Source organism: Triticum dicoccoides, chromosome 1B (assembly GCF_002162155.2).
Source record: "Triticum dicoccoides isolate Atlit2015 ecotype Zavitan chromosome 1B, WEW_v2.0, whole genome shotgun sequence".
NCBI lineage: Eukaryota > Viridiplantae > Streptophyta > Magnoliopsida > Poales > Poaceae > Triticum > Triticum dicoccoides.
Genome location: NC_041381.1, coordinates 549,854,856 through 549,926,944, shown reverse-complemented (window position 1 = coordinate 549,926,944; position 72,089 = coordinate 549,854,856). Strand labels below are relative to the sequence as shown.

The following is a 72,089-nucleotide window of genomic DNA, read 5'->3' as shown; positions in this document are numbered from 1 at the left end:
GGGAGAACCCGAACGGATGCAAGTTTTGAAAAACATGCAGATGAAATGCAGATGATGACATGGAAAAATGCAACATGCAAGCAAATGACATGGCAAAGACGGCGAATAACTGGCAGACACCTGGCGCATCGAATCCGGGGCGTTACACGAACACGAATTAAGCTTACATGATGAAAGTGACTAGATGAATTCTCATGTACCCTCAAGAACACTTTGCTTATCATAAGAAACCATTTTTGCCTGTCCTTTGCCTCAAAAGGATTGGGCTACCTTGCTGCACTTTTGTTACTACTATTGTTACTTGCTCGTTACAAATTATCTTGCTACCAAACTACTCTGCTACTTACAATTTTAGCACTTGCAGACATTACCTTGCTGAAAACCACTTGTCATTTCCTTCTGCTCATCGTTGGCTTCAACACTCTTCCTTATCGAAAAGGGCTACAATTGAACCCATACACTTGTGGGTCATCAGAGGCCGGCCACCAGGGGGCACGCCATGGAGGGGGGAGTCCTACTAGGACTCCACTCCTAGTAGGATTTGGCCCCCACTTTTTCCTTTTTCCAGAGTAGCAAAGCGGGAAAGGGAGAGGGGGTAGGAGAGGGAAAGGGGGGGCGCCGCCCCCACCCCTTGTCCAATTCGGATGGGCAATGAGGGAGGCGCGCGCCACCTCCTATGGCCGGCCCTCTCTTCTCCACTAAGGCCCATGTTGGCCCATTACTTTCCTGGGGGGTTCCGGTAACCTCCCGGTACTCCGAAACTTATCCGAAACTTCCCAAAACCATTCTGGTGTCCGACTGTAACCTTCCAATATATGAATATTTACCTCTCAACCATTTCGAGACTCCTCATCGTGTCTGTGATCTCATCCGGGACTCCGAACAAAACTTCAGTCACCAAAACGCATAACTCATAATTCAAATCGTCATCGAACGTTAAGCGTGCAGACCCTACGGGTTTGAGAACTATGTAGACATGACCGAGACACATCTCAGGTCAATAACAAATAGCGGAACCTGGATGCTCATATTGGTTCCTACATATTCTACGAACATCTTTATCGGTCAAACCGCATAACAACATACATTATTCCCTTTGTCATCGGTATGTTACTTGCCCGAGATTCGATCGTCGGTATCCTCATACCTAGTTCAATCTCGTTAGCGGCAAGTCTCTTTACTCGTTCCGTAATGCATCATCCCGTAACTAACTCATTAATTACATTGCTTGCAAGGCTTATAGTGATGAGCATTACCGAGAGGGCCCAGAGATACCTCTCCGATACACGGAGTGACAAATCCTAATCTCGATCTATGCCAACCCAACAAACACCTTTGAGACACCGGTAGAGCATCTTTATAATCACTCAGTTACGTTGTGACGTTTGATAGCACACAAGGTGTTCCTCCAGTATTCGGGAGTTTCATAATCTCATAGTCAGAGGATCATGTATAAGTCATGAACAAAGCAATAGCAATAAAACTTAACGATCATTACGCTAAGCTAACGGATGGGTCTTGTCCATCACATCATTCTCTAATGATGTGATCCTGTTCATCAAATGACAACACATGTCTATGGTCAGGAAACATAACCATCTTTGATTAAAGAGCTAGTCAAATAGAGGCATACTAGGGACACTCTGTTTTGTCTATGTATTCACACATGTGCTAAGTTTCCGGTTAATACAATTCTAGCATGAATAATAAACATTTATCATGATATAAGGAAATATAAATAACAACTTTATTATTGCCCCTAGGGCATATTTCCTTCAGTCTCCCACTCTGCACTAGAGTCAATAATCTAGATTACATAGTAATGATTCTAACACCCATGGAGTCTTGGTGCTGATCATGTTTTGCTCGTGGAAGAGGCTTAGTCAACGAGTCTGCAACATTCAGATCCGTACGTATCTTGCAAATCTCTATGCCCCCCTCCTTGACTTGATCGCGGATGGAGTTCAAGCGTCTCTTGATGTGTTTGGTTCTCTTGTGAAACCTGGATTCCTTCGCCAAGGCAATTGCTCCAGTGTTGTCACAAAAGATTTTCATTGGACCCGATGCACTAGGTATTACACCTCGATCGGATATGAACTCCTTCATCCAGACTCCTTCATTTGCTGCTTCCAAAGCAGCTATGTACTCCACTTCACACGTAGATCACGCCATGACGCTCTGCTTGGAACTGCACCAACTGACAGCTCCACCATTCAATATAAATACGTATACGATTTGTGACTTAGAGTCATCTGGATCAGCGTCAAAGCTTGCATCGACGTAACCATTTGCGACAAGCTCTTTGTCACCTCCATAAAAGAGAAACATATCCTTAGTCCTTTTCAGGTATTTCAGGATGTTCTTGACCGATGTCCAGTGATCCACTCCTAGATTACTTTGGTACCTCCCAGCTAAACTTATAGCAAGGCACACATCAGGTCTGGTACACATCATTGCATACATGATAGAACCTATGGCTGAGGCATAGGGAATGACTTTCATTTTCTCTCTATCTTCTGCAGTGGTCGGGCATTGAGTCTGACTCAACTTCACACCTTGTAACATAGGCAAGAACCCTTTCTTTGACTTATCCATTTTGAACTTCTTCAAAACTTTATCAAGGTATGTGCTTTGTGAAAGTCCAATTAAGCGTTTTGATCTTCTATAGATCTTGATGCCCAATATATAAGCAGCTTCACCAAGGTCTTTCATAGAAAAACTCTTATTCAAGTATCCTTTTATGCTATCCATAAATTCTGTATTATTTCCAATCAACAATATGTCATCCACATATAATATTAGAAATGCTACAGAGCTCCCACTTACTTTCTTGTAAATACAGACTTCTCCAAAAGTCTGTATAAAACCATATGCTTTGATCACATTATCAAAGTGTATATTCCAACTCCGAGAGGCTTGCACCAGTCCATAAATGGATCGTTGGAGCTTGCACACTTTGTTAGCACCTTTTGGATCGACAAAACCTTCTGGTTGCATCATATGCAACTCTTCTTTAAGAAATCAATTGAGGAATGCAGCTTTGACATCCATTTGCCAAATTTCATAATCATAAAATGCGGCAATTGCTAACATGATTCGGACAGACTTAAGCATCGCTAGGGTGAGAAGGTCTCATCATAGTCAACTCCTTGAACTTGTCGAAAACCTTTCGCAACAAGTCGAGCTATGTAGACAGTAACATACGTCAGCGTCAGTCTTCTTCTTGAAGATCCATTTATTTTCTATAGCTTGCCGATCATCGGGCAAGTCCACCAAAGTCCACAGTTTGTTCTCATACATGGATCCCATCTCAGATTTCATGGTCTCAAGCCATTTCGCGGAATCTGGGTTCATCATCGCTTCCTCATAGTTCATAGGTTCATCATGGTCTAGTAACATGAGTTCCAAAATAGGATTACCGTATCACTCTGGTGTGGACCGTACTCTGGTTGACCTACGAGGTTTGCTAGTAACTTGATCTAAAGTTTCATGATCATCATCATTAGCTTCTTCACTAATTGGTGTAGGAATCACTAGAACTGATTTTTGTGATGAACTACTTTCCAGTTCGGGAGAAGGTACAATTACCTCATCAAGTTCTACTTTCCTCCCACTCACTTCTTTCAAGAGGAACTACTTCTCTAGAAAGGATCCATTCTTAGCAACGAATATCTTGCCTTCGGATCTATGATAGATGGTGTACCCAATAGTTTCTTTTGGGTATCCTATGAAGACACATTTCTTCGATTTGGGTTCGAGCTTATCAGGTTGAAGCTTTTTCACATAAGCATCGCAACCCCAAACTTTAAGAAATGACAACTTAGGTTTCTTGCCAAACCACAGTTCATATGGTGTCGTCTCAACGAATTTAGATGGTGCCCTATTTAACGTGAATGCAGCCGTCTCTAAAGCATAACCCCAAAATGATAGCGGTAAATCAGTAAGAGACATCATAGGTCGCAGCATATCTAATAAAGTATGGTTACGATGTTCGAACACACCATTACGCTGTGGTGTTCCAGGTGGCGTGAGTTGTGAAACTATTCCACATTGTTTCAAATGAAGATCAAACTCGTAACTCAAATATTCGCCTCCGCGATCAGATTGTAGAAACTTTATTTTCTTGTTACGATGATTTTCCACTTCACTATGAAATTCTTTGAACTTTTCAAATGTTTCAGACTTATGTTTCATTAAGTAGATATACCCATATCTGCTCAAATCATCTGTGAAGGTCAGAAAACAACGATACCCGCCGCGATCCTCAATACTCATGGACTGCATACATCGGTATTTATTATTTCCAATAAGTTAGTGGCTTGCTCCACTGTTCGGAGAACGGAGTTTTAGTCATCTTGCCCATGAGGCATGGTTCGCGGGCATCAAGTGATTCATAATCAAGTGATTCCAAAAGCCCATCAGCATGGAGTTTCTTCATGCGCTTTACACCAATATGACCTAAACGACAATGCCACTAATAAGTTGCACTATCATTACTAATTTTTCATCTTTTGGCTTCAATATTATGAATATGTGTATCACTACGATCGAGATTCAACAAAAATAGACGAGTCATTAAGGGTGCATGACCATAAAAGATATTACTAATATAAATAGAACAACCATTATTCTCCGATTCAAATGAATAACCATCTCACATCAAACAAGATCCAAATATAATGGGCATGCTCAATGCTGGCACCAAATAACAATTATTCAGGTCTAAAACTAATCCCGAAGGTAGATGCAGAGGTAGCGTGCCGACGGCAATCACGTCGACTTTGGAACCACTTCCGACGCGCATCGTCACCTCGTCCTTAGGCAATCTTTGTTTAGTCTGTAGCCCCTGTTTAGAGTTGCAAATATGAGCAACAGAACCAGTATCAAATACCCAGGCGCTACTACGAGCATTAGTAAGGTACACATCAATAACATGTATATCAAATATACCTTTCACTTTGCCATCCTTCTTATCCGCCAAATACTTGGGGCAGTTCCGCTTCCGGTGACTAGTCCCTTTGCAGTAGAAGCACTCAGTTTCAGGCCTAGGTCCAGACTTGGGCTTCTTCCCGGGAGCAGCAACTTGCTTGCTATTCTTCTTGAAGTTCCCTTTCTTCCCTTTGCCCCTTTTCTTGAAACTAGTGGTCTTGTTAACCATCAACACTTGATTCTCCTTCTTGATTTCTACCTCTGCAGCCTTTAGCATCGCGAAGAGCTCGGGAATTGTCTTTTCCATCCCTTACATATAGTTCATCATGAAGCCTTTATAGCTTGGTGGCAGTGATTGAAGAACTCTGTCAATGACACTATCATCAGGAAGATTAACTCCCAACTGAGTCAAGTGGTTATGGTACCCAAACATTCTGAGTATGTGTTCACTGGTAGCACTATTCTCCTCCATCTTACAGCTATAGAACTTGTTGGAGACTTCATATCTCTCATCTCGGGCATTTGCTTGAAATATTAATTTCAACTCCTGGAACATCTCATATGCTCCATGTCATTCGAAACGTCCTTGAAGTCCCGATTCTAAGCCGTAAAGCATGGCACACTCAACTATCGAGTAGTCATCAGATGAAGCTTGCCAGACGTTCATAACATCAGCATCTTCTCTTGCAGTAGGCCTTGCACCTAGAGGTGCTTCCAGGATGTAAGTCTTCTGTGCAACAATGAGGATAATCCTCAAGTTACGGACCTAGTCCGTGTAATTGCTACCATCATCTTTCAACTTAGCTTTCTCTAGGAACGCATTAAAATTCAAGGGAACGGTAGCATGGGCCATTGATCTACAACAACATAGATATGCAAGAAAACTATCAGGACTAAATTCATGATAAACTAAAGTTCAATTAATCATATTACTAAAGAACTCCCACTTAGATAGACGTCCCTCTAGTCATATAAATGATCACGTGGTCCATAACTAAACTATGTCCGATCATCACGTGAGATGGAGTAGTTTTCAATGGTGAACATCTCTATGTTGATCATATCTACTATATGATTCACGTTCGACCTTTTGGTCTTAGTGTTCCGAGGCCATATCTGCATATGCTAGGCTCGTCAAGTTTAACTCGAGTATTCTGCACGTGCAAAACTGGCTTGCACCCATTGTATGTGAACGTAGAGCTTATCACACCCGATCATCACGTGGTGTCTCGGCACGATGAACTATAGCAACGGTGCATAAAAAGGGAGAACACTTATACCTTGAAATTTAGTGAGGGACCATCTTATAATGCGAACTAAACAAAATAAGATGCATAAAGGATAAACATCACATGCAAACAAAATATGTGATATGATATGGCCATCATCATCTTGTGCCTTTGATCTTCATCTCCAAAGCACCGTCATAATCTTCATTGTCACCGGATTGACACCTTGATCTCCATTGTAGCATCATTGTCGTCTTGCCAACTATTGCTTCTACGACTACCGCTACCGCTTAGTGATAAAGTAAAGCAATTACATGGTGATTGCATTTCATACAATAAAGCAACAACCATAAGGCTCCTACCAAATGCCGATAACTTTTACAAAACATGATCATCTCCTACAATAACTTATATCACATCATGTCTTGACCATATCACATCACAACATGCCCTGCAAAAATAAGTTAGATGTCCTCTACTTTGTTGTTGCAAGTTTTACGTGGCTGCTACGGGCTTCTAGAAAGAACTTTTCTTACCTACGCATCAAAACCACAACGATTTTTCGTCAAGTGTGCTGTTTTAAGCTTCAATAAGGACCGGTCGTAGTCAAACTCGATTAAAATAAAGTTGGAGAAACAGACACCCGCCAGCCACCTGCGTGCAAAGCACGTCGGTAGAACCGGTCTCATGAACGTGGTCATGTAATGTTGGTCCGGGCCGCTTCATCCAACAATACCGCCAAATCAAAGTAAGACGTTGGTGGTAAGCAGTATGACTATTATCGCCCACAACTCTTTGTGTTCTACTCGTGCATATCATCTACGCATAGACCTGGCTCGGATGCCACCGTTGAGGAATGTAGCATGCAATTTCAAAAAAAATCCTACGATCACGCAAGATCTATCTAGGAGATGCATAGCAACGAGAGGGGGAGAGTGTGCCTACGTACCCTCGTAGACCGAAAGCGGAAGTGTTAGGTTAACGCGGTTGATGTAGTCGAACGTCTTCACGATCCAACCGATCTAGTACTGAACGTACGACACCTCCGAGTACAGCACATGTTCAGCTCGATGACGTCCCTCGAACTCTTGATCCAGCAGAGGGTCGAGGGAGAGTTTTGTCAGCACGACGGTGTGATGACGGTGTTGGTGATGTGATCCGGGCAGGGCTTCTCCTAAGCACTACGATGATACTATCGGAGGAGTAAACGGTGGAGGGGGGCACCACACACGGCTAAGACAATGTTGTGCCCTTGGGGTGCCCTCTTGCCCCCGCATATAAAGGAGGGGGGAGGAGGCCGGTCATCAGGGGGCGCACCATGGAGGGGGGAGTCCTACTAGGACTCCACTCATAGTAGGATTCGCCCCCCTCCCACTTTTTCCTTTTTCCGGAGTAGCAAAGGGGGAAAGGGAGAGGGAGTAGGAGAGGTAAAGGGGGGGCGCCACCCCCACCCCTTGTCCAATTCAGATTGTCAAGGGGGGCGCGCGCCACCTCCTATGGCCGGCCCTCTCTTCTCCACTAAGGCCCATGTTGGCCCATTACTTTCCCGGGGGATTCCGGTAACCTCCCGCTACTCCGAAACTTATCCGAAACTTCCCAAAACCATTCCGGTGTCCGAATGTAACCTTCCAATATATCAATATTTACCTCTCAACCATTTAGAGACTCCTCGTCATGTCCGTCATCTCATCTGGGACTCCAAACAAAACTTCGGTCACCAAAACACATAACTCATAATTCAAATCGTCATCGAACATTAACCGTGCGGACCCTACGGGTTCGAGAACTATGTAGACATGACCGAAAAACATCTCCGGTCAATAACCAATAGTAGAACCTGGATGCTCGTATTGGTTCCTACATATTCTACGAAGATCTTTATCGGTCAAACCGCATAACAACATATGTTGTTCCCTTTGTCATCGATATGTTACTTGCCTGAGATTCGATCGTCGGTATCCTCATACCTAGTTCAATCTTGTTACCAGCAAGTCTCTTTACTTGTTCCATAATGCATCATGCCGTAACTAACTAATTAGTTACATTGCTTGCAAGGCTTATAGTGATGAGCATTACCAAGAGGGCCCAGAGATACCTCTCCGATACACGGAGTGACAAATCCTAATCTCGATCTATGCCAACCCAACAAACACCTTCGGAGACACCTGTAGAGCATCTTTATAATCACTCAGTTACATTGTGACGTTTGATAGCACACAAGGTGTTCCTCCGATATTCGGGAGTTACATAATCTCATAGTTAGAGGAACATGTATAAGTCATGAAGAAAGCAATAGCAATAAAACTTAACGATCATTATGCTAAGCTAACGGATGGGTCTTGTCCATCACATCATTCTCTAACGATGTGATCATGTTCATCAAATGAAAACACATGTCTATGGTCAGGAAACATAACCATCTTTGATTAACGAGCTAGTCAAATAGAGACATACTAGGGACACTCTGTTTTGTCTATGTATTCACACATGTACTAAGTTTCTGGTTAATAGAATTCTGTCACGAATAAATAAGCATTTATCATGATATAAGGAAATATAAATAACAACTTTATTATTGCCTCTAGGACATATTTCCTTCAATTTTGGGATGTGGGTCTATAAGAATCACGTGGTAAATGTTTTTTTGAAGGGGACTCTAGAAAGAGGGGGATCCTGGTGTTGGATATTTTAGATGTCGAATTTAAATATTACGTGGATAAGAAATAACTAGAAATTGATATTAATGTGGTGTTTTCTTGAGTACATATATTATGTTGTTCATGGTTTGGATGATTGTCACATGTCACCAATCCAACGTTCTTGTGAGCAAGCAGAAGGCATGGATTGAAGCTATCAAGTATGAGAATGTAACCGTGGAATTGACATGAACATAGAATATGTTGCTATTAAAAAGTATGTATAGGTGTACTCCCTCAGATCCTTTTTACTCCGTATATATGTAAGATTTTTCTGAAGTCAATCTTCATAAAGTTTGACCAACTTTATAGAGAAAAATATCAACATCCACAATATCAAATCAATATCATTAGGTACGTTATGAAGTTAATATTCATAGTTTATAACTTTAGTATTGTAGGTGTTGATAATTTTCATATAAATATGGTCAAAATTTATGAAGTTTGATGTCACACAACTCTTATATGCAAAGTAAAAAAGGATAAGAGGGAATATTAAGTTCATACATTTGTTTATTTCCATGTGAGAGTGTGATATCTCAAGAGTGTTCAAGTCCTAAAAAATGATACATTTTGAGCAACATAAATAATCTAAGCTCCCAGCCAATGACCATTTGTGAAGAGGCTTGTGAAGGACCTTTTTATTATAACCAAAAATTTTAGAGAAAAAATTCAAAGTAAAATCATTGAAACCACATTTGAAGCGAAGTTCATTGTGTACATTTCCCAATGTCATTCTAGCCGACACTTTTGTCATTGCAATATTGATCGAATAATTGTGTCCTTTCTTGATGCTTATTTCCTTAGCAACAACTTCACATTACTGACTTGGTGAAAAATTATATTGGAAGTAGGTAAGTTGAGTCATAAACTAAGGATAAGTTGGAAGCAGAAACTAGATTGGTGGTTGTATCGAAAACTCTAGGATATCACAAATGTTATTAGTCCTAAGGGTGATTGAGAAAACTTGGATTATGCGCCACCAAATGAACACTGAATTCGGAAGTTCTTGGTGATGTCACATGTCTTAAATATGAAAAAAAAAGCATGTTGCTTTATTGTCATTATGGATTGGCAATTTAATATAACCATGTGTACATAGTTGGTTGTAGATATTTTTGAGTTCATGGATATTGATCGATAAAAAAGTCCACCTTGTATATGTAACATAGATATGCTGCTATTTTTTTATCGTAGATCGTTAACTATTGCACCCACCATAATTGCATTATCTAGTTTTATATTGTAGATCTTGTCCTTAATGTTCCAACCTTTCAAGCTCTACAACATGAAAGATCGAAGAGTCTCCAACATACATGACTAGATGATTTCTTATGCAAATTCCACTTGTCATGATTGAATTCTTTTTATGCAACAATGACCTAACAGTCTTGTTAGATGTCCATTCATCATTTGTTAAAGGGATTATGTCATCATGTTTCTAACAAGCGACAGATGATCATTATATAGTTTCATGCAATCCTCCTTAACACCAATTCTAGAAATAATATTAAATATGTATTCAAAATTTTCACAAAATCTTTAAAGCCGCATATTCCACTATCGAGAAGGGCACCTCATCCAAAATTACCATGCTTGTAGTAATTTTCTAGATATTTCTTTAGTGAACTCACCTTGCATAAGCATGAGTGATGCCAACGAGCCAGAGCTCGAAGCGATGGCGGTGAAGGACACGGGAGAGGAGGCGTATGGATAGGAGATATCCTGTTATCAACCACAAAAATGGAAGGGAGGTGAGGCAGGCAGAGTCGCTGGTTCTTGGTGGGTTTGGTGGACTTCCCACTAAGCCACATAGTTTCGCCATGAGTCCACTTGAGCGAATAAGTTTTTACGAACGGCGTAAGTGATTCGTGGATTGCGTGTTGCGACTTCGTCTTCAAAATTACAAAAAAAAATGCTCAAAACATGCAAATTGAGCAAGGGAAAAGGGGTCTCTTGAGAATGAGATTTCTCTTGAAAAGGAAGGACAAAACCTCAAAGCCTCCACATTAAAGAATTTGAGGAAGAGAATTTTATTGAAAATATACAAAAAAAACAAGGTTAGAACATCAATTATAACCATAACAAGATGCGACAAGAAACACCTAAGGTCGAGTCACCATTCTTCCGTGGTAAAGCCTTGGAGAAAGAATTACCCACTCGTCAAATTGGCATTCTTTAGTGGCAAAGGCTTCTATAAAGTATTCCATGCTAGCGGTAGCGACAGCAGGTCCTACCAATCAAGACTAGAACATTGCGCAAAGACACCATCTTTAAACGGGACAACGCGAAGTGGTTCGTTGTCGGATCCTACCAGCGAAGGCCAAACTATAATTGGTTTTCACTCCACAGCCTATCCTTCATATTGCCCTGCCGGTTGTGATCGTCAGCTTTGTTTTCTTTTTCTAGTTTCGCTCCACTTGCGAGCTGTAATACTTTTATGACTTGTGATACTTCATGGATATTTTGATAAGATGGCTACATGCATTATTATGATGCAGAGCCCGGGGGTACGCCTCCATTTCCAAAAAAATACATGTGGTGTGTGCGGAGCTTATTAGTTTTCCTTCATTTAGTTTGCTTGTTTTATGGTGATGTAAGCCGTGTTCTCTATGTATTTCGGTTGTTGGTCTTTTTCTTCTTGTTTCAGTTAGGTGATGGTGTTGGCTGTAATCTTGACCGGTCGATGGCTTTGTTAATTCAAAACCGGACTCGTCTCGAGCATTTTTCTAAAAAAAAGTGGTCTAATCATCATCTCATTATGAGTCTTCCAAGGGATGCACCATCCTTTGCTCCGCCCAAATCCTATTTTATTTGCGAAATTTGCTCTGCCCATATCCGCCATGACATGCTCCGAAGAAAGCCACCAAGCGTGAGCTCTGGCCAGCGAAGTTTCACGAAAAACAAACACAAGCGCGGAATACCCATTCCGTGCAACAGGAGATTAACTTGAGCAAAGTCGCGCATGAGACCTTCATCTCACACGGCTCTAACTGGCATGAAGATGGATGGACACTTGGCACGATGGGCTAGTGGCCCGGAGTTTCTGCCTGGTTTGCAGGACCTGCATGCATATAATACTCACACTTATTACTTGCATGACAAGCAACTCTTACGTTGGACGCCAATCATGGTTGTTCCACTGGCTGGCTACCATGACAAGCAAGCACACCATGTGGATCAGATGAGGAGAGTGACGCGGCACCACTTGGCCATGCCGGTCGATCAGCTCGCCCACCCCACCTTGGCCAAACCAAGCGCTGGCTGATAACCGAACAAGAGTTGGAGGCACCTATCGAGAGCAAAAGCAAAAAAATACCTTATCGCAACATATATCCGAGGAGTAGGCGAGAGGCCAAACTGGTCTAGCTACCTCCTAGGAGAAGAGCACCGATCGATCGAAGAGAAGTTGTGTTTGTTGACGATCGCGTGTCGACATCTGCATGCCCAAGAAATTCACGGCAAAAAATGTCGACGCGTTTAGGAGTGAAGTGGCGTGTCCGGCGTTCAAGTTGGGATCATGTCAGATGATTATTGAACTGCATACCTCTCTTTTCTTTCGTGATTATTGAAGTGTATGCCTCGACGCCTCTTTTAGAAGCTAGCGCCAACCACCACGGGCACAGTCCACATGGCAGCACGCATCCCGTTCGTACGTGCGTCTCCGTCAGGCTTAACTCGCCCCGCCCGCACGCAACAAGGTGTCGACTCCGATAGATCGATAGCTCCATCTCCGTGATATGATATGATATGATATGATATATGATAAGCAACCAATTGGTCGATGTTTCTGGAAACGACGATCCACTTGAACGAACTAAGCCACGCTGAAAGCAAAACAAACTAATGGCAATGATGACGACGCTGACTCTTAATTTAAGCAAGTTATATACTAATAACTTTGTTCTTCTAATGAGCACGTAGAAATGCGTCTCGCTCACGGTGCCAAGCAAGGGCAGTGAGTTTTCAAGAAACACAGTTACAACGCGGACGCTTACAAGCGTACGCATACATTAATCTCTATGAACCCACATACACACGTCATGCCTTCGAGTTGGCTGGTCTTGAGATTGACAAAATCACGTCTCGCGATCAATGAAGATGTCACCCCTTCATGAGAAGAATATTTCGTTTTTATGAATCTCATAAGAATCAGATTTGATGCTTAATGAACTGAGATACAACCGTCCTCCTAACCATCGGAGTGAGCTCTTCGCTTGATCATGGATGGATCGACCGGGCCGACTTGGCGTGCGCAACTTGACTTTGTGACACGTACGTACGGCAGCAAGGCGACCAACTTCTCTTGGTACCGGTTCAAGCAAGCAGCACCGTCCGTTCATCTTGACGCCTTCTACGGCCTGTCAGTATGTCACGCTCCTTTTGTCTCTTGCGTTTATTATTGAGGGCTGGGACTCTAGCTGCAAGTGATGGTAGGTGAAATGAACTACGAGCCAAGCACTGACTCATGAGCCACGAGGTGATCATCTCGCAGGAAAAGAAAATGACTACTGACACGATGCTCGTTTCTTCTACTCCGTACTTTGTTACAGAAGAAGGAAAACGGAAATTTTGTATGGTTTTCTAATGCAAATATTGAATACTTTTTACCAAAATTAATGTATCAACATGATACACAATACTGCCTTCTGCAACATCTCCGGTATCCGCATAGTGAACAGTGAAAACAAGAACACCATGGAAATATTTAAAAAGATGCGAGAGCCAATTGTCATGCACATAGAGCGCCGGCACCATCTAATGTGAGATCAGTCCGCCAACGCAACACCTATACAAAACAAAAGACATATGGAATGCCCCATCTGAACTTATTTTGGTGGCGTCCTTGCTTTTCATGATTTACTTACAAATTGGCCCTACTCTTGTTTTCATTTTATTTCAAGGAGCGAACTTGACATTTCTTATAATATTGGAAACTTTATTTGAGTGTGAATTCATGATATAATTGGTGGCACATATCTATGTTTTTATTTGTCAAATTGATGCTTAAAGTTAAAACACTGAAATGCGTGAACGCCATGCAAATTAGAACGGATGGAATTTTTAAATACAAATTTTATTATCAAGTTCGTAATGTCCTCATCTAAAAAAAATGTTTTGAATGTCCTAAGTATCTAAGTAAATTTGAGAAATAAGTTATTTTTCAGTGATTTTCATAGCTCGATACAATTCAACTCATGTGTGGTAGATTCAGCCACTAAAATCATTGGGATATATGACCGAGATTTCACAGTGACAACATGTTGTTTGTTCTGTGGCCTATCCAATATACTAGTTTTTTTGTTGCATCGTATCGAATATACTAGCTAAACACCAGTGTGTTGCAAGGGAAAATAAAAAATATTATACTATCACTTATGGGACTCGCGCTTGATTTCACACTATGTGATAGCGCCAATTTTACTATTTTTTGTCCTTTTGTATTCAACATGTATCAAGAAACGCCAACTTCTCGACCCATCCTTGTGCAAAACATGCATGCACATTAGAGTTGCGAGTTGCTTGGTGGACTCCCCTCATGTTTCCTCATGGCTATCCTAATGGCTAATCGTGTGGGTGCTTATGATGGTTGGATAAAGCTCTTAGGCTCTGTTTGTTTAGGCTTTTGCTTCTACTTTTACAACTTTTCTACTTTGACCAAAAAGCCATAAAAAGCTTCTTTTAGGGCTTTTATGGCTTTTGATGAATCAATAATAACAATATTTAGCTTCAAAAGTCAGAAAAGCTCTAAAAGCACCTATTTAGAAGATTTTATGGCTTTTTGGCCAAAGTGAAAAAGCTGCAAAAGCATAAACAAAAGCCCAAACAAGCAGGGCAGTAATTCCCTGCAAAAACAAGATTTGAGAAGGTGGTAAATTTGTAATTTAGGAAGGAGAATATTCTCTGTAAAACAACTAACATGGGCAGTGAAGATACGATGGTATGTCTACGATTCAGTAAAGCACTGTTTTTAGGAGAGAACATAAAGGAGACATTTGCAATTGAGGAAGGAGGTAATTGTGATTTAATAGCAAAAAAGATTGTTGCTCTCTGTTGAGGCATGTTGTTCTCCGTGCATGTCATTCAGTGATACACAGACGATATTCCTGTGAAATATTTTTAGGAAAGGGCGTGCTCGTCATTTTACACCCCCCACCATCAATCTCCGGCCCGTCCGTCTATTTATAGCCGGAGCGACGACGGCCATCGCCACCATTAACCAGTCCACAGACAGGCACCGGTCGTGAGGCAGAGAGAGAGAGAGAACCAGAGCCGGACATGCAGCGCCTCGCCTCCTCACGGAGGCTCCTCCAGGCCGCCCTCGCCCCCGGCCGGGCGCATTCCAGCCTCTCCGCGGCCGCGGTCGCCGCCGCGCCGGAGAATGGCGCCGGCGCCCCCAAGATGCCGCCGTTCGCGTACACGCCGCCGCCGTACGACGGGCCGCGGGTGGCGGAGGTCGCCCAGAAGCGGGCCCAGTTCCTCAGCCCCTCGCTCTTCCACTTCTACGACCGCCCTGTACGTGCCCCCTCCCTCGCCCTCGCCACCCTCCATTTTCTTGGGAACGAACCACCGGATTGCTTGAAAAAAGGAAAAGAGAAACGAAGCTCGATTTCCATCTCCATTTCTATCCTACTCGAGGGAAATTGTTATAGATCAGATAGTACCTGATTTCGTGGTTTAAATTCCCCACTCTAAAAATCGCCGAACACGAACAGTACAGGTGACATGTCTGAGTTAAAATGATGAGCGAGGTTGTCATAATCAGGCAAACGATTTGTACAAATCTGCTTGTTCTGGTCGATTTTAGTAGTTTTGTGGTGAGAAAAGATGGTCTTTTTTTGGTAGTCCTTGCCCGAATTGTGGTGACTGGTGGGATCTGGAAATCACGGAGCTAAGATTATCAAAAAAAGGGAATCATAGAGCTAATATTGTTAGTAGTAGCAACAGAGTTCTGCACTCCATTGGATCTAGAGTACATCTGTACTAGTGTAGCTATGCTTTATTGGGACCAGATGAGTCAAGCACAAAAACGTTGTGGTTGTATCTTATCACTGGCAGCTTCGCACAACGAACTCCTGTGCAAGTCTGTGATGAGATCTTACATCTGTGGCTGGAGCACCAGTGTTTCATAAAGAGAGTGATCACGGACAACTTACTGGTTTCCAACTGCACATGTATTGCCAAAGTTATAAAATACTGTCAAGGTGGGGTTTCTGCAGATAGTGTCAAAAGTTGTGTACCTACCATGCTCACGGCTCACCCACCAACCTTGGAGCTCACATGCTGTACTCAGAGCAACACATATAGCACGTGTAAAACATATTTTTCTGTGAAGATATATCCAATTTGCACGACACAAAGAAAGAAAATGGAAGAGGTAACTCTTCCGTCAGTTAGCTCTTTCAGATCCCCTTGAACTCTTGAAAAAAAGCTTCCGTGAGAACAGAGGGCAATAGGACAAAAAGTTAGCTGTTGTTACTTCAATATACCTCTCTCGGTACTTTCTGTTGGATTCAATGTACTGGTCTGACCAGGACAAAGAGTGTAGCTTGGTGATTAAGTGTGAAAAGCTAGCATCATGCAAGACAAGTTGCGATTTCAGCACTGAAAATTGATTCTTTTTTCACTCAACAACTATTGCAGTTGAACATAGTCGATGGAAAGATGCAGTACCTGTTCGATGAGGATGGCCGCCGCTACCTGGACGCTTTCGGTGGCATTGCGACCGTTTGTTGCGGGCACTGCCATCCTGATGTGATCGAAGCCATAGTCAACCAGGCAAAGAAGATACAGCACTCCACAGTTCTGTATCTGAACCATGCAATTGCGGACTTTGCTGAGGCTCTGGCGGCCAAAATGCCCGGTGATCTGAAGGTACTGTCAGCCTAGTAAAACATTACGCATCTCAGTGCCTGAAAGTACTTTGGAATTTTATTATGGCTTAAAATGTAGGGTATGTCTGATACACATAGATTATTTTGTTTGTTTCATTGAGCCTCATGTGAAGCTCCTCTTGTTCTCTGCAGGTTGTTTTCTTCACAAATTCTGGCACGGAGGCAAATGAGCTTGCACTGATGATCGCTCGGCTTTACACTGGTTTCCATGACATTATTTCACTTAGGAATGGATACCATGGGAATGCAGCTGCAACAATGGGTGCCACTGCTCAATCCAACTGGAAATTTAATGTTGTCCAGGTAAGGAAATTAAAATACTACTCCCTCCGTTCGGAATTACTTGTCGCAGAAATGGATGTATCTAGTTGTATTTTAGTTCTAGGTACATCCATTTCCGAGACAAGTAATTTCGAACGGAGGGAGTATATTGAAAGATGCCTTGTTTTACTTCATGGCTTATTAGTGACATTTACTCATTTGCAATGTGTCCAGACCGGAGTGCACCATGCTCTTAATCCAGACCCATATAGAGGCGCTTTCGGGTCAGACGGAGAGAAATATGCCAGAGATATTCAGGAAACCATTGACTATGGGACTACAGGAAGAGTTGCAGGTTTCATTTCAGAAGCCATACAGGTATGCTAATACCAACACATTGTCCTACTATCACCATGCTCAAAAGTGAGATTTCCTAACGAAACAATTGGAATGTTCCTCTCTGCAGGGAGTTGGTGGAATAGTGGAATTAGCACCAGGATACCTGCCTGCGGCCTACGATATGGTGAGGAAAGCTGGTGGCCTCTGCATCGCCGACGAAGTTCAGGCGGGGGTTGCGCGCACTGGAAGCCACTTCTGGGGATTCGAAGGGCAGGGCGTCATCCCTGATATAGTCACTATGGCAAAGGTGAGTTCTGATGGTTTCTCCAAAGTTTTCATACTTAAAGAGTCCATGCATTCCATTATACTATGTCATTAGGTTCAGCTTCATCAGTGTACACTGTATCAAACTATAGGCTGACATGTTTCCTGTCATTCTTCCTCAGGGCATAGGGAACGGAATACCGATAGGAGCGGTCGTTACCACACCTGAGATTGCTAAGGTGTTAACCCGCAGGAGCTACTTCAACACCTTCGGTGGTAACCCTGTCAGCACAGCTGCCGGCCACGCTGTTCTCAAGGTACTGGAGAAGGAGAAGCTGCAGGAGAATGCGTTCGTTGTTGGCTCCTACCTGAAGGAGAAACTTAACGCTCTGAAAGAGAAGCATGACAGTGAGTACCGGATAGAAAAAATCACATCGCAAACACATATACCTCGAGGATACTTCTGTTACTTACATTCGGCTTCTTGCAGTTATCGGCGACGTTAGGGGGAAAGGCCTCCTTCTCGGGGTCGAGCTGGTGACCGATCGCCAGAAGAAAACTCCGGCGAAGGCTGAGATCGCGCAGGTCATGAACCACATGAAAGGTGATTGATTACACGAACTGACGAGCTCTGTCGCGTCTCTGTACTTTCGCAATTATAAAACTGAAGTAGCAGAGCTTTGGACCTGATATCCGAGTGTGTTCTTGTCTGAACAGATATGGGCGTGCTGGTGGGGAAGGGCGGTTTCTTCGGCAATGTGTTCAGGGTGACGCCTCCGTTGTGCTTCTCCAAGGAGGACTCCGGTAGGATCTGCTGCTAGTACTCACATTCATAGCATAGATAGATGTTATCTTGGCTTCTGATACATAACTGTAACTTTGCGTCGCAGACTTCATGATCGAGGTGATGGACATCGCGCTTTCGAAGCTGTGAAGAGGCACTGCTCTCATCGATAAATAAGAGATGATCTGCGAAACAGCACCTCGTTGTCTCGTGTTCTGTCTTGCAAACCCATGATGCGCACATGCGATCTGCGCCTCCTGAACATTAGTATGATGTACTGAGTAGGAGCTCTATGTGACCAATAAGTTCTTCGTAATAAGATATTCAGATGTGTTATGGCAGCTTTTATGATACATGTATCCTGCATTCTTCCTGCTATCCAGAAAACAAAGCATTGCCACATTTACTTGTCAGAACTCCAGGTGATTGGAAAATTTTGAATTGACCATTAATATCGTAAGCAAAAATGTTTGATAATCAACTGGATATGGAACATTACTGTAGTTAAATTACAACCATATCTAGGCCTTTTCAGGAGAGTAAATAGCAAAAAAACCACCACAATTGAGTCGAAGTTTTCAATGCTTCACAAAAAAAACACCAGAAAACATGCATTTTGGTGGGTGTTTGATGACATTTGCACAATTGTGGTGGTTTTTATTGAGGCATAGAAAGAACTTTATATTTACATTACTAGATTTTTCAAGTTGTTATAAAGGCAGGATGATCAAAGACATGTCTAGGTTTTCCTGGAGTGGGGATCCCATCCCACTAAGAAGAAATACCACTTGGTTGCTTGGGACAAAAGTGTGTGTCCCAAAAGACCAAGGGGGTAGGCATTTTGGATCTCAAATTTATGAACAAAGTCTTCCTTTCTAAAACATCACTGTCCAGAAAGTTATTACTAGTGTTTCCAGTTTTACTAGGTTCTGGGATGATCATTACAACGTTGTGCTACGTAGGGGAGGATCTTGTTTCAAAACTCGCCTCTACTGTGGTGGAGATGAACAATATCACTTTTTTAGGAACGGAGGGAGTAGATTCCAAACACTGTTAGTGTCTTTTAAAATGAGAGCTCTCACACCACAAAACAGTAGTCGAACAAAATACTTGGACTGCACCAACCGCCATGGCATTTGACATAAAGATGTACGAAGGCACTAAGAGCTAAGACATGCTTCCGGACATCGTTTTTTATGCCAAACAATTAGTATAATGCAAGATTCGGTTAATAGGTATTTAAGACATGGGAACAGAGAATGAACTCTATTAGATACAACATCAGTACCTCTTGTCTGAAGCACCTTCAGGAGCATCCTAGTTAGGTGGCACGGCTTGCTTCCGCGAGAAGCATTGTTGTGCCTCTCGAAAATTTAAAAAATATGCTTTTTTCTTCCGATTTTCCTGTTTTTCATGAAAAAAAAGTTCAACAAAATCTATTAAAATGGGATCTAGTTTTAAAGATCTCGATGGAAGAAATCCAAGGGTGAAAATGATTCGAGATTTGAATGCACAGTTTAAGAAAGAAAATGTTTTAAATAAACGAATCTACGAAATAAAAAAACTCTCAGGATGTAACAAGAGGCACGCCTGAGAAGGTGAGAGTAACCTTTGCAAGGGTATCCCTTAACTAGTGATTTAGAATGTTTTGTTTTGTTTGCGAACGTTTGCTCATGGGCGCGCACCTGGATCGCCATCTGGATAGGGTGTATGTACTACTATGATGCATGCATGGTGTTGTGTTTTTTTTAGGGTATAGTGCTGTGTTTGTTGTTACGGTATGAAAAAAGAAATAGAAAACAGTGAGTGAATATAATGAAGGCACGGATAAACCGTTTCTTGTTTTCTTTGGATTCAATCATCATCAATTATCTCAGCCATACCAGCATACCCCATGTCCTTCTTGGTTCAGGTATGCGCATGCAAGCCTTCTCGATCAGTTTTCAGACAAGGAATCTGTTGGGCAAGCAAGGATTCAGACAAAGCATCCCTCCCTGTTGGCAACTGAAATTCTACATCTTACAAGATTGGGCAAGTCGCACAAGTGCTGAAAACTCATCAAGGCAAAGCAAAAAATAAATAAAAATATCATCTCCGAGGAGACACAAGCATCACGCAGTCCAACCAAACAGTTAGTTCACGAACGAGCGCTGTAATCCAATCCCAGCTGAACACAGCATGCACGTAACATAATGGTGTGTGCAGTTTACCTCGAGCCATCCTCCTAATCACAAATAATATATGAGCATCAGACAGTACTAACTAGAGGCAGATTAGACTCCAACCTATCCCAAATTAGATACAAGTTCACTCCTTGTCATGGCAGGGTACCACGGTTAGAACCATACAGACAATGTATTACTAGCTACCAGTACATACTAGGGCTTGAGCTACACCTCTATGTCTGACTTGCGGACGAAATACACGGTCATCCTGAGCTTTTTCGTGCTCTTTGCCCGTTCAAAGAGAGCGATATCCCCCTCCTGCACATCATTGTCGGCGACGAATTTCTTCCAGCCACTACGAATCCACCTCATACCATTCTGATTTATTACCACTTTGGCTGGCTGCTCCGTCGTGCTTCCTTCCGACTGAAGCACGAGACGCATTCTTCTGCTTATGTGTGGAATGTATCTTGAACCGTATTCCTTGCAGACGTCCTGATCAGCAGTGTTGCATGAGAAATCAAAATTTCAGATCAATGTCTACTACTTCAGTGGAATGAATGATTCACACGTACAGTACAGTCGGTATTTATGTATTAATACATGAATTTTGATGCATTTTTAGATGAGAAATTGGTCATGCACAGGGCTTTGTAATGTAGTGATTGCACAAGTAGGTCTCAAGATCATTTAGTTAACAAATCAACGCAATCTATCTACAAACAATAGGTCAAAGAGTATGTATTTGAACTCACCAAATGATGGGTATTAATCCGGCTTTTGGTCATTAGTGCCACAAAGATAGGAAGTTCAGATTGAATCGCTTGAACTTTCTCCTCAACTTTCTTCTTCTCCACATTAGTTAGAGGTGTCCCTTTTTCAGATAAAATGTAGGGATGCTGGGAAGGCCCCTTGAGATTGCTGGTGGAGCTATGAGGTTCCAAATCGACCCCAAACTCCACAGATGCTCGCTCATTCAGCGTGTGAGCTTCATATCCTGAAAAGCTTGCACAACCCTCATAAGATAAGCATAACATAACCAGAAGCAATTTGGAAGTTGATAAAAGGAAAAACACACACATAAATATAGCGTTATAACCTGATTTAGCAGCAGATGGGGAGGATGTTGAAGCCACCTTTTGAGCTTTTGCACAGTGACTAGGTGCCTGCTTCTGCCGCCTACATGATTTTCTAGTGCCTTCTTCCACAATATCATGAGCATCAGAACAACTCACATAGTAGCATGATTTTCTAGTGCCTTCTTCCACGATGTGATCATCATCAGAACTACTCACATAGTAGCATGATTTTCTAGTGCCTTCTCCCACAATGTGATCATCATCAGAACTACTCACATAGTAGCCTTCTTCCACAATGTGATCATCATCTGAACTACTCACATAGTAGCATGATTTTCTAGTGCCTTCTTCCACAATGTGATCATCATCAGAACTACTCACATAGTAGTCTGTATGAGGGGTTGGATCGGTTATTTCAAGTGAATCTTCACAAATTTCTTGAGTGCTAGAAATATTTCCCGTATTAAAGCATGAAGAGGTTCTCTGATGAACACTTGTGCCAAGAATACGAACTTCAAGGCGTTTTTTACCCTTGGTTATAAAAATAAGCAAGTCATTCTCTTGTATGCGATTAGCATCTACAAGATTACTCCACCCATATTGGAGGACTATTTGGTCATCACCGTGCTTGCAAGCTTCAACACCGTATATATTGTCATTAGGGGCTTCTAGTTGAATAGTAGCTTTAGATGTGTCCTCTTTGAAATGTTCCACAAGCTTTAACGGTAAGTTCTGCAGTAACCCAAATAAAAAGACATTATTACAACGATGGAGTCTTGAACAGTAGGAATGAGGTCAATAACATAACCAAGAAATTGTTAGGGAAAAGATCCAACTTACAACAGAGCAGTCCTTCAAGTTGACATTGCTTTTGTTCATGACTGCCACATAAAGGGGAACTTGAGATCTCATGGTACAAGCTATTTCACGTACTTTCTCATCTTGTGCTTTGGTTAGATGGCAGCCAGGTAATGTGCTATAGCCAGAGTCAGTGGAGGTCTGAACATGTCCAGGATCAGACAGTAGTTGTTCTGCACATCAAGCACATTGTTACAATGACCACAAAAGCACAGTACAAGTAGTATTAGACTTTAGAATACTAAATTAATCTTACCATTCAGCACATGATGATCGCAAATAGCGCCAGGTGGAACACCTCCAAAGCTCTGAGAAGGTGGTTGAGAACAGGAACTAGCCTTCTCACGACCGTTGGGATTGAATATATGAACCTTAAAGGTAGAGTTCCCACGGTACACAAACCAAAAAGAATAATTTTCTTCTACGTGATGCATTGCGACAAACTTATCCCAGCCAGACTGAAGAACTAGTTCACCCGGCTTTCTACACACTCCAATACAGAATATGCCATTAGGAGCTTCTAGTTTGATGGTCTCAGAGATCATGCTCCCCAAATGGTTTCCAACCTCCCACGGTATGCACTATTCAAGAACAAGGAAGACAGACTTAAGAGTTACAAGGTTCACTGTCTCTGACAATTAAAGCTCCGTGCTATTTTCAGGAAATACAAAAGGGACATGGCAAACAAACGAAACAAAAACTCGTATATTTGGAACACACAGATTATGGACAACAAATGCGCTTAAGTGACATGAGGCATCTTATTATAATTTAGAAATAGCACAATGATGGTAGTGGACCAGAAGTGTACTAAAGTAGGAGTCCTAGTTACCAAATTAATGTCAATCAAATTAGAAATAGCACTAATGATAGTAGACCAGCAGTGTACTATCAAATTAATATCAATCAAAAGAAGTGGATTGATGGGAGGAAGGGCCAAGTTAACTGACCATACTGCGGGTGAAATCACCCGAAGCCACGGCAAAGAAGTGCTCCTTGTCATGTCCCGTGTGGCCGCGGTGGTAATGTTGCCTCCACATGGACATGGTACAGCTCCCGCGAGCGCTCCTCCTCTCCTCTCCTCTTGCAACCGCCGCCGCTCCGACCTGGTGGTTGTGCTACGGAATCAAGAAGAAAAGGAAGCCATTTCCGGAAGGAGAAAAAATAATCCACCATTTTGCCCAGGAATCAAGGAGGAGGCGGTTGAGAGCCTGACCTGGTTAAGCCCGTCCGTCGATCGCCGGCCCGATCTGTTGGTCGAGGGGCCGAAACCCTAGTTCGCCATTAGCTGCGTCTCCTCTGCGCTCGATGCAAATGAAACAGAGGAGGACGGAACGGAGCTCGCTCGGGCGGTCAGGCGGGTGGAGTGGAGTGGCATTTGGCCTGTAATAACCGGGACAAAACTGGGTATACATGCTTTTTTATTTTACTTGGGGGATCGATCGACGAATTCGCAGTCCCGCCACGGCCGATGATCCGGCGAGCGAGCCGCCGCCTCCTCCCGGCCATCCCACACCGCGCGCTCCCGCCCCGCCGCGGCCTCGCGGCCAGCGCGGCGCTGCAGTGGCTGGACGACGAGCTCACCTCGCTCGCCCTCCCCGAACCCGGGCCCGGGGTCGACTCGCACGCGTGCGCCAGGCTCCTGCAGGGCTGCGTCGCGCGCGGCGACGCCCGCGGCGGCCGCGCCGTGCACGGCCACGTCCTGCGGGGCGCCGTCCTGGACCTCTTCTGCGCCAACGTCCTGATCAACCTGTACGCCAAGCTCGGGCCCTTCGCCGGCGCGCGCAGGGTGTTCAACGGGCTGCCGGAGCGGAACACGGTGTCTTTCGTCACGCTCCTCCAGGCCCACGCGCTGCGCGGGGAGTTGGAGGCCGCGGCGGCGCTGTTCCGGAGGCTGCGGCTGGAGGGGCACGAGGTGAACCAGTTCGTGCTCACCTTGCTGCTCAAGCTCGTCGTCTCCATGGACGCTCTGGGGCTCGCCTGGGCCGTGCACGCTTGCGCGTGCAAGCTGGGCCATGACCGGAACGCCTTTGTCGGGTCTGCGCTGGTCGATGCCTACTCCATGTGCGCGGCTGTCGGCGATGCAAGGCGCCTGTTTGACGGGATCGTGGGTAAGGATGCTGTGGCTTGGACTGCTATGGTTTCTTGCTATTCTGAGAATAACTGCCCGGAGAACGCGCTTCAGGTTTTCCGGGAGATGAGGGTGGCGGCTTCTAAGATCAACCCATTTGCTCTGACCAGTGTGCTCAGGGCTGCCGTGTGCTTGTCGTCAGTTGCGCTAGGCAAGGGTATCCATGCCTGTTCAGTAAAAACACTTTATGATGCCGAGCCTCGCGTTTGTGGTGCGCTGCTTGATATGTATGCCAAATGTGGGAATATTGAGGATGCCCGCTTGGCTTTCGACATGGTTCCCCATGATGATGTGGTACTTTGGAGTTTTATGATATCCCTGTACGCACAGAGCAATCAGAACGAGCAGGCCTTCGAGCTGTTCATCAAAATGATGCAGTCTTCTGTGGTGCCTAATGAATTTAGTCTATCAAGTGTTCTGCAAGCTTGTGCTAATATACCACTCTTGGACCTAGGCAAGCAAATTCATAGCAATGCTATGAAGATTGGTCACGAGTCTGAGTTATTTGTTGGAAATGCACTGATGGATCTCTATGCCAAGTGCAGCGACATGGAAAGCTCACTCAAGATCTTCTCATCATTGCGGGATGCCAACGAGGTGAGCTGGAACACAATTATTGTTGGTTACAGCCAGTCTGGTTTTGGAGAAGATGCTTTGAGTGTATTCCGTGAGATGCGTGCTGCTAGGGCGCCTTCAACTCAAGTTACATACTCAAGCGTGCTCCGGGCTTGCGCGAGCACAGCATCCATCAATCATGTTGGCCAGGTTCACTGTTTGGTTGAGAAATCCACATTCAACAGTGACACCATTGTAAGTAATTCACTTATTGACTCATATGCTAAGTGTGGATGCATCAGGGATGCTCGCAAGATATTTGAAACTCAGAAAGAACACGATATAATTTCGTGGAATTCCATAATCTCAGGATATGCTGTTTATGGACATGCTGCACATGCCCGAGAACTTTTTGACAGGATGAACAAGAGCGGTATTGAAGCCAACGATATCACTTTTGTTGCTCTCCTGTCTGTCTACGGTAGCACGGGTTTAGTGAGCCAAGGACTCTCTCTGTTTGACTCCATGAAGCTTGATCATGGCATCAAACCATCCATGGAGCATTACACCTGCATTGTTAGGCTTCTAGGACGTGCTGGCCGTCTGCATGATGCTCTAAAATTTATTGGAGATATCCCTTCAGCACCGTCTGCTATGGTTTGGCGTGCATTGCTTAGCTCCTGTATAGTGCATAAAAATGTGGATCTGGGGAGATTTTCTGCAGAGAAGGTGCTTGAGATTGAACCACAGGATGAAACAACTTATGTCTTGCTATCAAACATGTATTCTGCAGCTGGGAATTTAGATGAAGTTGCTTTTTTGAGGAAATCAATGAGGAACATAGGCGTAAGGAAGGAGACTGGTCTTAGTTGGGTCGAGATGAAGGGTGAAATTCATGCCTTTTCAGTAGGGTTGGAAGACCATCCAGATATGCGAGTGATACATGCTATGCTAGAATGGCTAAACCTGAAAGCCACCAGGGCAGGTTATGTTCCTGATACTAACGTAGTGTTGCATGACGTAGATGAGGAACAAAAGGCTCGCATGCTGTGGGTGCATAGCGAGAGATTGGCTTTAGCATACGGGCTTGTGATGACACCTCCCGGGCATCCAATTCGGATAATGAAGAATTTGCGCTCCTGCTTGGATTGCCATGCCATATTCAAGGTGATCTCCAAAATAGTCAAACAAGAAATTATTGTGAGAGACATCAATCGTTTTCATCATTTTGACAAGGGAACATGCTCATGTGGTGACTATTGGTGATGTTCCATTGTCCATTCATGTATTCAAGGGAGCTGCTCATTGATTTGCATCAACTTTAATACTCCCTTTGTCTGGAAATACTTGTCGTTGAAATGATGTATCTAGATGTATTTTAACTCTAGTACATCCATTTTCATCCATTTATGCGACAAGTAATTCCGGACGGAGGGAGTATACTGGATTGCTGATTGAAATGATTATGTTGACGATTTGCTGGACATAAAAGAGCAGTCTTTGGTCAGCTGAATCATGTGCCACGTGCCAGGTACACTTCTGAACTCAAATCCTGTATTGATCTCTCAATAACATCTGTGCTCATCAATTCTACCTTAATCTGCTAGGTTGGCATCAATCAGCGGGGTAATTTGAAAAAAAAAAGGCTTGCTTGATCTGGACTGAGCAAAGGTAAACATGCCATAGATCCAAAGGTTTTTTTTCCTGAACATATCTGTGTGATGTATATGTACAGAATCTTTTTCTAAGGGAAAACACAAAGACAAAAGGCTTGCGTCTCAATGTATTGAAAAGGTAGAAAGGTTAGTACAGCCCAGGAGGGCAAGACAGGACGCACATTAGGAAAGGAGACAGAGAGAAATATTAGTGCACATCCCAATCAACTGGGTTTAGAACACGCAACCGCAGAGCACCTGCACGAGCCGAATGGCGTGCCTCTCTCCGTAAAGAAATATAAGAGCGTTTAGATCACTAGAGTTTAGATTACTACTCAAGTGATCTAAACGCTCTTGTATTTCTTTACAGAGAGAGTAGATAGCAAACATTCTAGTTTCACACGTCTGAATGATGAAACAAATCAGCGATGAAAGGCAGGGGGGGCACCTCTCCCCTTGCCTTTTCCTCCTTTGTGCGGAAGGTCTACCAGAGACAGATGGTTGAAGCAAATCATTTACAGCAATTATGCTCTACCATCTCTTAAGAATACACATATGCCGACCGACAACTAAAATTAAACAATATCACCAATATGACCCGAACACATATACAGCAAATGTACAAACCAAATGACACTGAGTAGCTAACTTGAACTCGCGAGACCTATTTCTTTCCACCGATCATAGGTTGACCACCACCCTTTGGACCAGGCACATTTGTCGATCTGCTTGTCTTGCCTGCTGCGCCGAAACTCTTCACATCGATCAGATCACCAAACAGATTGTCTGGCATGTAGTAGGGTTTGGCTGCGGTCGCTGGTGCTTCTTTTGGTCTTTGGTTTCCATTCATTCGAGCATCTGGAACAATGGCAAGGGCGTTGTTTGCATGAGAAACAGAAGAGCTCTGCTGTTGCATAGGACTGGGGTTGAGAGTTGGGGATGGCACATGTTGCATCAGTGGAGAAGCATAAGGTGTTGAAGGAGCCGGGTAAGGTGTCGAGGCAACAGAAGCAACAGGAGGATTCGGCGTTTGGTATGTGGCAGGCTGAAAAGGATTTACAGAGTTGGCACTTGTAGGCATGGCCCAAGGCGGTGCCGGATAGGTTGATGTATATTGTGGCTGTGCCGGATAGGTTGATGTATATTGTGGAGGCTGAACTGGATATGCTCCAGTCTGTGCACTCTGTTCACTTTGGGCCCAGGGTGCGACGTAATTGTTGTATGGAGTGTAACCCTGATTTATTGGATATGCCTGGTGGTTGGAAGGGTAATGTTGTCCATTTGACGCTGCAGGCTGATAGTTCGGCGGTAATTGTGACCCATTTGACATGGCGGTCTGCTGACTGTCATTTTGGCTCTGAGTTGAAGAATCTGTAGATGCTTCAGGAGGACTGTACAAGGTGAGGCTTAGAAGGTCAATCATATCCTGCTCTTTTGTCCTAGTACCACTGACAGAAGCTGACTCAACAGGAACTAGGGCATTGCTCGCAACAGAAGATGAGGCTTCAGAAGTTGCATCGTCAATAGGTATAAGGGCATGATCACCAACACTCGATGATGCCTCGTCGCTACTTATCACAGATTTGTTCTTTCTACAGATACAGAACATATCATAAATAATTAGTTGTGGTTCAGGAATAAGTAGATTGTGCATCAAATCAAAAGCTATTTTCAATTACCTTTTTGCTAGCTGAGCAAACTCATCCTCTTCATCCTCTTCAACGGGGGTCTCATTTTGTGCAACAACCGGAGGTGCAGATGGCTGTGGTGTTGGATCCTCTCTGGGTATCTCATCTCTCCTTGGCGTTTCAACTGGTAAAGGAGAACCAGAAGCGATGGCATCGTGTTTTGCAAGTACACTTTGTAAGCGATCATTTATTTCTAGGCCTTGTTTCAGGAGCTCCTCATTCCTAAACAACAGAAACCATAATAAGTCACACATTACATTCTGTGGCAGTGTGGCCTGAACTGAACTGTCATTTAGACGGCACAGAACTGAAAAAAAAATGTATGCCGTCATGCTAAACTTCAAATTCACTTGATGCGAACACCACGGTACACTAAGATAAGGGAAATATTCTTTGTACGTCTGTGGGAGAGATGAGCTTACCCTGTTGAACTGACAAACCCCATGAGCTTTTGTTGATTTGAACGACTTTGGCTGACAAGCTCAGTAACAATTTCATCTTTAACAGCCTGGCATCACCAACAATTGAATAGGTTATTTCATGAACTTCACCAAAACTAACCATGCAATTTTCTTTTAAATATTCGGTTTACCATGCGATCAGCAGGATTCAAAGCATTCACCATATCACTCAGTAATTCTGTTGCATCTCTAATATTATCCAGATCCCCTGAACTGGAGCAAAAAAGAGATAACAAGTTATAACCATTAAATGGAGCGATAGAACAGATAGCTTGGGCAAAAAAAGCTCAAGGAGTTGAATACGGAGTACTAGAGAAGAAATGCAACCTCAGTGTTTCAACATCAGATGCCATTCTGTCATTTAGACTTCCAGTGGGATATGCAGGTGAACCATAGGCCTGAGATTGATGCGTCACAGGAGGAGTAAATATTGGAGGGGCATCCATAGGACGACGAGGGAACATTACTCCTGACCTCTGTAAAAGATGTTGCGTTAACTGATATTATTAAAGTCCAGTAGCGTGCCCCCAAAATAGTAAGACGTGGACATTATCTAAGGCCAAACTACTTATACTTTAAACTTCTCTTTCAGGGCATGTTCTTGGCTCCATATATACTGGACTGGTTGCGTTGAGAAGTGTGAGGTTTTACACTGGCGGGAAAATTGCAGCCATACCTTTAGTTCAATGTATGACCAGTAATATTGTGGATATTTGCCCCCAGGTCCACCAAATGCTTCTTGCCATGAGTCCAGAAGTATCAATATCTTATCCTTCACTTGCATATCATGCTGGATATTCAGAAAAGAAACGTTCCAAAAAACTTAGCATTGTGTTTGATTGTTTTCCATTAGTACAAAGAAACAGAAGACAACAAGTGAGACAGAAATCACAATAAGGAATATAACCACAAAAATGTCAATGCCAATTATATGATCCATTATGGATAAATTGCAGATATGACTGTTACCACGTTACCCAATAACAGTTAGCATGTTCACCTGAAGAAGAGTGATGGATCAGCTCAAACACCGAGTTTGAGTCACAAAACAATAGGGATTGGCCAAAAGGGTTCTTATCTAGCATAAAAAGAATTTAAATCCATAGTATTTTGGATTTTACCAAGTATGTCTGACATGAGAATTCATAACATCCATTCATAAAGTTCTAAATGACATGACAAAATTATCTGTCACTAAATATTTTTTTGGATAATCAAGTAAACAAGCATACAAAAATGGATGCAGCCAAATTGTGTTAACACTGAGAAATATCTGGAAATAAGATAATAGATAATCTAACTATTATTTCAAAATTTGTTTTTACTTCTCTTTGCTAATTTAAGCACCATGAGAATAAAGGAGACTCCGAAGGATCAAAGGAGGGTATACCTTCTTCTGAACAATTTTGACCATTTCCTGTAAAACATGCAGCTCAGCAACTTCAGAATGAACATATTCACCACAGTTCTTCATCATTGTCTCCAAGAGCTGCAAAGATTTTTATAACCAGTGTCAACAATAAAAATAGCCCCATGAAGTTGTCTTGGTGGGAGAAATAACTTTATACTTATTGCTTTCTTAAGTTGACAATCTTACAGTGGCAGATAAGTATAATAGTATCTGAATTACTTCTAACAAACTGAAACTGACCAGAAAAACAAATCTAGAGTTTTCACAGCAAAGCATTACAGAAAACTACCAATAACACATATTATTAGAAATACGCACCGTCAAAGTGAAAAACTGAACTTTCGGGTCCTTATTCTGCAGCCGCTTCTTTACTGCCTTTACCACATCTTTTGTTTGCCTGATGAAGGATTTGCAAATATATTAGCATCCGGTAAGGTAAAGCTTCTCTGCGAATACATAAGTTAATCTGGATGTCCTCCCATCAATACATTTACACAAACACACCATAATTCAAAGGTTTATTATTTGGAATCCTCCATTGAAACATAATGGCAATAAAATCATAAGCAATTATATAAGTAATTTGGATGCCTTCCCACATAGGAATACCCCAGCACAATAGAAGTTCAAACACATTTTCATCATGAACAGCTGTGGTGCAGTTTGGTATCATTGCCCAACAGGCTATGCATCAAAATTAGACAGGTAGTTTCTTAGTGCTACAGATGGCTTATCAATCATATTTTCTCAACCACAGAGCTACTACCATTAGAATCCATATCTTGATTGGCATGAATGGCAAGCAAGCTACTGTGCACACCATTGCTGGAGCCATACAATGGTCCTGTATGCAAATTCCGTCATAATCCTTGGCGACATCTCAGTCGACTCTCCAAAAGGACTATACCTGAGCTCGAGCTTCAGTTTCTCAGCTCAGCCTAAGTTGAAGAAACTATGAAACGTGCCACCGTAAGCTAAAAGTAACCTACACGCGTCTACTTAGTACTTGCAGCTCATATTATAGTTGTCATAACAGAGTAATAACCACTAGAAAATTGTCCGAGGTAACAACAGGGCTAGAGGCCCGTTGCTACCAATCAACTCAAGCCACCTCGACTCAATTTGCTAGGTAGTAAGAATTCCCAAATAGATTGCAATTTTGACCAAAACCCGCCCGAATCAATCGGGTCAACGGCCCCCGAAACCAAAAACCCCGCCCCGCCGCCACAGAAGCAACGACAACGACGACGAAGCAACAAGCCCCGCGCGCGGGACGAATCCCAAATCCCCCACCACCATAATTCTCCCCACTCAGCGGCACGGCAAGCACCAAAAGCGGAACAGCCATAGCAGGAGGCGGGCGGGGGGAGAAGGGGAGGCGGCGATCAGTAGTAGTCACCATCGGTCGGCGTTGAGGGTGTCGCAGATTTCGAGGTTGACGGCCCAGTCGGGGCCCTGCAGCAGGTGGCTGGTGGCCTTGTCGACCCGCGACGCCGCCGGCAGCCGCGAACCCGGCCGCGGGGCCGTCCCCACCGGGTACATCGCCGGAGGGCCTCTAGCTTCACGAAGCCGCCTCCCGCGAGCAGCCTGGTCCTTCCGGCGGCGGCGGCGGTGGCTTGGGGCTTGGGGAAGCGTCCGCGGGGCGGGGCGGAGCTCGAAAGATTCCGTTGATTTTTCTTCTCGGCGCCTCCTTTTACGAGGAGGGGAGGAGGGGGAGAGGCGAGGATGGCAGGTGGACTAGCCAAATTGGAGGAGGCGACGAAAGGAGGATTGGGACGCGTTTATCCACCTCGGGCCGCGAGGGGTACGTGCATGACGGGCGGGCCCGGGTTCCACGTGGCTGAGGCTCCGTCCGGTGGTCGGGGCTCGGAAGGTGCCCAAGGGAGTTACTTACCGGTTTGGGTTTAAGCGGGTTTTTGCTTTGCCTCGGTCGGTCGTCTTGTGCGGGGAGGGGACGGGGTTTATCCGCGCACGCGCTGACGGTCGTTGCGTTGCGTTGCGTTGCCGTCTTTGGTTAGACCGAAGAAAAAGTACGCAGAAAGGGCTTTTGCACTGAGAACTTTTCATCAGCCGATGGTTAATAAAGACTTAAAAGTTAAAACAAAGGCTTAAAAAATAGCTCATCTTTTTTTTCATGATAATACGTGTCTCATTTATATAGAATAAAGATCAAATTAGAAGGCACATAAGCACCAACCATACATAACTGAAGGAGTAAATAGCATAAAACTACTAGTTTACAGGTTAGGGTTCCAAAAAACTATCAGATTTTATTTTTTCTCAAAAAACTACCAAACGTGTGGTCGGCTGTTTCAAAAAACCCAAATCACCGAGTGTTTAAATTGTAAACCGTTCTTTGACAGTTGTGGCCCACCTGTCAGGTCCATGTGGCATAAAAATTAACACCGTTAGGTTGACCGTTAGATTGACCATTCACAGGTTATGACGGGTGGGGCCCAAGTATTTATAAAAAGCAATTGAGTCCCTGTAATTTTCAAAAGAAAAGCGGTCGGGTCCCTATATTTTTTTTGAAAAAAGCGATCGGGTCCTTGTGAAGAAAAGAAAAAAGCAATCCGATCCTGGGCTAATCCCGCACGGCTTCTCTCCGGCAACTGGCCGCCATCCACTCCCCTCCATCCCCTCCGCTGCCGGTGACTGGAGGAGGCCGAGCTCCAGGACATGGGGTGCACGGCCGGCGGCTCGTCATGGCGCGGCCAGCAGCGGGGCCTCGGCCGGCTCCCCATGGCGCGGCCTCAGGCGGCTCGCGGCCAGCAGCGGGGCCTCAGGTGGCTTCCCATGGCGCGGCCTCAGGCGGCTCGCGTCCAGCAGCACGCGGCGACTCCCCATGGTGCGGCCAGCAGCACGCGGCGGCGGAGAGCGACAACAGGTGGCCGCGGTGAGTGCTACAGGTGGGGGTGGCGAGGAGCGGGGGACAGCAGCAACTGGCGGCGCCCGAGCACGGCATGGTCAGCTGTGTGCGCGCTCTTCCTCTGGCACGAGCACGAGCACGGCACGACATGGTCAGCACGGCGAACTCCGGTAGGATACTTCCCTGGACATGGTTAGTCTGCAGGGGAGGGGGGAGGCGGGATGCTTGCCGGCAGCGGCGCTATGGCCACCGGCCGGCCGACCCAGGGGGCGAGCGTACGCGTCGAGCAGCCTCCATGGCTGCGTCGGAGGCAAGCAACGGGAGGAAGAAAGAGAGATAGAAGAAGAAGACGGGGTGAGTAAGAGAGATAACGGAGTTGACATCTTATGCCACGTCAGCTCTGACGAGTGGGCCATCCTTGTCATAATCAAGATCAATTTGAAAACATTCTGTGATTTGGGTTTTTTGAAACAGCCGACCACGCGTTTGGTAGGTTTTTGAGAAAAATTAAAATCTTGTAGTTTTTTGGAACCCTAACCTGTAAACTAGTAGTTTTATGCTATTTACTCTAACTGAAGAGGTAGAAAAATCCTATGTAAAATACCAGCGCATGTCCCTTTCCTTCGACACCACCGAAGTGGCCATCAAAGGATAAAAAGACAGATCACCTCTTCACCCAAACTCGATGCGGCTCCATCGCTGATCAGCGGCTTTACGGACCTCCAAAGTAGGTTGCCGGAAGCAAAACCATAGCCGTTGAAAGAATCAGACCGGGGCAACATGTCCCCGGACACGCCATCGAATTTCAGAACTGACACCCCCGCATAACGACGACGAAGTCGGAGGAAGAAACCAGAACTGGCAACCTTCGACCACAGACCCAACACAGGATACTCCATCTTCCAGCTGTCACTTGCGTAGACAATCGCCTGTGCGTACTCTTGAACGACAAAACCTCCCTGCTCCACCATGACGTCGGAGATAACGCCGCAGCAACAAGGACAGATCAGAAGGAGAGACACACCTGATGGAGTCGCCGCCGCCGCCTCGCCAACGCCATCCATGAACCCTAACGCTGCCGATCTAAGGGATCGACAGAGACACAATGTCATCAACTCCGAGACGCCGCCATGAAAGACACCGTCGGTGTGGGAGTAGAATTAAGGCAGATTTATTTGTTCAGACGCCGCTCTCACCACTCCAATGACGCACCACGACGTACAAATCCAAACCCTAACTACAGAGCGAAGGAACGGGGCCCCCTCCCTCCTGCCGCCGGAGCAGCGGCCAAAGGGAGAGGGAGCCAGCGCCCCGGCGGTGGAGATCGGAGGAAAAGATCGCCTCTTCCTAGTCGCCTGGTGGTGGCGGCGCTAGGGTAGGAACGCGTGTTATCCCGTACCCTTGATCGATCACGTCGTCGACCTTCAAAAAAATGAAAACTTGTCTAGAAGTTGGCCGTGGCCAAAGTCTCGTGTTTGTGTACGTCGATGACAAGTAAACCTGACTACGCGCAAATAGCATCTTCCAGTGCTTCGACTCCAAGGCTACGAAGCACCGATACGTCAAAAGTTACTCGTATCCCAGGTGTATCAGGATTCCCGATTAAAAAGAAAAAGAAAAAAATGCCGATACGCTGGGGACACGCTCGGGATACGGGCAGGACACGGCCATGCAGCCTCGAGCCCATTAGAGGCCCACGTATACGCCTAACCTAAGTGCTCTCTCGCTGTCTGTTCGACTTCACGATTGGATCGAGGGCGATGAGCACGCCGCCGCCGCCTGGCCGCCGCTGCCGTCGCCAGGACTGGCTCGTCCCCGCCGCATTGTCAACTCGCCAAGTGACCTCTTCTCCGCCGCTATGGCAAGAGTGAGGTAATTGATTCTTGCTGTGTGTATGCTTGACGTATGTGCTTGGCTGCTTGTTGGCATGTGTGTGAGTGTGCGCTTGCCGTATGTGCTTGGTGCTTGCTGATGTTCCTGCTACTGCCTACTGGCACAGAGGGAAATACTCAAATCACCATGTAATCTGCAGGAAATACTCTCCACTGCCGTCGCAACTCACAAGGTAAACAGCAATTACCCCGAGCCCCTAGCATACAACTATGGCCCCTAGTGATGTACTGATGTGTGCTTGATCTTGATGCATGCTTGGCTGCTTGCTGGCTTCCATAGACCGTAGTAGTGGACTCTCTCATTGGGTAGTAGTAGTACTACTACTACTATACTAATTTAGATCTGATGTATGTTTGGCTGCTTGCTGGCTTTCCATGTGTGCTTGCTGTTTTTGCTGCTTGTTGATGTTTGTAGTATAAAATTTTTACTTGCTGATGTTGTCGTTGCTGCTGTCTATTGCTAGGGAAGGAGATAGAAGTACAACATGGCATTGCGGGGAGTTCCATGGCAACATTTTGATCTCATCTCACACATTTTATTATGTTTACTTTTATTACATGTCATTTTATTAATTATTTATATATATACTCGCCGTATCGCATATTGCTGTTTCTAGAAATTGCCGTATCCCGTATCGCCGTACTCGTATCGCCGTATCGATGCAACGTAGCTCCAAGGCCCTTTGCGAAAGCTTGAGCGGCAACTTCGCAGTTCGCGCACGCACACATGCAGGTACTCCTTTTTTTAATATATACAAACACTCTTATATTTCTTTACGGAAGAAGCATGTACGTACGCGTGAACACACGTACCCCGCATTTTTAAACCCTAGTAGTATACTCCCTGCATTTCTTTATGTAAGGTGTATTGTGTCGTGCGCGGTGACCAAGGCAACAAATTATAGATAATTTAGGACAAAACTACCCTTTGCAAATTTGATAGTTAGTGATAAGTAAATCAGTAAGGCTAGGAAAGAAAGACATACATGCAATCAGGAAAGAGATACTTTCCTTATTTTTCTAGAAAGAGAGATACATACGATTGGGAGAGATATACTTGCCTTTCTCTGGAGGGCCAAAAATGGGATTATGAGGAATTAAAAGAAATGCAACTTACATTGTGAAATTTTCTCAAAAATAAATATACCTTACAAGAAAGAACGGAGGAAGTAGGTAGAAACACAAGCATCGAACCGGTTTTTATATGTTCGAACTAGTATGGATGGATAAAGAATTCAGAGGTCCACGTCTCAGACAACCAGTCAAAAGGGACCTCAAAGTTCTCCAGGTACAGATTACAGCACATCTTGTTCGCAGGGCGGACACGTAACCATCCTTTCCAAGCCGGAAGGATTCCTGCTGCGGTGTTGCCTCCTTTCGCTTAATCCGATCATCGAATCCAATAACTAAAGTCTACTACTCTTACTATTCTGTACGTTGCCGGTTGGATAGAGCATCCGGCCGCCATCATCACGCGTTCTATTGATTAATGAGCTACGACCAGAGAATGATTGACTAATCAAACCGAAGAAATTAATTCGCTCGCAGTGGGACAGAAGAAGACGGCTCTTCTTTTTTCGGCGAAGAAGAAAGAACGCCGTTGACCCTGTCAACAGTATCGACGGGAGAACGACAGACAGCAGGATATATATATATATATATATATATATATATATATATATATATATATATATTTTTGCCGAAGAGGAGTGCTATTGATGAAATGAACACCCCGATTTCATCAACGCTCTGGGCGCAGGGAAATCGCTGGCCGTCCGACGTTTACATCCACCTGGACTGACCACCCAGATGCGAGGAAATTGAAGGTGACGGGATTGTTGCTTTCGGCACGTGCATATGACGACTTCTTCGGCCGCCAAAGTGGAACGAGTTCGTCGGTACATGCGATCGGTCTCTGTAGTCCGCTTTATTTTGACAGGATTTTTCTTTTAACATACATTCCATAACTTAATCATGCACAGCGGATTCGTTGGCAACCAACTTTTTTTTTCTGCGAAATCGTTGGCAACCAACCTACTCCACGTCTTGAAGCGACGGGTCCCACCACGTCTTGAAAACTCTCGTTTCCCTCCTGAGGTGATTTGCGAGCGATTCTAGATTCTTCAGGCGGCAGCTGGCAGAGTGCGGAAGGAGCTGAATCCTTTGGCACATGTTGGAGTAGCAGCATAATGCCTTAGTAGAGGGTGATTTGATTGGGGGAGCTGTGTGGTGTGGGGAGAGGAGCTGCGAAGCCACGACGGAGCGGCAGAGTTCGCAGACCAAATCTAGCGAGGAGATTGGCAAGATCTTCGCCCGACTTGGGGGAATGAAGCTCATAGAGAAGGAGGCTTCTCAGGGCTATTGATTGTTGATCTGCGGACAGGTTTGGAAGCGAACCCTAAGTGGATGGCGGTGGCGCTTGTGTTGACGGGCAGAGGTGTCAATGCAGGGGCACTCGAAAGATGTATGACCAAGGCATGGGGACTGCACAAGCCAGCCCTGTTTCAAGATTGGATTCAATCGATTCATAGTCTAGCTGAGATCCGAAGGGGATCAGAACCATGCTATGCTTAGTAAAATTTACCTCTATACTTGTAGAGCAGTAGAGCAATAGTAACGAGTTCATAACAGTAGTGAAAGGATCGATATTGTTGACTTGAGGGGTGGTGAATAGGCAACTACTAATTTTTAGCTTTTCTTAACAAATTAGGTTTAGCAACAAATAGATTGTCTAGATGTGCACCTAGGTGAACAACCTATATGATGCAAACAACCACAACAACAAGTGCAACCAAAGGATACAACACAATAATAGTTTGCACAAAGTAAAGGAAAGAGATAACCACAAGTGGAGCCGGTGTAGATGAGGATGTGTTACCGAAGTTCCTTCCTTTTGGGGGAAGTACGTCTCCGTTGGAGCGGTGTAGAGGCACAATGCTCCCCAAGAAGCCACTAGGGCCACTGTATTCTCTTCACGCCCTCACACAAGCGAGATGCCGTGATTCCACTAGTGGTGCCGTTGAAGGCGGTGACATAATCTTTACAAACAAGGTTGGGGCTATCTCCACAACTTGATTGGAGGCTCCCAAGGTACCACGGAGCTTCACCACAATGGAATGTGGCTCCGAGGTGACCTCAACCGTCTAGGATGCTCGAACACCCAAGAGTAACAAGATCTCCAAGGGATTAGTGGGCACAATCAAATTTCTCTTGGTGGAAGTCTAGATCCAGGTCTTCTCAACCAATCCCTAGAAAATCAACAAGTTTGATTGGCTAGGGAGAGAGATCGGGCGAAAATGAGTTTTGGAGTAACAATGGAGCTTGGGGGAAAAGAAGTAGGTCTTCTCGGGGAAGAAGACCCCCTTTTATAGTGGGGGAGACAATCCAACCGTTATCCCCACTTCAGCCCGCACAGAGCGGTACTACCGCTCATGGGAGCGGTACTACCGCTGCATGCAACGGCACTATCGCGGAGACTCTGAGCAGAAGCCTCAGAGGGAGAAGGGGCAAGAGAGAGAGAGTGCCCGAGCGGCACTAGCAGCGGTGGTAGGTGCAGTACTACCGCTCGCGAGCGGTACTACCACCCCTACTACCGCTGCTACTGTCGTAGAACCCGACATGAGACGTGCGGGTCTCGAGTCGAGGTGGTACCAGCGCGGAGCCAGAACTGTACTACCGCTGATGGCCACGAGCGGTACTACTGCGAGACAGTGGTAGTATTGCTTGAGGCTGTCAGCGGGACTGCCGCTCCCGCCCCGCGGTACTGCCGCTGGCACCTCTCAAATGCCACCTTCGCGATATCGGTAAACTCCAAGGAAGAGAAAGGAGCTGGGGGTGCGAGATAGAAGTGTACGTGTTGATTCCACCCTAGCCTTTCCGATGCGGACCCCCTCTTGATAGTATGGTGTCTCCTACGACTCAAGTCCACCAAAACCGAAACGAAAGAGACTACACCACCTTCACTTTGAGCTCCAAGGGGAAAGAATTGTCTTGTGCCAATGAATGAATATCTGAATTGCTCAATGCACACAATTAGTCCGCAAATGTATTGTCATCAATCACCAAAACCACTTAGAGAGAGACATGCCCTAACAAGTAGAGCAATAGCAACTTTAGCAAAGGCAATAGCAGGAAAGCGTAAGCATGGAGTAGCGATGGGTGTTCAAATGAGATTCAATGTGTAACTGTCATAACCTAGAGCGATACATGCTACCTCCAATCATCAGGCGTGTATTCCATACATAGTCATACGTGCTTGCGATAAGAACTTGTATAACATCTTTTGTCCCACCCTCATGTGGCAGCAGGGTCCTAACTGAAACTAGGGTAATTAAGACGCTCCATTTAATAGTGAACCGAAACAAAGCATTAACACTTACTGAATACATGAACTCCTCGAGTTAAGTTCATCCCCGTTGATATCCCAATCATTGTCACCTTGGGGTCTAGGGTTCAGAACAATAACATGAGCATACAACTTGCAGATATATGATCAAGAATCCAAATATATTCAGGACAACATAATCGGTTTAGATCTGAAATCATGACACTCGGGCCCTAGTGACAGGCATTAAGCATAGCAAAGTCACAACAACATCAATCCCATAACATAGTGGATACTAGAGATCAAACCCTAACAAATCTGACATGATTACATAAGAAATCTCATCCAATCTCATCTACCTCCATATGCCTACAAGGGGATTACTCACACATGATTGTGAGCGTCATGAAATTGTTGATGGATAAGGGTTGGTGATGACGACGAGGACGATTCAATCTCTCCGGAGCCAGAAACGGACTCCAGATCAGAGCTCCCGGCGAAGAACAGGAGGTGGCGGCAGCTCCGTATCATAAAATGCGATGAAACTTTCTCTTCTATATTTTTCTCGCAGGATGTGAATTTATAGCATTTGAGTTAGGTCAAGATGTTGTCCAGGGGCCCCACAAGCCTGGGTGGCTCGACCAAGGGGGCGACCGCGCCACCTGCCCATGTGGGCCCCCTATGGCTCTTCTGTGTTACTTCTTCCTTCCAGTATTTTGTATATATTCCAGAATAATTCTCCAAAAATCTCCGTCTAGTTTTGAGAACTTATATTGCTGCATAAAAACAACACCATGGAAGTTCTGCTGAAAACAACGCCAGTACAGATTAGTTTCACTCCAATCATGCAAATTAGAGGGCAAAACAAGAACAAAAGTGTTTGGAAAAGTAGATACGATGGAGATATATATGGCACACGGTCATGTCATGAATGCTATGACACATTGTCCTGCCCTATGTTCTTCCCTAGAGGCGAACTTGGGTGGCATATCGCTATCCCGAAAAGGTGTGTCCTATGATACTATGGTAGTAGCTCATACAGCTCGTCTAGCTAGCTTATGCAGCTCTTAGTGATAATGACAAGTCCTCCCATCCCGCACGTCGTGATAATGATGATGATGATGATGATGTGGGTTAGTGTTGAAATTAGTTATTACATGTGCAGTCCATGCTTTGCACTATGATCTCTTGTTTACAACAACATGACTTTTCAATTCTCTATGCATCTTCTGGAGGCAGACTATGTGTGTATGTGCGGGATTACTACTACTATAAAGTTCAGATGCATCCTGGCATATTTAATCCGATCCTCCATGGCAAGTGTCTTTTCCAGCAGTTCGAAGTCGACACATATATCAAGATTGAGAACTATCGGTTGGACTATATGTGGGGTCATCAAGATATGATAAGCGCAGACATATACCAAGGCTTAGTGGATAGTTTGCATGGTTGCGAGGTTAGGACGGATGCTATTGGAAAGCGTACAATATTGGGTACACTGGTGGTCCACGGGACAAGAGGCATTGCTACATGGATGCTATGGCCTTGGTGCGAAAACGACAAGCCTGACATATTCCTCACAATGACATGCAACCCAAACTGGGATGAGATCAAACGCAAGCTCTACCCTGGCCAGACACCTCAGGTTCATCCAAACCTCATCGTGCGTGTTTTTAAGGCGATATTGGAGGAACTAAAAATAAGTTGCTTTAGAAGGACATCTTGGGCAAGGTCAGAGCATATGTGTATGTGGTGGAGTTCCAAAAGAGGGGTCTTCTCCATGCCCACTTCCTTCTTATCATGGAGGGGCTATACAAGCTTAAATGCCTCGAGCCGTATGCCCGTCTTATCTTTGCCAAGCTTCCAAACAAGAAGAAGTACCCAAAACTGTACAAGATGGCCGTGAAGCATATGATGCATGGCCCATGTGGTGCTTTGAATTGTGATTGCACATGCACAACGGGTTGTCCTGCTTGCATAAATCACTATCCTCGGCCTTTCAACGCTGCTACCTTATCGGGCAAGGACTTGTACCCTCTTTACAGAAGATGTGAAGATGCTCGTAAACTAATGGTTCAAAAGGAATGGCTTTATAATAGGTGGGTCGTCTCATATAACCCACACCTCTTGTGTAAGGATGTAAATGTATAGATAATTTTCGCTTTGAATCCGCACCCGGGCCCGATATGGTATGCAATTGTGTGAATCCACCGGATATGGATGCGGATATGGATTTCGATCAATTGGATCTGACGGATATGGTATCCCTAGTATCCGATAGATGTGGATTATCCGTTATTTTTTGTGGATTCTCTGAGGAAAGAAAATCGGATTATACATCCAATAAAATAGGACCCTAATAAATACAGAACGTTCAGATTTTAAGCATGTCATCCTGAAATTTTTTGATGGCAACTTTAGTTGATGCGAGATGGCAACTTTTGTTGTTAAAACATGGCAACTTTGTCCTAGTTCGCTTTTTGATAGAAAATTGCCATGGTTGCCAACCTCGTGTGAACTAAAGTTGCCATGAAAAACGTTCGGTTTGCCATGCTTAAAATCCGAATGATCGAGTTTTATCATTTTTGATAAAATGTGCCCAGCCGTCCCCGCGGTCCTTATGCCCATTTAAGTTAGTAATTGTAGATTTGCAGTCACCTCATATACCCTACCATAATCTCGTATGCAATCACCGCATGCAAAAATGGCAGCATAGCGGCAATAGCGCATACATATCATTCTCCCCATCGCCATCTCGTATTGTTGCTTCTCCCCGGCCGCCGGTTGCATCTCTGATCTCTCCTATAGTTTGGAGGTTCAACGATGGTCAAAGATGCCCGTGGCCAATCAGTTGGTCCCAATAACGGAGGTAAGAGCATCTCTAGCAGATCCCTTATCGCGAGCACCTTTAAAGTGAGTATAAGGGACGCAGAAAACGTGTTTTGAGAGCTGGCGCGGGTTGCGACAGAACAGACCCCGCAAGGCCGAACGGTAAAACAGAATATTCAAAATATGAAATCAGCCGCAGCCCGCGCCAACTCTCAAAACACGTGTTTTTTCACAAATAGAAATATGGAATCAATATAATTAAAATCTAACTATTACAATACAACAATCATTCAAATTACAATTATTATTCAAATCTCTGAACTAAACTTATAATTTAATACAAGAATTGTTCTGAATACGACAATGATACAAATCAAACATTAATGTAAAAATGGCAGTGTTTTTATTACTTCCCATGCCTTTGCCAATGGTGCTCAATGAGATCGTGCTCAAGCTGGTGGTGGGTGTTCAAGTCTTCAATTTCCCTGTATGTTTGAAGAAGTGCTTTTATGCGGTTAGGGTCTCTAGATGGCTTCACACGGCTACCGACATTGTCGTAGAAGAACTCTAAATTTAGTCCCTCTCATCTTCGATGATCATGTTGTGAAGAATCACACAACATGTCATGATGTTGCTTAGGGTTCGCTTGTTCTAAAAACAAGAAGGACCACGAACATGGCAAATCTAGCTTGCAAAACCCCAAAGGCTCTTTCAATATCTTTTTGGGCAGCCTCTTGGACCTTTGCAAATTCATCTTGCTTCCTAGTTTCGGGTTTTCTGATGGTCTTGACAAATGTAGACCAAGAAGGGTAAATACCATTGATACGTCTCCAACGTATCTATAATTTTTTATTGTTCCATGCTATTATATTATCTATTTTGGATGTTTAATAAGCATTTATATGCTATCTTATATTATTTTTGGGACTAACCTATTAACCAAGGGCCAAGTGCTAGTTTCTGTTTTTTTGCCTATTTTAGAGTTTTGCAGAAAAGGAATACCAAACGGAGTCCAAACGGAGTGAAACCTTCGCGGTGATCTTTCTTGGACCGAAAGGAAACGACTTGGAGATGAAGTCAGAGACGCAACAAGGAAGCCAAGAGGTAGGAGGGCGCGTCCAGGGGGCTAGGGTGTGCCCCCACCCTCGTGGGCCCCTCGTGGCTCCCCTGACCTAGTTCCTTCGCATATATATATATATATATATATACTCTTATACCATGAAAACATCCAAGAGAGCCACAAAACCACTTTTCCACCGCCGCAACCTTCTGTACCCATGAGATCCCATCTAGTGACCTTTTTCGGCATCCTGCCGGAGGGGGATTCGATCATGGAGGGCTTCTACATCAGCACAATTACCTCTCCGATGAAACATGAGTAGTTTACCACAGATCTTCGGGTCCATAGTTATTAGCTAGATGTCTTCTTCTCTCTCTTTGATTCTCAATACCATGTTCTCCTCGATGTTCTTGGAGATCTATTCGATGTAATACTCTTTTGTGGTGTGTTTGCCGAGATCCGATGAATTGTGGATTTATGATCAAGATTATCTATGAATATTATTTGGTTCTTCTCTAAATTCTTATATGCATGATTTGATATCTTTGCAAGTCTCTTAGAATTATCAGTTTAGTTTGGCCTACTAGATTGATCTTTCTTGCAATGGGAGAAGTGCTTAGCTTTGGGTTCAATCTTACAGTGTCCTCTCCCAGTGACACTAGGGGTAGCAAGGCACGTATTGTATTGTTGCCATCGAGGATACCAAGATGGGGTTTTCATCATATTGCTTGAGTTAATTCCTCTACATCATGTCATCTTGCTTAATGCGTTACTCCATTCTTTATGAACTTAATACTCTAGATGCATGCTGGATAGCGGTCAATGTGTGGAGTAATAGTAGTAGATGCAGGCAGGAGTCGGTCTACTTGAAACAGACGTGATGCCTATGTTCATGATCATTGCCTTAGATATTGTCATAACTATGCGCTTTTCTATCAATTGCTCGGCAGTAATTTGTTCACCCACCGTAATATTTGCTATCTTGAGAGAAGCCACTAGTGAAACCTATGCCCCCCAGGTCTCTTTTCCATTATATTGAATCTCTTTTTCATATTATTGAATCTCTTTTGCATCTTGTTAGTTTCCGATCTACTATTTTGAAATCTTTACTTTCAAATCTATAAACCAAAAATATTTATTTTACTGTTTATTTATCTCTATCAGATCTCACTTTTGCAAGTGACCGTGAAGGGATTGACAACCCCTTTATCGTGTTGGGTGCAAGTTGTTGATTGTTTGTGCAGGTATTCGATGACTTTTGCGTTGTCTCCTACTGGATTGATGCCTTGGTTCTCAAAACTGAGGGAAATACTTACGCTACTTTGCTGCATCACCGTTTCCTTTTCAAGGGAAAACCAACGCAAGCTCAAGAGGTAGAAGAAGGATTTCTGGCGCCATTGGCGAGAGATCTACGTCAAGTCAAACCATACCAAGTACCCATCATAAACTCTTCTCCCTTTCATTACATTATTCACCATTCTCCTCTCGTTTTCCTCTCCCCCACTTCTAAAACAATTTTCGAAAACCTTTGCCTTTTCTTCGCCTTCTTCCCGTATGTCTTTTTGTTTGTGTTTCCATGTGCCTTCTTTTTGCTTGCATCTTCGCTTGCTAAAAGTTTATGGATCCTCATCCACTTGCTAATCTTTTTAAGAGATCCAATTATGATGAACCAATTTCTAGTGTGTTTTGTGCACTAGATTATCTTTATGAAGTTTTTCTTAAAATTCGTGAATCTAAAAATTGTGATGAAGAAATTTATGAAGAGATTCATGACAGCTCCTTGAATAAAAAGCATGATTCCAATGATTTTAATATAAATTCTATTGATGTAAATTGTGCTAATAATATGCAAAACCCTATGCTTGGGGATGCTAGTTTTGCTATGTCTACTACTTGTTGCAATGATCATGATTGGGGTGATTCCTCTTATGATCTTGAAAAATTATTTAAGCCCCATGATGAATATGAGATTGATAATAATGTTTGCAATAATATTGAAAGTGGGTTTGGAAGAGTGTCAACTTTAGATCCCACATATTTGGAGAATGTTCAATCTTATGAAATTTTTGATAAAAGTGGGTTTGGAGAGGTCATGACTTTAGTTAATGTTAATCCCACTATTTTGGAAGAGTGTCAACTTTGCATGCATGTGGATCATGTTGAGAATATGTTATGTGATAGCTATATTGTTGAATTTTCTACTGATCCTACTTGTAATTATTATGAGAGAGGGAAATATGATTGTAGAAATTTTCATGTTACTAAATTACCTCTTGATAATCCCCAAGTGCAGGGAATCATCATAGCAATTCCCAAAGGTGGAAGTTATAAGTATGAGTCTCGAAACCACAAGGAGCTAAAGGTAAGATCAATATTCTCTCAAGTCCTATCTGCCACTGATACGACTCTACGTACACCGAACATTTGCTTCTAACTAGAAACGAGATATAAAACTATGTTGTGGGTATGAAGAGGATAACTTTGCATGATATCGGAGAGCTAAAATATAAAACTAGGTGCTGTTGTCATAAAGTTAGAATATATTACTAAATATTATAAATAGCGAGTGTGGAATAATGATGGGTCGGTGTGCGGAATTGTCCTAGGCAATTGTTAACAAGACCGGTGGTCGTCATTGCAATTTCATATGAGGAGAGGCATAAGCTAACATACTTTCTCTTCTTGGATCATATGCACTTATGATTGGAACTCTAGCAAGCATCCACAACTACTAAAGATCATTAAGGTAAAACCCAACCATAGCATTAACATATCAAGTCCCCTTTATCCCATACGTCGTGACCCACTTATCCGTGTTTATGCTTCTGTCACTCAAGCAACACAGACAATAAGTAAACCATGGACATATTGCAACACCCTATAGTGGGAATCCCTCACGCTTGCGCGACACAGAGGGCACAATAGGAAAACACCAAAATAAAACATACAACTCATACAAATCTAGATCATCAATCAACCCAAAGACAAAATATATCTACTCAAAACATCATAGGATGGCAACACATCATTGGATCATAATATGTGGCATAAAGCACCATGTTCAAGTAGGGATTACAGCGGGGTGCGTGAGAGTGGACCTCGTAAAAGAGATGAGGATGGTGATGATGATGGTGATGTTGATGAAGACGATCACCGCGGCAATGATTCCCCTCCCGATGGCACTCCGGCACCACTGAGAGAGAGGAGGAGAGGTTCTCCCCCTTGTGCTTCCTCCTCCATGGCCTCCCCCTGGATGGGGAGAGGTTCCCCCTCTGGTCCTTGGCCTTCATGGCGATGATGGCCCCTCCGAGATCCTTCCCCATGGCCTCCGGTGATGATGGCCCCCTCCAACAGGGTGCTACAGAGGGCCTAGATTGATTTCTCGTGGCTACAAAGGCTTGTGGCGGCGGAACTCCCGATCTAGGTTATTTTCTGGAGGTTTGGGTATTTATAGAAGAGGTAGGCGTCAAGGACAAGTCAAGGGGCCCCACAGGGAGTCCACGAGGCAGAGGGGCGCGCCCTAGGGGGGTGAGCGTGCCCCCACCCTCGTGGAGCCCACGGGACTCCCCTCTGGTAGATTTTTGTTCTAGTATTTTTTATATTTTCCCAAAAAAAATCTCCGTTGATTTTTAGTGCATTCCGGGAACTTCTATTTCTGCACAAAAACAACACCACGGTAGTTCTGCTAAAAATAGCATTAGTCCGGGTTAGTTCTAATCAAATCATACCAAAATCATATAAAACTATTGTAAACATGGCATGAATACTTCATAAATTATAGATACGTTGGAGACGTATCAGCATCCCCAAGCTTAATTCCTGCTCGTCCTTGAGTAGGTAAATGATAAAAGAAATAATTTATGAAGTGTGAATGCTAGCAAGCGCTTAAGTTTTGATAGTTTCAACCACTTTTTCTAGCATCATTATATATCATAACAGTAGCTCAACTCGTAAAACTTTTCATGATCAAGTAACAAGCTATTCACAAGTTAAAGTATAGATCATAAACTTTCTTGAAAACTAACAAACCATGCTCTTAGTCATCAAACAACTGCAATTCATCTTATTTTTGGGAAGGGTCTATGTAAGAGCTTTGGTTCAGCAAACTCCACATACTCAACTACTCCCTCTGTTCCTAAATATAAGTCTTTGGAGAGATTTCACTATGGACCACATACGGAGCAAAATGAATGAATCTACACACTAAAATGCATCTATATACATCCGTATGTGGTCCATAGTGAAATCTCTACAAAGACTTATATTTAGGAACGGAGGGAGTATAATTTAATCTTTCACAATTGCTAACACTCATGTGATATTTATGGTTTCAAAGTTTCAATCGGACATAGAGAAAGGTAGGGGCTTATAGTTTCGCCTCCCAACCTTTTACCTCAAGGGTAATGTCAACAATAATAATTTATGAAAATCTACATCCAAGCGGATATATATATCTGGATCACTCCAACACAAAGTGCTTGCCAAAGGAAAAAGTGTAAAAAGGAAAGACGATGATCACCATGACTCTTGTATAAGGCTAAAAGATAAAAGTAAAAGATAGGCCCTTCGCAGAGGGAAGCATAGGTTGTCATGCGCTTTTATGGTTGGATGCACAAAATCTTAATGCAAAAGAACGTCACTTTATATTGCCGCTTGTGATAAAGACCTTTATTATACAGTCTGTTGCTTTTAATTTTTCCCTATCACAAGTTCGTATAAAGGTTATTTTCTTCGCACTAATAGATCATACATATTTAAGAAGCAATTTTTATTGCATGCACGATGACAACTTACTTGAAGGATCTTACTCAATCCATAGGTAGGTATGGCGGACTCTCATGGAAAAACTGGTTTAAGGGATGTTTGGAAGCACAAGTAGTATCTCTACTTGATGCAAAGAATTTGGCTAGCATGAGAGGGAAAGGCAAGCTCAACATGTTGGATGATACAAGACAATATAACGTTTAGGATATAGGAAAACATAACCCATTAAGTTGTCTTCCTTGTCCAACATCAGCCTTTTAGCATGTCATATTTTAATGAGTGCTCACAATTACAAAAGATGTCCAAGATAGTATATTAATATGTGAAATCTCTCTTCTTTTAATATTCTTTCATGAATTATTCAAGTGACCAATGCTACGTTTGCTGACTTTCAATAAGTTTACTACCTATACTTATTATGTGTGAAGTAATTGCTCCCCATGTTATAAGCATATGAAACATATATAAATTCAATTTATGATATTAAATTCATTCAACCATTTACTCATAGGATATTCGTGAAGCACGTGAGTAAATGACAAACTACTCCAAAAAGATATAAGTGAAGAACACTGAGTAGTCAAATAATTAACTAGCCATGGGAGGATTCTTTTTCATTCAAGATTTCAGATCCAATGATTTTATTCAAACAACAAGTAAAATTGAAAATACGCTCCAAGCAAAAAACATATCATGTGACGAATAAAAATATAGCTCCGGATAAGGTATATCGATAGTTTTGAAGACGAAAGAGGGGATGCCTTCCGGGGCATCCCCAAGCTTAGGCGCTTGAGTATTCCTTGAATATTACCTTGGGGTGCCTTGAGCATACCCAATCTTAGAGTCTTTCCACTCCTTATTCTCCTCATATCGATATCTCACTCTAAACTTGAAAACTTCAATCACACAAAACTTAACGGAACTTCGTGAGATGGGTTAGTATGATAAAGAGTAAATCATTCACTTTGGTACTGTCAAAGACAAGATTCATAATTGTTCTCACACAATGCCTACTGTACAATATCATTTCTACAATTTATATTGAGCAATATAAGCCATAGAAACTAGAAAACAAGCAAACTATGCATTAAAAACAAAATATGCCAGAAACAGAACAGTCTGTAATGATCTGAACAACAACCATACTTCTTCTACTCCAAAAATTCTGAAATAAATTTGTGGACGTGGGAATTTGTCTATTAATCTTCTGCAAAAAGAATCAACTCAAAAGCAATCTTCTGTAAAATATGACAGCTAATCTCGTGAGTGCAAAGTTTCTGTTTTTTACAGCAAGATCACATTAACATTCACCCAAGTCTTCCCAAAGGTCTTACTTGGCACTTTATTGAAACAAAAGCTATAAAACATGATTACTACAGTAGCTTAATCATGTGGACACACAAAAACAGTAAGGGTAAATATTGGGTTGTCTCCCAACAAGCGCTTTTCTTTAATGCCTTTTAGCTAGGCATGATGATTTCAATGATGCTCTCATAAAAGATAAGAATTGAAACATAAAGAAAGCATCATGAAGAATATGACTAGCAAATTTAAACCTAACCCACTTCCTATGCCTAGGAATTTTGTGAGCAGACAATTTAAGGGAACAATAATCAACTAGCATAGGAAGGCAAAACAAGTATAACTTCGAAACTTTAAGCACATAGAGAGGAAACTTGATATGATTGCAACTCCTACAAGCATATATTCCTCCCTCATAATAATTTTCAGTAGCATCATGAATGAGTTTAACAATACAACCATCACACAAAGCATTCTTTTCATGATCTACAAGCATAGAAATTTTACTACTCTCAACATAAGAAAAAATTCTTCTCATTCGGAATAGTGGGAGCAAACTCAACAAAATAACCGTCATGTGAGGCATAATCCAATTGAAAGCTGATAACCCACAAGTATAGGGGATCAATCGTAGCCTCTTTCGATAAGTAAGAGTGTCGAACCCAATGAGGAGCTAAAGGTAGAACAAATATTCCCTCAAGTTCTATCGACCACCGATACAACTCTACGCACGCTTAACGTTCGCTTTACCTAAAATAAGTATGAAACTAGAAGGACTTTGTAGGTGTTGTTGGATAGGTTTGCAAGATAATAAAGAGCACATAAATAAAAATTAGGGGCTGTTTAGATAAAGAATCAATAAAGTTAGTATAGCGAGTGTGGAAAAGTGGTGGTAGGAGTTGTGAAATTGTCCCTAAGCAATTAACTACTTTACTAGACCGATAGCAAGTTTTATGTGGGAGAGGCCACTGCTAGCATGTCATCCCTGACTTGGAATTTTATGCACTTATGATTGGAACTATTAGGAAGCATCCACAACTACTAACGTTCATTAAGGTAAAACCCAACCATAGCATTAAGATACATTGGTCCCCCTTCAATCCCGTATGCATCAATTTCTATTCTAGGTTGAAGCTTCTGTCACTCTTGCCCTCCAATACATAGTCCTATCAACATACAGCTAACCCTATGGTGTGATCCACGCGTGCGCTCATATGGTGGGCACCAAAGGATAGCAACATAACCACAAGCAAATTAAACCAATCATGGCAATTCACCAATTACCGATAGGACAACGAAAATCTACTCAGACATCATAGGATGGCAACACATCATTGGATAATAATATGAAGCATAAAGTACCATGTTTAAGTAGAGGGTACAACGGGTTGCGGGAGAGTGGAACACTGAATATAGATGTGGGAAGTTTATGACGATGTTGGTGAAGATGGTGGAGGTGTTGGTGTAGATCGCGGTGATGATGATGGCCCCGACGGCGTTCCGGCACCACCGAAAGCGAGGGGGAGAGAGCCCCCCTTCTTCATCTTCTTCCTTGACCTTCTCCCTAGATGGGAGAAGGGTTTCCCCTATGGTCCATGGTCTCCATGGTGTGGGAGGGGCGAGAGCCCCTCTGAGATTGGATCTGTCTCTCTGTCTCTCTCTGTTTCTACGTTCCAGATTATGCCCTTTCACCGTTTCTTATATTCCCGGAGATCCGTAACTCCGATTGGGCTGAAATTTTAACACGATCTCTATCCGGATATTGGCTTTCTTGCGGCGAAAGAAGGGCACCAACCGCTTTACGGGGTGGCCACGAGGGCCCAGGGCACGCCTGACCCCCTAGGGCGCGCCCCCTGCCTCGTGGCCCCCTCGGGCATCGTCTCGCGTTGATTCTTCTTCCCAAAAATCATAAATATTCCAAAAAAATCTTCGTCAGTTTTTATCCCATTTGGACTCCGTTTGATATGGGTTTTCTGTGAAACAAAAAACATGCAACAAACAAGAACTGGCACTGGGCACTGGATCAATATGTTAGTCCCAAAAATAGTACTCCCTCCGTTCCTTGATATAAGGTGTATAGATTTTTGAGAAAAAACCCGAAATATAAGGTGTATTGCGTTGCACCACTCGTCTGGATAATTTCTTCAGGGATTTGATTACATTTCCTTATATTACGCAATCTCCTCTATTTTCTCATGCCAATTAGTCAGGTGTAATATCGCCCAAAACTTGTGAAATTTTCCCTCCATGTGCGTTCTTTAATTTCCATGCAAAAACTATGCACCCTATATTTAGGAATGGAGGGAGTATAAAAAGTTGCCAAAACTATGTAAGATTTGTAGAATATTGGCATGGTACAATAAAAAATTATAGATGCGACGGAGACGTATCAGCATCCCCAAGCTTAGTTCCTACTCGTCCTCGAGTAGGTAAATGATAAAAAAGATAATTTATGATGTGGAATGCTACCTAGCATAATCTTGATCATATATCTAATCATGGCATGAATATTAAGACACGAGTGATTCAAAGCAATAGTCTATCATTTGACATCAAGACAATAATACTTGAAGCATACTAATAAAGCAATCATGTCTTTTCAAAACAACATGGCCAAAGAAAGTTATCCCTACAAAATCTTATAATCTGGCTAAGCTCCATCTTCACCACACAAAATATTCAAATCATGCACAACCCCAGTTTTAGCCAAGCAATTGTTTCATACTTTAGTATTCTCAAACTTTTTCAACTTTCACGCAATACATGAGCGTGAACCATGGACATAGCACTATGGGTGGAATAGAATATGATAATGGGGGTTGTGTGGAGAAGACAAAAGGGAGAAAGTCTCACATTGACGCGGCTAATCAACGGGCTAGGGAGATGCCCATCAATTGATGTCAATGCAAGGAGTAGGGATTGTCATGCAACGGATGCACTAAGAGCTATAAGTGTTTGAAAGCTCAAACTAGAAATTAAGTGGGTGTGCATCCAACTTGCTTGCTCATGAAGACCTCGGGCATTTGAGGAAGCCCATCATCGGAATATACAAGCCAAGTTCTATAATGAAAATTCCCACTAGTATATGAAAGTGACAAAATAAGAGACTCTCTATCATAAAGATCATGGTGCTACTTTGAAGCACAAGTGTGGAAAAAGGATAGTAAAATTGTCCCTTTTATTTTTTTTCTTTTTTTTGCGGGCTTCTTTGGCCCCCTTTTTTTATTTAGGCTTCTTTGGCCTCTTTTTTTCCGGGACAATGCTCTAATAATGGTGATCATCACACTTCTATTTACTTACAACTCAATATTACAACTCGATACTAGAACAAAGATATGACTCTATATGAATGCCTCCGGCGATGTACCAGGATGTGCAATGATCTAGCATAGCAATGACATCAAAAAACATACAAGCCATGAAAACATCATGCTAGCTATCTTACGATCATGCAAAGCAATATGATAATGAATGCTTAAGTCATGTATATGATGATGATGGAAGTTATATGGCAATATATCTTGGAATGGCTATGGAAAGCCATAATATTTAGGTGTGGTGGCTGTTTTGAGGAAGATATAAGGAAGCTTATGTGTGATAGAGCGTATCGTATCACAGGGTTTGGATGCATCGGCGAAGTTTGAACCAACTCTCGAGGTGAGAAAGGGCAATGCACGGTACCAAAGAGGCTAGCAATGATGGAAGGGTGAGAGTGCGTATAATCCATGGACTCAACATTAGTCATAAAGAACTCAAATACTTATTGCAAAAACTTATTAGCCATTGAAACAAAGTACTACACGCATGCTCCTAGGGGAAGGGTTGGTAGGAGTTAACCATCGCACAATCCCGACCTCCACACAAAGGATGACAATCAAAAAATATCTCATGCTCCAACTTTGTTACATAATGGTTCACCATACATGCATGCTACGGGAATCACAAACCTCAACACAAGTATTTCTACTAATCCACAATTACTCACTAGCATGACTCTAATATCACCACCTTCATATCACAAAACTATTGCAAGGAATCAAACATACCATATTCAGTGATCTACAAGTTTTATGTAGGATTTTATGACTAACCATGTGAATGACCAATTCCTATCATCTCTCTTAATAGATATAAGTGAAGCAAGAGAGTTTAATTCTTTCTACAAAAGATATGCCCAAGTTCTAACAAATATAAGTGAAGCAAAAGAGCATTCTACAAATGGCGGTTTTCTCTGTGAAGAGAAACATGCAATCCAAACTTCAAATGATATAAGTGAAGCACATGATGTTGGGGAACGTTGCAGAAAATAAAAAATTTCTACGCATCACCAAGATCAATCTATGGAGTCATCTGGCAATGAGAAAGATAGGAGTGCATCTACATACCCTTGTAGATCGCGAGCGGAAGCGTTCAAGAGAACGGGGTTGATGGAGTCGTACTCGTCGTGATCCAAATCACCGAAGATCCTAGTGCCGAACGGATGGCACCTCAGCGTTCAACACACGTACGGAGCGGAGACGTATCCCGCACCTTGATCTAGCAAGCAGGAGGGAGAGGTTGAGGAAGAGAGCTCCAACAGCAGCACGACGGTGTGGTGGTGGTGGAGAGGCAGTACTCCGGCAGGGCTTCGCCAAGCTCTTAACGGAGTAGGAGAGGTGTTGGGGAGGGGAGGGGCTGCGCCTTTGGTGTGGTGTGCAGCCCTCCCCTCGCCCCTCTATTTATAGGGGAAGGGGGAAGGGGGCCGGCCCCCTCTAGATGAGATCTAGAGGGGGGGCAAGGGGAGGGGGCTTGCCCCCCAAGTAAGGGGGGCGCCCCCTCTAGGGTTCCCCCCCAACCCTAGGCGCATGGGCCCAAGGGGGGGAATGCGCCCAGCCCTCCAGGCATTGGTTCCCTGCCCACTACGGCCCATGAGTCCCTCCGAGAGAGGTGGCCCCTCCTGGTGGACCCCCGGAACCCCTCCGGTGGCCCTGGTACAATACCGATAAGCCCCCGAACCTTTCCGGTGACCGTATGACAACTTCCCATATATAAATCTCCACCTCCAGACCATTCGAGAACTCCTCGTGACGTCCGGGATCTCATCCGGGACTCCGAACAACATTCGGTAATCACTTACAAGTCTTCCTAATAACCCTAGCATCACAGAACCTTAAGTGTGTAGACCCTACGGGTTCGGGAATAATGCAGACATGACCGAGACAGATCTCCGGCCAATAACCAACAGCGGGATATGGATACCCATGTTGGCTCCCACATGTTCCACGATGATCTCATCGGATGAACCACGATGTCAAGGATTCAAGCAATCCCGTATACAATTCCCTTTATCAATCGGTACGTTACTTGCCCGAGATTCGATCGTCGGCATCCCAATACCTCGTTCAATCTCGTTACCGGCAAGTCACTTTACTCGTACCATAATGCATGATCCCATGACCAAACATTTGGTCACACTGAGCTCATTATGATGATGCATTACCGAGTGGGCCCAGAGATACCTCTCCGTCATACGGAATGACAAATCCCAGTCTCGATCCGTGTCAACCCAACAGACACTTTCGGAGATACCTGTAGTATACCTTTATAGTCACCCAGTTACATTGTGACGTTTGGTACACCCAAAGCACTCCTATGGTATCCGGGAGTTACACGATCTCATGGTCTAAGGAAATGATACTTGACATTAGAAAATCTCTAGCAAACGAACTACACGATCTTGTGCTATGCTTAGGATTGGGTCTTGTCCATCACATCATTCTCCCAATGATGTGATCTCGTTATCAATGATATCCACTATCCATGGTGAGGAAACCGTAACCATCCATTGACCAACGAGCTAGTCAACTAGAGGCTCACTAGGGACATGTTGTGGTCTACGTATTCACACATGTATTACGATTTCCGGATAACACAATTATAGCATGAACAATAGACAATTATCATGAACAAGGAAATATAATAATAACCATTTTATTATTGCCTCTAGGGCATATTTCCAACAGTCTCCCACTTGTACTAGAGTCAATAATCTAGTTACATTGTGATGAATCGAACACCCATAAGAGTTCTGGTGTTGATCATGTTTTGCTCGCGGAAGAGGTTTAGTCAATGGATCTGCGACATTCAGATCCGTATGCACTTTGCAAATATCTATGTCCCCATCTTGAAAATTTTCACGAATGGAGTTGAAGCGACGCTTGATGTGCCTGGTCTTCTTGTGAAACCTGGGCTCCTTGCCAAGGGCAATGGCTTCAGTGTTATCACAGAAGAGAGTCATCGGCCCCAGCGCATTGGGAATAACCCCTAGGTCGGTAATGAACTCCTTCATCCAGATTGCTTCATGTGCTGCCTCTGAGGCTGCCATGTACTCCGCTTCACATGTAGATCCCGCCACGACGCTTTGCTTGCAACTGCACCAGCTTGCTGCCCCACCATTCAAAATATACACGTATCCGGTTTGTGACTTAGAGTCATCCAGATCTGTGTCGAAGCTAGCATCGATGTAACCCTTTACGACGAGCTCTTCCTTAGTCCTTTTCAGGTACTTTAGGATATTGTTGACCGTTGTCCAGTGTTCCATGCCGGAATTACTTTGGTACCTTCCTGCCAAACTTATGGCAAGGTTTACATCAGGTCTGGTACATAGCATGGCATACATAATAGACCCTATAGCCGAGGCATAGGGGATGACACTCATCTTTTCTCTGTATTCTGCCGTGGTCGGGCATTGAGCTGAGCTCAATTTCACACCTTGCAACACAGGCAAGAACCCCTTCTTGGACTGATCCATATTGAACTTCTTCAATATCTTATCAAGGTATGTGCTTTGTGAAAGACCTATGAGGCGTCTCGATCTATCTCTATAGATCTTGGTGCCTAATATGTAAGCAACTTCTCCAAGGTCCTTAATTGAAAAACACTTATTCAAGTAGGCCTTAATGCTGTCCAAAAGTTCTATATCATTTCCCATCAAAAGTATGTCATCTACATATAATATGAGAAATGCTACAGAGCTCCCACTCACTTTCTTGTAAACGCAGGCTTCTCCATAAGTCTGCATAAACCCAAACGCTTTGATCATTTCATCAAAGCGAATGTTCCAACTCTGAGATGCTTGCACCAGCCCATAGATGGAGCGCTGGAGCTTGCATACCTTGTTAGCATTCTTAGGATCAACAAAACCTTCCGGCTGCATCATATACAATTCTTCCTTAAGGAAGCCATTAAGGAATGCCGTTTTGACGTCCATTTGCCATATATCATAATCGTAGAATGCGGCAATTGCTAACATGATTCGGACAGACTTCAGCTTTGCTACGGGTGATAAAGTCTCATCGTAGTCAACCCCTTGAACTTGTGGATAACCCTTAGCAACAAGTCGAGCCTTATAGATGGTAACATACCATCTGCGTCCATCTTCTTCTTAAAGATCCATTTGTTTTCTATCGCTCGTCGATCATCAGGCAAGTCTGTCAAAGTCCATACTTTGTTTTCATACATGGATCCTATCTCGGATTGCATGGCTTCTAGCCATTTGTTGGAATCTGGGCCCGCCATCGCTTCTTCATTGTTTGAAGGTTCACCGTTGTCTAACAACATGACTTCCAGGATAGGGTTGCCATACCACTCTGGTGTGGAACGTGTCCTTGTGGACCTACGAAGTTCAGTAGCAACTTGATCCGAAGTACCTTGATCATCATCATTAACTTCCTCTCTAGTCGGTGCAGGCACCATAGGAACATCTTCCTGAGCTGTACTACTTTCCGGTTCAAGAGGTAGTACTTCATCGAGTTCTACTTTCCTCCCACTTACTTCTTTCGAGAGAAACTCTTTCTCCAGAAAGGACCCGTTCTTGGCAACAAAGATCTTGCCTTCAGATCTGAGGTAGAAGGTATACCCAATGGTTTCCTTAGGGTATCCTATGAAGACGCATTTTTCCGACTTGGGTTCGAGCTTTTCAGGTTGAAGTTTCTTAACATAAGCATCGCATCCCCAAACTTTTAGAAACGACAGCTTAGGTTTCTTTCCAAACCATAATTCATATGGTGTCGTCTCAACGGATTTAGACGGTGCCCTATTTAAAGTGAATGCAGTTGTCTCTAGAGCGTATCCCCAAAATGATAGCGGTAAATCGGTGAGTGACATCATAGATCGCACCATATCCAATAGAGTGCGATTACGATGTTCGGACACACCGTTATGCTGAGGTGTTCCAAGCGGCGTGAGTTGTGAAACGATTCCACATTTCCTTAAGTGCATACCAAATTCCTGACTTAAATATTCTCCCCCACGATCTGATTGTAAGAACTTTATTTTTCGGTCACGTTGATTCTCTACCTCATTCTGAAATTCCTTGAACTTTTCAAAGGTCTCAGACTTGTGTTTCATCAAGTAGACATACCCATATCTAATTAAGTCATCAGTGAGAGTGAGAACATAACGATAGCCTCCGCGAGCCTCAACGCTCATTGGACCCAACACATCAGTATGTATGATTTCCAATAAGTTGGTTGCTCGCTCCATTGTTCCGGAGAACGGAGTCTTGGTCATTTTGCCCATGAGGCATGGTTCGCATGTGTCAAATGATTCATAATCAAGAGACTCCAAAAGTCCATCAGCATGGAGCTTCTTCATGCGTTTGACACCAATGTGACCAAGGCGGCAGTGCCACAAGTATGTGGGACTATCGTTATCAACCTTACATCTTTTGGTATTCACACTATGAATGTGTGTAACATCACGTTTGAGGTTCATTAAGAATAAACCATTGACCAGCGGGGCATGACCATAAAACATATCTCTCATATAAATAGAACAACCATTATTCTCGGATTTAAATGAGTAGCCATCTCGTATTAAATGAGAGCCAGATACAATGTTCATGCTCAAAGCTGGCACTAAATAACAATTATTGAGGTTTAAAACTAATCCCATAGGTAAATGTAGAGGTAGCGTGCCGACGGCAATCACATCGACCTTGGAACCATTCTCGACGCGCATCATCACCTCGTCCTTCGCCAGTCTCCGCTTATTCCGCAGCTCCTGTTTTGAGTTACAAATATGAGCAACCACACTGGTATCAAATACCCAGGAGCTACTACGAGTATTGGTATACACATCAATTACATGTACATCGCATATACCTTTGGTGTTGCCGGCCTTCTTGTCCTCTAAGTACTTGGGACAGTTCCGCTTCCAGTGTCCGCTTCCCTTGCAATAAAAGCACTTAGTCTCAGGTTTGGGTCCATGCTTTGGATTCTTCCCGGCAACTGGCTTACCGGGCGCGGCAATTCCCTTGCCGTCCTTCTTGAAGTTCTTCTTACCCTTGCCTTTCTTGAAACTAGTGGGTTTATTGACCATCAACACTTGATGTTCCTTTTTGATCTCCACCTCCGCTGATTTCAGCATTGAAAATACCTCTGGAATGGTTTTCACCATCCCCTGCATATTGTAGTTCATCACAAAGCTCTTGTAGCTAGGTGGGAGCGACTGAAGGATTCTGTCTAATGACCGCGTCATCCGGGAGGTTAACTCCCAGCTGAGACAAGCGGTTGTGCAACCCATACATTTTGAGTATGTGCTCGCTGACAGAACTATTCTCCCCCATCTCACAACTGTAGAACTTGTCGGAGACTTCATATCTCTCAACTCGGGCATGAGCTTGGAAAACCATTTTCAGCTCTTGGAACATCTCATATGCTCCGTGCTGCACAAAATGCTTTTGGAGCCCCGGTTCTAAGCTGTAAAGCATGCCGCACTGAACCAGGGAGTAATCATCACTACGCGACTGCCAGGCGTTCATAACGTCTTGAGTTGCTGGGAAAACGGGTGCTTCACCTAGCGGTGCATCTAGGACATATGCTCTTTTGGCAGCTATGAGGATGATCCTCAAGTTTCGGACCCAGTCCATATAGTTGTTGCCATCGTCTTTCAGCTTGTTTTTCTCTAGGAATGCGTTGAAGTTGAGGGCAACATTAGCGTGGGCCATTTGATCTACAAGACATATTGCAAAAGTTTTAGACTAAGTTCATCTAATCAAATTATTTAATGAACTCCCACTCAGATAGACATCCCTCTAGTCATCTAAGTGATCCATGATCTGAGTCAACTAGGCCGTGTCCGATCATCACGTGAGACAGACTAGTCATCATCGGTGAACATCTTCATGTTGATCGTATCTTCTATACGACTCATGTTCGACCTTTCGGTCTCTTGTGTTCCGAGGCCATGTCTGTACATGCTAGGCTCGTCAAGTCAACCTAAGTGTTTTTGCATGTGTAAATCTGTCTTACACCCGTTGTATGTGAACGTTAGAATCTATCACACCCGATCATCATGTGGTGCTTCGAAACAACGAACTTTCCCAACGGCGCACAGTTAGGGGGAACACTTTCTTGAAATTATTATGAGGGATCATCTTATTTACTACCGTCGCTCTAAGCAAATAAGATGCAAAAACATGATAAACATCACATGCAATCAAATAGTGACATGATATGGCCAATATCATTTTGCTACTTTTGATCTCCATCTTTGGGGTGCCATGATCATCATGGTCACCGGCATGACACCATGATCTCCATCATCATGTGTTCATGAAGTTGTCATGCCAATGATTACTTCTACTACTATGGCTAACGGTTTAGCAATAAAGTAAAGTAATCACATGGCATTATTCAATGACACGCAGGTCATACAATAATTAAGACAACTCCTATGGCTCCTGCCGGTTGTCATACTCATCGACATGCAAGTCGTGATTCCTATTACAAGAACATGATCAATCTCATACATCACATATATATATATATCATTCATCACGTCCTTTTTGGCCATATCACATCACAAGGCATATGCTGCAAAAACAAGTTAGACGTCCTCTAATTGTTGTTGCATGTTTTTACGTGGCTGTAATAGGGTTCTAGCAAGAACGTTTCTTACCTACTTCAAAACGACAACGTGATATGCCAATTTCTATTTACCCTTCATAAGGACCCTTTTCCATCGAATCCGATCCGACTAAAGTGGGAGAGACAGACACCCGCTAGCCACCTTATGCAACTAGTGCATGTCAGTCGGTGGAACCTGTCTCACGTAAGCATACGTGTAAGGTCGGTCCGGGCCGCTTCATCCGACGATGTCGCATAAACAAGATAAGACTAGTAGTGGCAAGTAAATTGACAACATCTACGCCCACAACAAAATTGTGTTCTACTCGTGCATAGAAACTACGCATAGACCTAGCTCATGATGCCACTGTTGGGGAACGTTGTAGAAAATAAAAAATTTCTACGCATCACCAAGATCAATCTATGGAGTCATCTAGCAACGAGAAAGATAGGAGTGCATCTGCATACCCTTGTAGATCGCGAGCGGAAGCGTTCAAGAGAACGGAGTTGATGGAGTCGTACTCGTCGTGATCCAAATCACCGAAGATCCTAGTGCCGAACGGACGGCACCTCCGCGTTCAACACACATATGGAGCGGAGATGTCTCTCGCACCTTGATCTAGAAAGGAGGAGGGAGAGGTTTAGGAAGAGAGCTCCAGCAGCAGCACGACGGCGTGGTGGTGGTGGAGAGGCAGTACCCCGACAGGGCTTCACCAAGCTCTTAACGAAGGAGGACAGGTGTTGGGGAGGGGAGGGGCTGCACCTTTGGTGTGGTGTGCAGCCCTCCCCTCACCCCTCTATTTATAGGGGAAGGGGGAAGGGGACCGGCCCCCTCTAGATGAGATCTAGAGGGGGGGGGGGGGCGGCCAAGGGGAGGGAGCTTGCCCCCCAAGCAAGGGGGGCGCCCCCTCTAGGGTTCCCCCCCAACCCTAGGCGCATGGGCCCAAGGGGGGGAATGCGCCCAGCCCTCCAGGGGCTGGTTCCCTGCCCACTACGGCCCATGAGGCCCTCCGAGAGAGTTGGCCCCTCCCGGTGGACCCCCGGAACCCTCCGGTGGCCCCGGTACAATACCGATAAGCCCCCGAACCTTTCCGGTGACCGTATGACAACTTCCCATATATAAATCTTCACCTCCGAACCATTCCGGAACTCCTCGTGACGTCTGGGATCTCATCCAGGACTCCGAACAACATTCGTAAACACTTACAAGTCTTCCTAATGACCCTAGCGTCACCGAACCTTAAGTGTGTAGATCCTACGGGTTCGGGAATCATGTAGACATGACCGAGATAGCTCTCCGGCCAATAACCAACAACGGGATCTAGATACCCATGTTGGCTCCCACATGTTCCACGATGATCTCATTGGATGAACCACGATGTCAAGGATTTAAGCAATCCCGTATACAATTCCCTTTATCAATCGGTACGTTACTTGCCCGAGATTCGATCGTCGGAATCCCAATACCTCGTTCAATCTCGTTACCGGCAAGTCACTTTACTCATACCGTAATGCATGATCCCATGACCAACCATTTGGTCACATTGAGCTCATTATGATGATGCATTACCGAGTGGGCCCAGAGATACCACTCCGTCATACGGAGTCACAAATCCCAGTCTCGATCCGTGTCAACCCAACAGACACTTTTGGAGATACCTGTAGTACACCTTTATAGTCACCCAGTTACATTGTGACGTTTGGTACACCCAAAGCAGTCCTACGGTATCCGGGAGTTACACGATCTCATGATCTAAGGAAATGATACTTGACATTAGAAAAGCTCTAGCAAACGAACTACACGATCTTGTGCTATGCTTAGGATTGGGTCTTGTCCATCACATTATTCTCCCAATGATGTGATCTCGTTATTAATGACATCCAATGTCCATGGTCAGGAAACCGTAACCATCCATGGATCAACGAGCTAGTCAACTAGAGGCTCACTAGGGACATGTTGTGGTCTACGTATTCACACATGTATTACGATTTCCGGATAACACAATTATTGCATGAACAATAGACAATTATCATGAACAAGGAAATATAATAATAACCATTTTATTATCGCCTCTTGGGCATATTTCCAACACATGAAGCATTTTATAAAGCCACATCCAAAGATATAAGTGAAGTGCAATGAGCATTCTATAAATCAATCAAGTACTATCTCATACCAGCATGGTGCATAAAAAAAAGTGAAAACTAAATGCAAAAGACGCTCCAAGATTTGCACATATCGCATGAACGAAACGAATCCGTAAACATACCGATACTCGTTGAAGAAAGATGGGATGCCTTCTGGGGCATCCCCAAGCTTAGACGCTTGAGTCTCCTTGAATATCTACTTGGGGTGCCTTGGGCATCCCTGGTACGTCTCCAACGTATCTATAATTTTTGATTGTTCCATGCTATTATATTACCCATTTTGGATGTTTATGGGCTTTACTTTACACTTTTATATCATTTTTGGGACTAACCTACTAACCGGAGGCCCAACCCGAATTGCTGTTTTTTGCCTATTTCAGTATTTCGAAGAAAAGGAATACCAAATGGAGTCCAAACGGAATGAAACCTTTGGGAGCGATCTTTTTGGAACAAACGTGATCCAGGGGACTTGGAGTGGACGTCAAGAAACAGAGGAGGCGGCCAAGAGGGTGCCCGACGCGCCCCCTATAGGTGGGTGCGCCCCCCACCCTCGTGGGCCCCTCGAGCATCCACCTAAGTACTTCTTCCTCCTTTATATACCCATGTACCCTGAAACCATCGAGGAGCACCACAAAAAACTATTTCCACTGCCGCAACCTTCTATATCCGTGATATCCCATCTTGGAGCCTTCGCCGGCGCTCCGCCGAAGGGGAAATCGACCATGGAGGGCCTCTACATCATCTCCAAGGCCCTTCGATGAGTTGTGAGTAGTTTACCACAGACCTTCGGGTCCATAGTTATTAGCTAGATGGTTCTTATCTCTCTTTGAATCTCAATACCCCTCGATCCTCTTGGATATCTATTCGATGTAACTCTTTTTGTGGTGTGTTTGTGGAGATCTGATGAATTGTGGGTTTATGATCAAGTTTATCTATGAGAAATATTTGAATCTCCTCTGAATTCTTTTATGTGTGATTAAGTTATCTTTGCAAGTCTCTTCGAATTATCAGTTTGGTTTGGCCTACTAGATTGATCTTTCTTGCAATGGGAGAAGTGCTTAGCTTTGGGTTCAATCTTGCGGTGTACTTTCCCAGTGACAGCAGGGGCAGCAAGGCACGTATTGTATTGTTGCCATCGAGGATAAAAAGATGGGGTTTATATCATATTGCATGAGTTTATCCCTCTACATCATGTCATCTTTCTTAATGCGTTACTCCGTTCTTATGAACTTAATACTCTAGATGCATGCTTGATAGCGGTCGATGTGTGGAGTAATAGTAGTAGATGAAGGCAGGAGTCGGTCTACTTGTCACGGACGTGATGCCAATATACATGATCATGCCTAGATAATCTCATAATTATTCGCTTTTCTATCAATTGCTCGACAATAGTTTGTTCACCCACCGTAATACTTATGCTATCTTGAGGGAAGCCACTAGTGAAACCTATGGCCCCTGGGTCTATCTTTTATCATATAAGTTTGCTATCTACTTTTATTTGCATCTTTACTTTTCCAATCTATATCATAAAAATACCAAAAATATTATCTTATCATATTATCTCTATCAGATCTCACTTTTGCAAGTGGCCGTGAAGGGATTGACAACCCCTTTATTGTGTTGGTTGCGAGGTTCTTATTTGTTTGTGTAGGTGCGTGGGACTTTTGAGGATACTCCTACTGGATTGATACCTTGGTTCTCAAAAACTGAGGGAAATACTTACGCTACTTTGCTACATCACCCTTTCCTCTTCAAGGAAAACCAACGCAAGCTCAAGACGTAGCAAGAAGGATTTCTGGCGCCGTTGCCGGGGAGGTCTTCGCTCAAGTCAAGACATACCAAGTACCCATCACAAACTCATCTCCCTCGCATTACATTATTTTCCATTTGCCTCTCGTTTTCCTCTCCCCCACTTCACCCTTGCCGTTTTATTCGCCCTCTCTTTCCCAATCTCCTCTCTCTTTCGCTTGCCTTTTTGTTTGCTTGTGTGTTGGACTGCTTTTCACTATGGTGCAAGATAATGCCAAATTGTGTGACTTTTCCAATACCAATAATAATGATTTCCTTAGTACTCCGATTGCTCCTCTTAATGATGTTGAGTCTTGTGAAATCAATGCTGCTTTGTTGAATCTTGTTATGAAACATCAATTCTCCGGCCTTCCTAGTGAAGATGCCACTACCCATCTAAACAACTTTGTTGATTTGTGTGAGATGCAAAAGAAGAAAGATACGGATAATGATATTGTTAAATTGAAGTTATTTCCGTTTTCACTTAGAGATTGTGCTAAAGTTTGGTTTTCGTCTTTGCCTAAGAATAGTATTGATTCATGGAATAAGTGCAAAGATGCTTTTATCTCTAAGTATTTTCCTCCCGCTAAGATCATCTCTCATAGGAACGATATTATGAATTTTAAACAACTTGATCATGAGCATGTTGCCCAATCTTGGGAAAGAATGAAATTGATGATTCGCAATTGCCCTACTCATGGTTTGAATTTATGGATGATCATACAAACTTTTTATGCCGGATTGAATTTTGCTTCTAGAAATCTTTTAGATTCGGCCGCGGGAGGCACTTTTATGGAAATCACCTTAGGAGAAGCTACTAAACTCCTTGATAACATTATGGCTAATTATTCTCAATGGCACGCCGAAAGATCTACTAGTAAAAAAGTGCATGCTATAGAAGAAATCAATGTTTTGAGTGGAAAGATGGATGAACTTATGAAATTGTTTGCTACTAAGAGTGCTCCTATTGATCCCAATGATATGCCTTTGTCTACTTTGATTGAAAATAATAATGAATCTATGGATGTGAATTTTGTTGGTAGGAATAATTTTGGTAACAATGCTTATAGAGGAAACTTTAATCCTAGACCGTTCCCTAGTAATTCCTCTAATAATTATGGAAATTCCTACAATAATTCTTATGGAAATTTTAATAAGATGCCCTCTGATTTTGAGAATAGCGTTAAAGAATTTATGATCTCTCAAAAGAATTTCAGTGCTTTGCTTGAAGAAAAATTGCTTAAAGTTGATGATTTGGCTAGGAACGTTGATAGACTTTCTCTTGATGTTAATTCTTTGAAACTTAGATCTACTCCTCCCAAGCATGATATCAATGAGTCTCTCAAGGCTATGAGAATTTCCTTTGATGAGTGCAAAGAAAGAACCGCTAGATTGCGTGCTAAGAAAGATTGCTTTGTAAAAGTGTGTTCTTCTAGTTCCTATGAAAATAATGATGAAGATCTAAAAGTTATTGATGTGTCCCGTATTAAAGCCTTGTTTTGCAATATGAATCTTAATAATGATGGGACTGGAGATGAGTCAACTTTATTTAAAAGGCATCCCAATGATTCGGAGTTTTTAGATCTTGATGCTAAATTTGGTAAAACTGGGATTGGAGAGGTCAAGACTTTAAATATCATTGAACCCACTATTATGGATTTCAAGGAATTTAATTATGATAATTGTTCTTTAATAGATTGTATTTCCTTGTTGCAATCCGTGTTGAATTCTCCTCATGCTTATAGTCAAAATAAAGCTTTTACCAAACATATTGTTGATGCCTTGATGCAATCTTATGAGGAAAAACTTAATTTGGAAGTTTCTATACCTAGAAAACTTTGTGATGAGTGGGAACCTACTATAAAGATTAAATTTAAAGATCATGAGTGCTATCCTTTGTGTGATTTGGGTGCTAGTGTTTCCATGATTCCAAAAACTTTATGTGATATTCTAGGTTTCCATGATCTTCATGATTGCTCTTTAAATTTGCACCTTGCAAATTCTACCATTAAGAAACCTATGGGAAGAATCAATGATGTTCTTATTGTTGCAAATAGGAATTATGTGCCCATAGATTTTATCGTTCTTGATATAGATTACAACCTTTCATGTCCTATTATTCTTGGTAGGCCTTTCCTTAGAAAGATTGGTGCGATTATTGATATGAAGGAAGGGAACACTAGATTCCAATTTCTATTAAGGAAAGGCATGGAGCACTTTCCAAGAAATAAATTCAAATTACCTTATGAATCTATCATGCGAGCTACTTATGAATTGAATGCCAAAGATGGCAATACTTAGATCTATCCTCACTTTTATGCCTAGCTAGGGGCATTAAACGATAGCGCTATTTTGGAGGCAACCCAATTTTATTTTTGTTTTTTGTTTTGCTTCTGTTTAGTAATAAATATTTCATCTAGGTTCTGTTTAGATGTGTTTTCATGTTTTAGTTAGTGTTTGTGTCAAGTAGAACCTATAGGATAACCTATGGTAATAGTTAATTTGATTCTACTGAAAAACAGAAACTTTGCGCGCACGAATATAATTTTAGTAATTCAGAGAAATGTGCTTTTCGTTGATTCTTTTTTCTGTAGATCAATAGACAAATTTCCCTGTACTTCCTATTTTGGTAGGATTTTTAGAGTTCCATAAGTATTCAAGAGTTACAGATTGCTGCAAACTGTTCTGTTTTTGTGTGTTGTTTGCTTCTTTTGATGCATCTATGGCTAGTATGTAGGGTATGAACCATAGAGAAGTTGGAATACAGTAGGTTTAACACCAATATAAATAAATAATGAGTTCATTACAGTACCTTATGTGGTGGTTTTTCTTTCTTGCACTAATGGAGCTTATGAGATTTCCTGTTGAGTTTTGTGTTGTGAAGTTTTCAAGTTTTATGTAAAGATTTGATGGACTATGGAATAAGGAGTGACAAGAGCCTAAGATTGGGGATGCCCATGGCACCCCAAGATATTCAAGGATAACCAAAAGCGTAAGCTTGGGGATGCCCCGGAAGGCATCCCCTCTTTCGTCTTCGTCTATCGGTAACTTTACTTGGAGCTATATTTTTATTCGCCACATGATATGTGTTTTGCTTGGAGCGTCTTGTATGATATTAGTCTTTTCTTTTTAGATTTCCACAATAATCATTTCTGTACACACCTTTTGGGAGAAACCCACTTGATTGGAATTTATTAGAATACTCTATGTGCTTCACTTATATCTTTTGAGTTAGATAGTTTTGCTCTAGTACTTCACTTAAATCTTTTAGAGCATGGCGGTGGCTTGATTTTGTAGAAATTGTTAATCTCTCATGCTTCACTTATATTATTTTGAGAGTCTCTTAGAATAGCATGGTATTTGCTATGGTTATAAAATTGGTCCTAGAATGATGGGCATCCAAGTTGGGTATAATAAAAACTATCATAGGAAGTGAATTGGATGCTATGATCAATTTGATACTTGATAATTGTTTTGAGATATGGAGGTGGTGATATTAGAGTCATGCTAGTTGGGTAATTGTGAATTTAAAGAATGCTTGTGTTGAAGTTGGCAAGTCTCGTAGCATGCACGTATGGTAACCTTTGTGTAACAAATTTGAAACATGAGGTGTTCTTAGATTGTCATCCTTATGAGTGGCGGTCGGGGACGAGCGATGGTCTTTTCCTACCAATCTATCCCCCTAGGAGCATGCGCGTAGTGCTTGGTTTTTGATGACTTGTAGATTTTTGCAATAAGTATATGAGTTCTTTATGACTAATGTTGAGTCCATGGATTATACGCACTCTTACCTTTCCATCATTGCTAGCCTCTTCGGTACCGTGCATTGCCCTTTCTCACCTTGAGAGTTGGTGCAAACTTTGCTGGTGCATCCAAACCCCGTGATACGATACACTCTATCACACATAAACCTCCTTATATCTTCCTCAAAACAGCCACCATACTTACCTATTATGGCATTTCCATAGCCATTCCGAGATATATTGCCATGCAACTTTCCACCGTTCCGTTTATCATGACACACATCATCATTGTCATATTGCCTTGATTGATCATGTAGTTGACATCGTATTTGTGGCAAAGCCACCATGCATAATTTTTCATACATGTCACTCTTGATTCATTGCCCATCCCGGTACACTGCCGTAGGCATTCATATAGAGTCATATCTTGTTCTAGTTTTGAGTTATAATTCATGAGTTGTAAATAAATAGAAGTGTGATGATCATCCTTATTAGAGCATTATCCCTAAAAAAAGAAAGGCCAAAGAAAAAAATAAAGGCCAAAGAAAAAAAAGAAGAAAGGCCAAATAAAAAAAGGCCCAAAGAAAAGAAAAAAAAGGGGGAAAAGGGGGGGAAAGGGGAAAAAAGGGGGCAATGTTACTATCCTTTTCCACTCTTGTGCTTCAAAGTAGCACCATGTTCTTCATATAGAAAGTCTTTTATGTTGTCACTTTCATATACTAGTGGGATTTTTTCATTATAGAACTTGGCTTGTATATTCCTACGATGGGCTTCCTCAAAATGCCCTAGGTCTTCGTGAGCAAGCAAGTTGGATGCACACCCACTAGTTTATTTTGTTGAGCTTTCATGCATTTATAGCTCTACTACATCCGTTGCATGGCAATCCCTACTCCTCATGTTGACATCAATTGATGGGCATCTCCATAGCCCGTTGATTATCCTCATCAATATGAGACTTTCTCCTTTTTTTGTCTTCTCCACACAACCTCCATCATCATATTCTATTCCACCCATAGTGCTATATCCATGGCTCACGCTCATGTATTGCGTGGAAGTTGAAAAAGTTTGAGATTACTTAAGTATGAAACAATTGCTTGGCTTGTCATCGGGGGTGTGCAAGATGAGAGAATTTTTGTGTGACGAAAATGAAGCATGAACAAACTATATGATTTTGTAGGGATGAACTTTCTTTAGCCATGCTATTTTGAGAAGACATGATTGCTTAGTTAGTATGCTTGAAGTATTACTATTTCTTATGTCAATATGAACTTTTATTTTGAATCATTTGGATCTGAACATTCATGCCACAATAAAGAAAATTACATTGAGAATTATGCTAGGTAGCATTCCACATCAAAAATTCTGTTTTTATCATTTACCTACTCGAGGACGAGCAGGAATTAAGCTTGGGGATGCTTGATACGTCTCCAACGTATCTATAATTTTTGATTGTTCCATGCTATTATATTACCCGTTTTGGACGTTTATGGGCTTTACTTTACACCTTTATATCATTTTGGGACTAACCTACTAACTGGAGGCCCAGCCCGAATTGCTGTTTTTTTGCCTATTTCAGTATTTTGAAGAAAAGGAATATCAAACGGAGTCCAAACGGAATGAAACCTTCAGGAGCGATCTTTTTGAAACAAACGTGATCCAGGGGACTTGGAGTGGATGTCAAGCAACAGAGGAGGCGGCCATGAGGGTGCCCGGGGCGCCCCCTACAGGTGGGCGTGCCCCCCACCCTTGTGGGCCCCTCGAGCGTCCACCGGCGTACTTCTTCCTCCTATATATACCCACGTACCCTGAAACCATTGAGGAGCACCACAAAAAACTATTTCCATCGCCGCAACCTTCTGTATCCGTGAGATCCCATATTGGAGCCTTCGCCGGCGCTCCACTGGAGGGGGAATCGACCATGGAGGGCCTCTACATCATCTCCAAGGCCCTTCCGATGAGTTGTGAGTAGTTTACCACAGACCTTCGGGTCCATAGTTATTAGCTAGATGGCTTCTTCTCTCTCTTTGTATCTCAATACAAAGTTCTCCTTGATCTTCTTGGAGATCTATTCGATGTAACTCTTTTTGCGGTGTGTTTGTCGTGATTCAATGAATTGTGGGTTTATGATCAAGTTTTTCTATGATAAATATTTGAATCTCCTCTGAATTCTTTTATGTGTGATTAAGTTATGTTTGGAAGTCTCTTCGAATTATCAGTTTGGTTTGGCCTACTAGATTGATCTTTCTTGCAATGGGAGAAGTGCTTAGCTTTGGGTTCAATCTTGCGGTGTCCTTTCCCAATGACAGCAGGGGCAGCAAGGCACGTATTGTCTTGTTGGCATCGAGGATAAAAAGATGGGGTTTATATCATATTGCATGAGTTTATCCCTCTACATCATGTCATCTTTCTTAATGCGTTACTCCGTTCTTATGAACTTAATACTCTAGATGCATGCTTGATAGCGGTCGATGTGTGGAGTAATAGTAGTAGATGCATGCAGGAGTCGGTCTACTTGTCACGGACGTGATGCCTATATACATGATCATGCCTAGATAATCTCATAATCATTCGCTTTTCTATCAATTGCTCGACAGTAATTTGTTCACCCACCATAATACTTATGCTATCTTGAGAGAAGCCACTAGTGAGACCTATGGCCCCCGGGTCTATCTTTTATCATATAAGTTTGCTATCTACTTTTATTTGCATCTTTACTTTTCCAATCTATATCATAAAAATACCAAAAATATTATCTTATCATATTATCTCTATCAGATCTCACTTTCGCAAGTGGCCGTGAAGGGATTGACAACCCCTTTATTGCGTTGGTTGCGAGGTTCTTGTTTGTTTGTGTAGGTGCGTGAGACTTTTGAGGAGCCTCCTACTAGATTGATACCTTGGTTCTCAAAAACGGATGGAAATACTTACGCTACTTTGCTGCATCACCCTTTCCTCTTCAAGGAAAAGCAATGCAAGCTCAAGACGTAGCAATCCCCAAGCTTGAGCTATTGCCTCTTATTCTTCTTCTCACATCGAGACCTCCTCGATCTTCGAACACTTCATCCACACAAAACTCAATAGAAAGTTCAGTAAGATCCGTTAGTATAATAAAGCAAATCACTACTCTAATTACTATTGCAAACCAATTCATATTTTATTTTTGCGTTGTAGCTACTGTAATATAACTTTGCCATGGCTTAATCCACTGATAGAAATTGATAGTTTCATCAAAACAAGCAAACTATGCATCAAAAACAGAATCTATCTTAAGCAGGACAGTCTGTAGTAATCTGAACATTCACCATACTTCTGGTACTCCAAAAATTCTGAAACAATTAGGAAAACTAAAAAAATTGTATATAAAGACAGTGCAAAAAGTGTCAGAACCGTTTGACGTTCCAGTAAAAAAATGTAAAATCGAGCATTACAACCAAAGTTTCTGTCCTGCACCGCACAAACCAACAAGCATTGTAAACATGCTAAAGGCAAACCTTGGCACATTATTTTTATTATATTATGGAATTGTACAATGGGATAATTATTTTTGTTGAAAAATTCTATAATCAAGATTCACAAAGTTTCCGTGAGCATGAACGAAGTTCAAGGCTAGCTCCCACTTTAACAATGCTCGTCTTTCTCACTTTTGCTTTTCTTTTTGAAAAAGTTTTGGGTTCCCCTCTTTATTTTTTTTGTTTTTTAAACTTTATGAACACAACAGAAATAAATGGCTCTCTAAAACTTCCGGGTTGTCTCCCTGGGAGCGCTTTCTTTAAAGCCATTAAGCTAGGCATATAATGCTCAAGTAATGAATCCACCCGGATCCCAAGGTATATCAAAGCCAATTTTAATTAACAATGATTTTTAATTTAGTAGTGAGCACAAAGTAACATATATCATGTAACAACGAAGTCTAACTCTCTTCCTATGCATCGGCATGTCATAGAAGAACAATTCATGCACACCAAGTAAAGGCCAATGCATAGATAAACAGTTTCTTGCAATTTTATCATATTGGAAACCTGGAGAGGCAAAGATGTAGTTCCTCTCTCATAATAATTGCAAGTAGGAGTAGCAAGCACAT

General features: G+C 43.0%; 4 protein-coding genes across 6 annotated transcripts; 2 read left to right on the top strand and 2 right to left on the bottom strand.

Moving 5' to 3' along the window:
* Positions 1-15,084: 15,084 nt before the first annotated feature.
* LOC119348682 (alanine--glyoxylate aminotransferase 2 homolog 3, mitochondrial-like) lies at positions 15,085-18,799 on the top strand. Its single transcript, XM_037616654.1, has 9 exons — positions 15,085-15,370; positions 16,499-16,729; positions 16,882-17,052; positions 17,245-17,388; positions 17,477-17,656; positions 17,796-18,021; positions 18,104-18,217; positions 18,331-18,417; positions 18,504-18,799. Exons 1-9 carry the CDS (start codon positions 15,134-15,136, stop codon positions 18,545-18,547), a joined length of 1,434 nt encoding a protein of 477 aa, XP_037472551.1. The 5' UTR covers positions 15,085-15,133; the 3' UTR covers positions 18,548-18,799.
* Positions 18,800-20,512: 1,713 nt separating this feature from the next.
* Positions 20,513-23,870, bottom strand: LOC119348681 (B3 domain-containing protein LOC_Os12g40080-like). 3 transcript variants are annotated; one of them, XM_037616652.1, is made up of 7 exons: positions 23,716-23,870; positions 23,450-23,617; positions 22,756-23,080; positions 22,482-22,672; positions 21,662-22,373; positions 21,318-21,559; positions 20,513-21,057 (listed from the first exon to the last, which is right to left on the bottom strand). In XM_037616652.1, the coding sequence occupies exons 2-7, from the start codon at positions 23,543-23,545 to the stop codon at positions 20,788-20,790; spliced, it is 1,836 nt and encodes a 611-aa protein (XP_037472549.1). In that variant the 5' UTR covers positions 23,546-23,617; positions 23,716-23,870; the 3' UTR covers positions 20,513-20,787. The 3 variants fall into 3 exon arrangements, with proteins under 3 accessions (XP_037472549.1, XP_037472547.1, XP_037472548.1); XM_037616650.1 differs by having other exon boundaries at positions 23,450-23,605; XM_037616651.1 differs by having other exon boundaries at positions 23,450-23,870.
* A 100-nt stretch (positions 23,871-23,970) lies between these two features.
* Positions 23,971-26,941, top strand: LOC119350587 (putative pentatricopeptide repeat-containing protein At5g13230, mitochondrial). The gene is made up of 2 exons (XM_037618342.1): positions 23,971-26,716; positions 26,793-26,941. Exon 1 carries the CDS (start codon positions 23,971-23,973, stop codon positions 26,449-26,451), a length of 2,481 nt encoding a protein of 826 aa, XP_037474239.1. The 3' UTR covers positions 26,452-26,716; positions 26,793-26,941.
* A 312-nt stretch (positions 26,942-27,253) lies between these two features.
* Positions 27,254-32,122, bottom strand: LOC119348679 (TOM1-like protein 6). The gene is made up of 9 exons (XM_037616649.1): positions 31,800-32,122; positions 30,719-30,797; positions 30,380-30,478; positions 29,666-29,779; positions 29,317-29,465; positions 29,121-29,202; positions 28,951-29,036; positions 28,520-28,750; positions 27,254-28,432 (listed from the first exon to the last, which is right to left on the bottom strand). Exons 1-9 carry the CDS (start codon positions 31,940-31,942, stop codon positions 27,505-27,507), a joined length of 1,911 nt encoding a protein of 636 aa, XP_037472546.1. The 5' UTR covers positions 31,943-32,122; the 3' UTR covers positions 27,254-27,504.
* Between the last annotated feature and the right edge of the window lie 39,967 nt (positions 32,123-72,089).

Coding starts and splice junctions, on each gene's coding strand:
- LOC119348682 (XM_037616654.1), top strand. CDS start 15,134: ATGCAGCGCCTCGCCTCCTCACGGAGGCTCCTCCAGGCCGCCCTCGCC. Junction 17,053..17,244: donor GGAAATTTAATGTTGTCCAG/GTAAGGAAATTA, acceptor CAATGTGTCCAG/ACCGGAGTGCACCATGCTCT. Junction 18,418..18,503: donor CTTCTCCAAGGAGGACTCCG/GTAGGATCTGCT, acceptor TTTGCGTCGCAG/ACTTCATGATCGAGGTGATG.
- LOC119348681 (XM_037616651.1), bottom strand. CDS start 23,545: ATGTCCATGTGGAGGCAACATTACCACCGCGGCCACACGGGACATGAC. Junction 22,673..22,755: donor CGATCATCATGTGCTGAATG/GTAAGATTAATT, acceptor CTTGATGTGCAG/AACAACTACTGTCTGATCCT. Junction 21,058..21,317: donor GGATTAATACCCATCATTTG/GTGAGTTCAAAT, acceptor ACTGCTGATCAG/GACGTCTGCAAGGAATACGG.
- LOC119350587 (XM_037618342.1), top strand. CDS start 23,971: ATGATCCGGCGAGCGAGCCGCCGCCTCCTCCCGGCCATCCCACACCGC.
- LOC119348679 (XM_037616649.1), bottom strand. CDS start 31,942: ATGTACCCGGTGGGGACGGCCCCGCGGCCGGGTTCGCGGCTGCCGGCG. Junction 29,780..30,379: donor TCAAAATTGTTCAGAAGAAG/GTATACCCTCCT, acceptor CTGAATATCCAG/CATGATATGCAAGTGAAGGA. Junction 29,037..29,120: donor TGAATCCTGCTGATCGCATG/GTAAACCGAATA, acceptor TGGTGATGCCAG/GCTGTTAAAGATGAAATTGT.